At 40.1% G+C, this 72,089-nt stretch overlaps 1 protein-coding gene across 3 annotated transcripts; it reads left to right on the top strand.

Moving 5' to 3' along the window:
- The first annotated feature begins 13,749 nt into the window (after nt 1-13,749).
- On the top strand, nt 13,750-51,867 carry LOC143883185 (uncharacterized). 3 transcript variants are annotated; one of them, XM_077386545.1, is made up of 8 exons: nt 13,750-13,932; nt 14,628-14,697; nt 14,809-14,977; nt 15,069-15,304; nt 15,384-15,642; nt 40,363-40,542; nt 51,291-51,446; nt 51,534-51,867. In XM_077386545.1, the coding sequence occupies exons 2-8, from the start codon at nt 14,678-14,680 to the stop codon at nt 51,705-51,707; spliced, it is 1,194 nt and encodes a 397-aa protein (XP_077242660.1). In that variant the 5' UTR covers nt 13,750-13,932; nt 14,628-14,677; the 3' UTR covers nt 51,708-51,867. The 3 variants fall into 3 exon arrangements, with proteins under 3 accessions (XP_077242660.1, XP_077242653.1, XP_077242668.1); XM_077386538.1 differs by having other exon boundaries at nt 13,751-13,932; nt 51,531-51,867; XM_077386553.1 differs by lacking the exon at nt 14,628-14,697 and having other exon boundaries at nt 13,753-13,932; nt 51,531-51,867.
- Nucleotides 51,868-72,089: the final 20,222 nt, after the last annotated feature.

Here is a 72,089-nt window from a genome sequence, read left to right as displayed (position 1 = left end):
TATTATATGTGATCTATGGATATCAACGCTTGAGTATTCTTGAGATAGATCATTATAAAGTTTGAGTGATTCAATAATATGAGAAATCGTAAGTCACTCAAATTTATATCTCATGAGTTCAATTCAAATTGTGAAAATCATAAAATCATAAGATTATGCCTAAAAAGCTAAAAGTATGCTTAAAATTGAATTATGTGCATGATTGCCTTTGAAAGGAAAAATTAAAACGAAATGTGTTTTGATAATCACACTTAATTATTTACTTAAATTTAATCCATCAAAACAAGCTTATAGGAAATCTCAAAGAACTAGTTTCCTTCACAATAGAATAGAGTTGCTTATCCTATGATAGATTTTTAATCACTTGTCATCATTTGTTATCACTGGTATGCTTATATTAGCTTATATATAGCACTATATATATATATATATATATATATATATATATATATATATATATTTCCCCTTGTGTGGTATTAGCTACATGGTAAGATGTTAAACCCTAAAGTTAAAAACTACTCAATTGGTACTCTTAGTCCTCTTACTTAGTTAGTTGGAGAGTGTCCCCTCACATTTTAATTAAAACACCTAATCTTTTTTGCTTCCAGCTAACATCTTAACCATGATTAGCCATATGTGCTTTGATGTGTTATCTGTATATATATATATATATAATATGCACATAGTTAGGGGGAGTATGATCTGCTAGGTTGTCATCTCATTTGGGATCACCTGATTACCCCTGGCAAGCATGCATTAGTAGCCCAAGGGTTGTTTTTCAATCATTCACTTCCAAATCTCTTATGCTCTGTTTGGTTGCTGGGTTTTTTTTGTTCCTGGGAGTTATGTGGGAGAAAAAAATACCCTGGGAGATAGGTGGGAAAAAAAAGTCCTAGAAGTATCCTGGTAAAATAAAAATCCCATGTTTGGTTGACAGGATTATTGTGGGAAAAAAAAACCTTTGTTTGGTTGCTTGAACTGTTGGGTAGAAAAAAATTCTTCTCAAGCTTATTTTTGGTTCCTGAGTTTATTTTTGTTCCTGGGGTTATCTTGGGATGGGATGAAAAGGCAATCATTACAAAAGTGGGATTAAAAAATTCACCCCACAAGTAATCATTACAAGAGTGGGATTAAAATAAACCTAGTGCTAAAAGGCAACCAAACATGGGATGGGACCAAAATTTAACTAACTCTCCCACATAACTCCCGGGAACAAAAAAAACCCAGCAACCAAACAAAGCATTAGTGACTCAGTTTGGACAGCCCTTTAGATTCATACATTATATGAGTCTTTAACAAAAGGGGTGCTTTACATGGCATATCTGTCATTCTTCCATCTTATCATATGTTGGTTGATATGGTTATTACATTCCATATGATAAGAGCACTCATTGCTCCATTTGTGGTGTAGTTGGGTCTTGTCTTATGCTTTCATTCTGAGATAATCTTTCAGTTATGACAAGAACCTTAGCCTAAGCGTCAGTATCATATCCTTTTAGGCTTTAGACTTATCTTGGATGAACTCATATAGTATCATCACTTCCAATTATAAGTACCTTGTTCTAGAGTTTGAAAACTGTCTAGAACTCTTCTTTATAGGATTGTGCTCAAATTGATCATCTTGTTTCCTATGAATTCTTACTTATCATGTGCATTATAAGTCATTTGTACCCAATCTTCATGATAAGTTTCCTTGGCTATGTCCTCATTGTCATATCTTTAGCCATTTTGTATTGTCATGCCTTGCCTTATACGTTTCATCTAAGGTCAATGACAAATACTTAGGAGGAGAGCTAAATTGTCTTATTCTCATCTTTATATGGACCATCGTGATGTGCTCACAATGTCCATTGCCCTATTTGATGTGCTAAAATGTAAATTTTTTAGATTGAATACAAAAACAAAAAAAATGCTTGTCATGCACTGTACTCAATGCTTCTTGCTAAATCTTTTATGATAAGCATTAGGAGAGTTCAAAATGTTATATCATTCATATTTCATGGGCCACAATGTTACTTTGTTGTGTTACCATTTTCTTGTGCCCATCCTGCATAGCTCTACATAGGACCAAACATAGAACTATCTTGCAAATTCCAATCATATCTCTATGGTTTTTGCTTGTCCCTATCCCTATCATGTGTATTCAAGTTGATTACCTTATAATCAAGATAGTTTCTTAATAAAACCTTCAAATGTCATATCTTCAATCACTTCACTTATTATGACATGCCTTGATTGATATATGTTCATGCATAGCAACATTTAGGGGGAGTGCTTAACTGTCAAATCTTTTGTGTTCATATACTTCATAGGGTTGTGTTTAGAATGGTTATATTGCTCAACACCCTTTAGTTGTGCTTAAGTTGTCTATACTTGCATACCTAAAAAAACAGGGTGGTGTAGACACCCCATTTTGACCGTACCCTAAACCTTCTAATTTTGTGTAAAACCTCATCAAATCAGTTAGGTAGGACCCCAAACTTCACCCTAGGCTAGCTTAAGGTCCCATCTAGCTCCCCGCAAAATTTCGTCGAAATCCGAGCGCGTTTGCCTAGCGAACGAACCAAAGAAGTGTCGTGGTGCAAATTCATAAGGGGGGGTGAGTGTATCCTGAGAGGGGGGCGAATTTATCTCGGAGAGGGCCGAACCTGGGCCAGAAAGGACACGATTTCTTCGTGCGCCTTATTAATTTTAGCGCAACCGCGCGCCCATCATTTTTAGTAGTGCAAATATCAACCACTTGATTTGTTTATAAATATCATTTAACCCTCATTTTTCAGGGATCGAGAATTTTTTTTTGCAAATTTAGAGAGAGAAAGAGAAGGGAAAATCAAGAGAGAGTAGATCTCAAACCAAAACCCTAATCCCTCCGATCATCTTCTCCGATCGATTCTCCCGGAGATCCGATTTCATTCCGGCTAATTCGTTTCTCTTTGAATCATTTAGTATTTTTTTTTTTTTGGTTCTTTTCAAGCTTTTGAACCCTAGATCTGTCCTAAAAATCTTAGAAAAGAGGGAAATTTGCAAAGAGAGAGAGAACGAGAAAGGATCTTTGCTTGAAACCCTAACTCACACTCTCATTTTCCCCGGTGAATCTTGTTGGATTCCGGCCAAAAACTCCGTTAGCTTTTGTTGCTGTTTCGAAGTGTATATTTCAAAGCAAAGGTTATTCGTCCATTTTTTGGAGGATTTGTGTTTATTTTCTTCGTGAACAAAGGCTTTAGAAGATGATCGAAGTTTCAGACAGCTTATTTTGTTATAAGTAAGTTTATTGACTTTATTTTTATAGATCTGCTCAAATGATTTAGAATTTTTGTGTTTATAGATATTTTTGTATGAATCTGTAGCTTAAGCTCTCTGTTTTAGTCGATATTAGAAGTCATTTGCCTGTTAGATTCATTATATTTTTTTAGGAACAAATGAGGTCTGTTCGAGTATTTCATTGATTAGATAACAGGTATAATATAGCAAAAGGTTATTTTCTTCGATTTTTATTATATTTAAGGTGTAGATAATTTTGTAAAAGAAGTGAATTTTGAGTTTATAATGTCAAAAATCGAAAGTCTCTTTGAAGAAATCAATTCATTTTTCTGAATTTGCGAAGAATTATCTTAGGTGTGAGTGGATCATTAGCTAATATGAGCAATTTGTTTTAAAATATGTGTGTGCTTATGAACTTTGTGCCTTATGTTTTTCTGATTTTTTTTCTTAGAATTAGGAAAAAGCGAATTTATGATTATGAATAAAAGTGTTGATAGTTTGTATGATTTATTAATTTGTGTGATATTTTTCTATAAGCTGATTTTATCTTAAAGTTTTGAATGTGAAGAATGAACTGAAAAGTGCTATGATTTGAAAAAGACTCTGGAGTTGATTGTTGGTTCAGTTGAGATCAAAACATTATTGAGATTCATTGTTGAAGTTCATTCCATAGTTTGAGTTGAATGTGATTCTATCTCATAGTATAGAAAGCTTTGAATATTATATTTGGTCTTTTGAAATGTTTCAGGTACATAAGGTACACTTTCTTTTCTTATTTATGTATGTTCATATTGAATTCAAACCTTTAGTTTACAGGTCTTTTGGTTCATAATGTATTGTTCGTAGCTCATTTGAGCATAGTTATTCTTGCTTTAAAGGCTAGTAGTGTCATCTGGTAAATGTTAAATCTAGATGCCACTTAATTTCAGTTGGTTATGACTTATCATAGAGTCCGTGAATTTCTACTCGTCATCAGGTTGGAGGGATCGAGAAGATCCAAGTTGTCAAATAATTCCTATTGAAGGCTTTTAATTCATGTGTTTAGAAATGTGTACTGCATTCATCTCTCCAATGATTTCCCTTGCAATTTTAGGGTGTGGTCGAGTAAGTTTGAGCCCATCAATTGATTTCCATTGAAAACTTTGAATTAATTCATCTAAAAATCCTCATTAGGTTTGTCCATTAAATGATCTTCATTATAGTTGTCATTGTTGCTGAATGGTTTTGAGCCTACCAATTGATGTTCAAGCAGGGCCGTGAGTTTACCCATTTAGATGTGTGTGTGTGTGTGTGTGTGTGTGTGTGTGTGTGTATTAAGAGTCATAATATTATGTAGGTACTTGTTCTTCATTTTTTTTTAAGACCCTGTTAATTACACAAGATTGGATTTTATTTGCCTTACAAATGGACAAGCTCATTGCCTTATGTTATGCTATTTGTCTTTTGCTCATAATGCTAAATGTTGTGATGGCATTCTTCTAGTGTAATTCCTAGGTTTGAATAATTATTATGCATTTTGAGTAGGGCTATACCTATTTCAAGACCCTAACGGTATCATTGTACCTCCATATTCGTCAGATTTTATTCCCACTAGTCTGTATATGCTTCAATGTTTCTCAAAATAGCCCTCTAACTGTCCTGTTAATGAATAAGCACCTGGACATATTTTGTCCTCATTTAGTCCATTAGAAATGTGCTTATTGGTTCCTAAATGTAAATAAAATGGGCTGATAATTATATTGCTATTTTGATGATGGGAATTACCTTTTACTGTCCTATTTTTGTAATCAATTCTTGAAGGTCATTTTTCATGTATATGTAATACTATTCGCAAAGTTAATTCAATATGATCAAAATGGTGTAAAATATCTTGATAGTTTTCTTAGCAAATATATGAAGCTGGTTTGTTCTTTTTGAGACAGTTAGCATCCCTGTTTTAAAACATTTCATAATTTTTCTGAAAAATTAGTTAAATAAATATGATTCCTGGACATAATCTGCAAACAAATGGGCATCATTTTATTAAATCAGTTCATTTGTTGAGTTGTTTGCATTATAAGAAAATCATGTTGAAAACTTGAAGAATACATGGATAATATATGATATTATGCCTTCAGGTTTAGTGTTTTCGTTGGTGACTCTGTTTCCTGACTTTTGGGAATGGGGAGCTAAGGTCAATCATAAGACAATATTTATGGCTTTCTTTTACACATACACATGAGTTATTGCCAATAAAGGGCTTTTGCAGAGTTGATTTTGATTTCATTTTAGACTGCACTTCATGTAAAATCTGCTTGAATTCTTAGTTTATTATTAACGGGGTAGTTCAGTTCATAGAAAAGTGAAGATATGATCTATGTCTGGTATATAAGGAAAAAGTCATATATATATATATATATATGTGTGTCAGACATTTACATAGTACGTTTTCATATGATTTAGATAATATTTATCTTTTACATATCAAATGCCTTAAGTCATGAGAAGTGTTAATCTTTTCTACATGTTCTATATGTCTTGTACATTGTTTTGAAATTCTTTGTGATTAAATGTTCTCATTCGTAGGAGTAGTAATATAAGAGGTTAAAACATGTTATGATTTATGTCGGCATGAATTGAAATGTAGTTTAGCTGTAGTAATTGTGGTGGATTCAATCATTATATTTTCATGAAATTTGGACAGTCAATGTTATGATTAATGAGAATTGATGGATAGTATATTCCATTTATGTGGAATTTTATGATGTGGTCAATAGCATAGCAGTAACCCGAGCTCCCTCATTAGGGAAGATTTGCTCAAGTCTTATGTCTCTTTCTTTTTCCTCATTTTAGGTGGCTTTTTTTCGGTAATTTAGACATAAATTCCTAGATCTTAGTAGCCCCTCTCTCATTGCGAGGGCGATAAAGGCGCTAGCCCAAGCCCACCCTTAGGGGACTCACTTAGTCCAAGTAGCATTCCCCTCTTTCATTTAAAAGACTTGCCCAGTCTTTTAGATGCATATCCCTTAAGACCTTAGGTGCCCCTGTTCATTGCACGGGCAATGAAAGAGATATCTAGAGCCCCCTTTTTAGGAGACAAGCTATGTCTCGGCAGAAAATCAAACCCTTTGGAGATAAGCTATGTCTCATTAGTGAGTCGCATATTAGAAGACTGCCCGAGTCTCACAAGCAGTTGTACCCTCACTAGAAGACTAACTCGGTCTATTAGTTGCCTCTCCTTGCATCATTGCTAGGGCTATGATAAAAATACTTGGAGCCCCTATCTTTTTGGAGACTTGCTTAGTCTCATTGACACCCCTCCTTGTCTCCCCTTTTCTCTAGAAGACATGCTTTGTCTATATAGCACCCCCTCTCTTAGAGTCACCAATTTATGAGTCAGTCTTAGTATAGGAGTCGGTCCTTCAGTTTCCGGAGTTTGTCCTATCATCATAGGGGTTAGGATTCTTTCCAACCTATCATCAAATCATGAGATTTTTATCCACTCTTGCAAGGTATAGGATGCTGTCCAACCCTTGCAGAGTCGTGATTCTGTCATTTTTCCCCGCAAAGCATAGGATGTTGTCCAACCTTTGCGGGATATCAGGAGTCTGTCATACTCTTATGATGATAGGAATTTGTCCTCTTGAGTCAAAAATACTTAAAAATTCAAAAACATCTAAAAACCAAAAATCTCAAAAATCAAGAGTCATTATGAGTAGTTAGGAAATTCTGTTCCGAACTACGTTGGCTTGATCCTCTTCCACGAGGTACGTAGTGCAGCTTGGGATTCATATCCCAAGTCCAGCAAAAACCTTTCAAAATAAACATTTCAAACCTTCTAAAAATACTGAAATTATTCAAACCTTTTTTTCAAAAAGATCTTCCCCTAGAGTTAGGAGTCTGTCCTAGCCGTTTGGGTTGTTTTAGAGTTAGGAGGCTGTCATGTTTGTATTGATATGGTGTGTCATGTCGTGTGAGTGTCCCTAGAGTTAGGAGGCCTCGAGTTTATTGGTTAGACATTTAGTCGAATTGATGGCTAGACTAGGAAGCATATAGTAAGCCCATGGTTTTGTGAGCTATCATCTTTGTATCAAGCCTATTAAGAGGCTAAGAGAATTTTTCCTTCTCTTTATTTTTCATTGTATTGAGGGTCTCCGATTTGGCCCGGTAAGAAAGGTGAATCAACATTGTGGAGAGGGGTTTTCGCTTCGACCTTGAAAGGAGAAGCTTGATTGTAAGAGGGTCTCCAATTCGGCCCATTAAGAAAGGATATTCATTGTAAGAGGGAGGTCCCTCGAAAGCTTTGTGTGAAAAATTGTGTGATCCCTTTGAAGGAGAAGTTGGTGTACGGCTTTAAGATTCCCCCGTTGAAGAATCTTATTGGTTTAGTGGAGATCCCAAGGAGACAAACTTGGAAGAGTGGAGTAGGTCTTGTTGATAGACCGAACCACTATAAATCTTGGTATCTCTTCTTCTCTTGCTTGCCCCATTCTTGCATGTGATGATTGGTAATCTCTAACCTTACTTGTGTTTATGTTTAATTGAACAAGGGCTAGATATACATGGCTTAAAATTGATATTTTATCATTCTTCATTTCCAACCAAGCATATTTGAACAAGGGTTAGAATAATCTAGGATTAATCTCACACACCCTTGTATTTAAGGCAAAAAATTTAAATTGACCAATTCACCCATCCATTGGGTTGCCACACTTGTATTTCAATAACCTGCCCCCCTTTTCTATAAATCCTGGCTCCGCCACTGGACAAGTAGAACATGAACAGCTCACGATTGATCAAACGACGATGTGCGTAAAATGCAAACGACATCGTGGATGCACGCAGAATGCAAACAACTCTCAAGGTCGATAGACCGGTCAATTCAAGCTAAATGACAAAAAGACTCGAATGAAATGCCAGTGCGAAGGATAGTTGAATTAAAGAGAAAGAGTCACCTGGTTTGGGAATATGAATTGTTTGCTTCCTTAATTTAGATAAAAGCTATTGGTACGGAAAAGTAAAAATTACAGTGCTGAAAAGATAAGGACAAAATGCTAAAACATGTTTGGATTTTGTTCTATGACCCTCTTCTTTGGAGGAAGATACCTCGCCGTACAGCTTTATTCGAGTAATCATTCCTCATTAACCCACGTTCATTTGGAGGAAACATTTTGGTAACTGCCCTTACTAGGCTCCCTTATCCTCACGTCCTCCATTCTTCCAGGTGGCTATCATACAACTCCCCATGATTGGCAACTGTAGCGCCACATCTTTAATTAAGTCCCCCTGTATATTCGTCAGCACTGCATAGAACCATGGTTTAAAATTTCGGTTTCAGTAACCGTTTCAGCTCCACCAAAAACTGAAATTTCGGATTTCGCCAAAATTTCTGTCCGAAATTTGGTAATTTGGTTCCAAATTTTGAAACACTTTTTTTTTTAATAAACAATGTCATTAAATCGAAATTTCGGTGAATGGCGAAAAATTGAATTTCGGAAAATTTCGGTTTCGGTCGAAATTTAAAACCATGCATAGAACTATATTGACCCGGTCTAAACGAGTCGTCTTTTGGCAATCCTGCCCTTCACGACCGACCAAGCCAAAAAATGGGCATAAAGAGGGTGTAAACAGTCTGGATGTTAAATTAAATGAGAGTGAGGAGTGTCATTGACAAAATAAGAGAATGTCTTCTCCAGAGATTTTATATAGTGTGTGGCCTTATGGTCCAGTATTTTTGAAGAAAAATACTATATGGCCCACTCCATAAGATTATCCAAACCGTCCATTTGTTGGGCCACAACGTAAATAGGCTACCCCCCATAAATCATTTCCATAGGATGGTCCTAACCCTTGGATCTATAGACGGATTATTGCACATTAGATCCTAGGGCTACGATCATCCTATAAAATTGATTATGTTGTGGCCCAACAAATGGACGGTTTTTGGATCATCCTATGGAGTGGGCCGTGGAATACTTTTTTGAAAAATATTGGACACACCTTATAAAATGTCATCTTCTCCATCATTTTAGATGACAATAAACTCTATAAAATGATGTAAATTATCGTTGTCAAAACCAATGAAAGTTACCAAGAAAAGATAATAAAAGATTGAAAAATCATTTTTCCTTTCGCATGAGATCGTGAATGCAAAATCTTATTTCCTTTCTATTGCATTGACTTGAGGCAGATCTTCGTCTTTTTATCCTATAATTAAAAGCCTTTTAAGAGGTGCATATTTTCTTGCCAACTCATATGATAGAGACGGACTTGCAGAGTAGACTTTTGTAAAAATGATTTTTAACATGGAGTAAATGATTTGGCAAAGAGATATCTCTAATCTTTCCTTCCATTCTCCATGCACGTTAGGGAGATAATTAGACAAGGCCTAAGGCTTCATATGTTTGTTTTTATACCATGGAAAGTGGAGTGAAAGTGAAATAAAAGCGAAGTGAAGTCGAATGGAGGTGGAGTAAGTTGTGTGTTTGGTTGTGCCAAAGGAAAAGTAAAGTACAAGAAACCATGAGTGCTAATATCTACCTCCACCACCCTTTCTTTCATTACTTGTTTGTCCGACTGAACAACTTTCTATAATCAGAAAAGATAAAAATTAGAACTGATTGCGAGACGAAAACTGGTTATTGGAATTAAAATTAAGGCCCTATTTTGTTTTGGATTTTCAGCACTGATTGTTTGCGTTTAGTAATCAGGTTTGGAGTCACAATTGGTTCTCAAAATCTAAGGCCTTGTTCATTTAAGATTATGGCAACCGATTGTGGGCCTATTGGACTTAAATTTACTTTTAGGCCCTGTTCATTTCAGATTATGACAACCGATTGACAGCTGTAAACCTATTATTGGACTCAAATTTAAGGGTGATAATAAATTCGCACTCCCTGTAGGATAATTCACACCCCTTTAAAAGTGAAATGACGTAAAAAAGCATTGAAGTCTGCCACATACCCTCATTTAAGAGGGTGCGAATTATCGTACAGGGGGTGCGAATTTATCATAGCCCGAATTTAACCATGTTCGTTTAAGATTATGACAACCAATTGTGAGTGCCAAACTGATTATTGGACTCAAAATTGTGTTTAAATTTGAGTCCAATAATCAGTTTAGCACTCACAATCAGTTGCCATAATCTTAAACGAATAGGCCCTTGGCGCCATAATCTTAAACGAACAAGGCCTTGGCGCCTAATAATCAGTTTGGGCCCACAATCAGTTGCAGCAATCTAAAACGAGAAAGGCCTAAAACAAAGAAATAAGGCTCGATTGAAATTTTAGGCCAATACTCATTTTTTTTACTCAGAATGGCGATGATAAATTCGCACCCCTTTTAACGTGATTTGCCTTAAAAAAGCTTTAAAGTCTGCCACGTTGTAACATTATTCATTTAATAATGTTTATATTCATTTAATTAACATTATTAAATATTATTAATATGATTAATATTAAGAATAATAATAGGAAATCCAAATGAGGGCAGTTATTCTCAAACCAGTTTTCCAAAGACAGCGAAATTGGAACGGAATTGGGAATTGGAATTGTCCAACACATTGGCAAATGTGTGGTGGGGTCCATCACACGCCCAAATCAGTTGGAAGGCCTAGGGAAACGGTTCCCAATGGATCATGGACTTTGAGTTGCATTAGAACTCCTCTTGGAGATAGAATTGTTCAAATGTAGCTTATGGAATCCAAACACTTCGATTCCAACACGAACTCTAATTGGATAAGCTGTCAAGGAGCTGGAGAGTGACTCAAAAACACATTTCCCAAAGAGAGTGGGGTGTCCCACTGAAGCCAAGAGTTGGTTTTGGTAGAGTCCCAATTGGTTTGGGAGTTTCATTGCAACTTGTCTTCCAATTTGGATAGAATTTGAATGAGAGAAAGAAGGACTAAACAAACCCAACTCTTTTACCATAAAAGAGAAAGGGCAGGGCGAATTTCTCAGAGAGAGAGAGAGAGATAGAGAGAGAGAGAGAGAGAGAGAGAGATCCAAAAATTCTTCACCCATTCCCCTTGAAAAATCGTTTTCATCTTCTCCATCTATCTCTTTTTCAATTGTTGAAAAGCACTCAAAAAATCAAAAGAAAAGGCTTCCAATTTGTTTTTCTAATCTCTACTACTTGGGTACCGATTAGATCACATCCTAAAGAAGTGAATAATAGTTATTCACATCCACAATCGACCGTGCGAAGAAAAAGAATCCATCGGTTCAATTTGTGGGTTCGCAGTAAGGGGTAGAGCCAGGAATTTACACTTGAGGAGGCTGGACTAATTTACACTTGCTAAGCATTCGTCATTGGGGGTGCCATGGCCACTAAACTAGCCAATCAAGCATGTATAACCATGCACATAAAAGGGACTTTGCTAGTCATTGGGAGGGAGGGCATGGCCCCCCATGCTATATGTGCCTCCGCCCCTATTCAGAACGATCGCAACCGTTCAAGGAGTATATCAAGCAGCGTGAGTTGCTAATTTATTCTTCAAAGAGGTAATTATTGATCTTAAATTAATTATAATAACTAATGTAGACTCTAGGATCTTGGGCAAAAGCAAGATCAAAAAGAAAATTTAAAGAACTATGCCAATCTAATTTCCGCTGCGCATAGCTATTTTGCCGGAAGGGCATAACCTTCTTTCATTGAGTTGGTCTAACCTAGTCGCCTTTTGGTGATTCGGTCCTTCACGACCGACCAAGCCCAAAAATGGGTGTAAACAATATGGTTGTCAAATGAAATGAGAGTGAGGAGTGTCATTACAAAATAAGAGAATGTCTTCTCCAAAAATTTTATATAGTGTGTGGCCTTACAGTCCAGTATTTTTCAGAAAAATACTATATGGCCCACTCCATAAGATGGTCCAAACCGTCCATTTGTTGGGCCACAACATAAATAGGTTACGCTTCATAAATCATTTCCACAGGATGATCCTAACCCTGGGATCTACAAAGGGATTATTGCACATTAGATCCTAGGGTTAGGATCATCCTATGAAATTGATTTATGGGGCACAACCCAACAAATGGACGGTTTTTGGATCATCCTATGGAGTGGGCCGTGGAATACTTTTTGAAAAATATTGGACACGCCGTATAAAATGTCATCTTCTTCATTTTCCAGCTACCTGAAACCATGGCAATCAACTTTATAAAATGATGAAAATTATCATTGTCAATGTGTCAAAACCAATGTGAGGTGGAAAAATCTCATTTCCTTTCGGATGGGATCATGAATCCTTATTTCCTTAAGATGTGCATTTTTCCTTGCCAACTCATATGATAGAGACGGACTTCCGAAGTAGAATTTCATGAAAACGATAAACAAACATGGAGTAGATGATGTGGCATAGAGAAATATCTAATCTTTCCCTCTATTCTCCATGCACACTAGGGAGATAATTAGACAAAGCATAAGGCTTCATATGCTTGTTTTTATACCATGGAAAGTGGAGTGAAGTGAAGTGAAGTGGAATAGAAGTGAAGTGAAGTAGAATGGAAGATGGTGTGCTTAATTGGTTGTGCAAAAAAAGAAAAAGAAAAGTAAACTACAAGAAACCATGAGTGCTAATATCAATTAATTATCTACCTTCACCACCCATGCTTTCATTACTTGTTTGTCCGATTTAACAACTTTCTTACAATCAGAAAAGATAAAAATTAGAACTGATTGTGAGACTAAAACTGATTATTGGACTTAAAATTAAGGCCGTATTTTGTTTTGGATTTTCAGAACTGATTGTTTGAGTTTAGTAATCAAGTTTGGAGTCACAATTGGTTCTTCAAATCTAAAGGCTTGTTCATTTAAGATAATGCCAACCAATTGTGGGCCTATTGGACCTAAATTTACATTTAGGCCCTGATCATCTCATATTATGATGACCGATTGTATGCCCTAAACCTGTTATTGGACACAAATTTAAGGGCGATGATAAATTCGCACCCCTTGAAGGATAATTCGCACCCCTGTAAATGTGAATAGACGTCAAAAAGAGTTGAAGTCCGCCACATACACTCATTTAAAGGGGTGCAATGCGAATTTATCATCGCCCAAATTTAACCCCAAACTGATTATTGGACTCAAAATTCCGTTTAAATTTGAGTCCAATAATCAGTTTAGCACTCACAATCAGTTGCCATAATCTTAAACGAACACAACCTTAATTTAGCACCCAATAATCAGTTTGGCCCCATAATCAGTTGCAGCAATCTATCTAAACGAAAAAAAGGCCTAAAACAAACAAATAAAGGCCAGCAATCATTTTTTTTTTGACTCAAATCAAAGGGTGAATTATCCTACAGAGGGTGCGAATTTATCATCTCCCAAATCAAAATTCAAAACAAAGACTTGTCAAGACTCTAGAATAGATGTCTTAGCGTACGCCTATTTTACTTTCGTTTTTATTTTCCGGTGTCCAATCCGTGACTTGCATTCTTCTCACGTGTACACTGACCCTGTCACGTGACAACCATTTTCTAATTTCCGCACCAAAAAGCAAAGCGTACGAATAAAAAAAATAGAAAAGTCCGACGCTCTCTCCTCTTCTCATTTCCTTTCTCTCTCACTTTCCCTCCTCCTCCGTATTTCGTATAAATGTTATTGACTCAGAGCTAGGGTTTTTAGGGTTTTAGGGTTTTTAGGGTTTTTTCAAGAAATTGCGATCGAGCTCTTGAATCACTCAACCAGGTTAGTGTGATTATCTCCTTTTTAGATGAGGAATTTTGGTCTGTTTTGGCACGGATCACATCTTTTTTCTGTGAAAATTTCATTTTCTTTTAGGGTTCAGATCTTTTCCAGACTAGTTCTTTTTTATGTTACTGTTTGATGGATAATGTCTTTTATAAATTTTAGCTTGATTGATTGTGTTAGTTTCCAGAATTCTGCGGAAAGAAAAAAAAGAAATTAAGAATTTGTTGTTGTTTTATTAGCTAATTTGCGTGCATTTGGGAAGGGAACTTTTGTCTTGATTTATTTTATGTTAGTCTTGATGCAATTTTTGAAAAAAAAATGGTTCAGTCGACCGCTCTTATCGGTGTCATGTGTAGATCTTTGGGTCTTTTTCTATTAGCAATTAGGTTCCTTATTCTTCATTCCTTGACTCTTCTTTCTATTTCTCAATAAAAGTTATCATATAACATCTATCATTTTAATGATATTTTGCGTCTGATTAACTTTCTTTATTTTATTTTCTGGTTCGCCTTCCACGCTCTTCTCACCTCTTTGTTGTTTGAAGATGCATCAGACCACGTATCTTATTTTATTCCCTGATTTTACATCCACACGCCACTTTGTTTTGTGGGTGTATGGGGAAAATGCCAAGTGCATTTTTTGAACTTCTTAAAGGTTATGTGACCTCATTTTCTCTGGAAGTGGATTTTCAGTGTATCTGGAGACTTGATCAATTCTCATCACGAAGAATATCTAACATAGCATGCTTCCTATGATCGTATTATATGTTTTCACATTTCTAAATCAGAATAAAATTGTGTATTTTATTTTATATTCTTTTTTCAGTTATTATTTTAGCTTTCAGAAGTGTGCTCATCAATGACTAAAATGCAGCTACTGTGTTACTGGCCATGGAGTTCAAACCCTGACAAACATCATTTGCGGATATACTGATGAAGTTTGTAAAGAGCATCAATGTGATTACCAATTTGGTTGTAGAACAGAAGATGATAAGTTGGACTACATGATAGTCCATCATTTTCCGCTATACGTGAGAAACATGGTATTTGACAAGGAGCTTAACCCCACTTATAGTTTGGATATGTTCATTCTGTTAATACTGATTTTCTGACTCTAATCAAACTCATTTGCAGAGTATATTTTCATTCAAGGCATCAAAGAGATCACCATTTGTGCTTCGGGCGGTTTTTTTCTTCTTTGTCACAGCATTTGGACTGTATATTTTCTCTGTCTCTCTAAAGCAGATAAGCATAACACCAAAGAAAATTCCACCCATTTTGGAAAAAAAGGACATGCATTGTGACACAGTTGGCATTCCGCCTGAGGAGATGCTCTATGTACATTTTCCACGACCCAAAACTTATAGCCGGTATTGCACTTATACTCGTTCAATGTTCACTTTTGCATTCATTATTGCAATTTCCAATTCATTGAGTTGGTTTGGTCAGGGCTGAATGTGCGTGTACACCTGTCCGGTTCTTTGTTATCTTATCCATGCAAAGATCGGGAAGTGGGTGGTTTGAAACCTTGTTAAACAGCCACGCCAACATCAGTTCGAATGGAGAAATCTTTTCTGTTAAAGGAAGGAGAAGTAACATTTCAACTATCCTATCAACTTTAGATACTGTCTATAGCTTAGACTGGTTTAGTAGTGCTGCAAAAAATGAATGTGTGGCTGCGGTTGGATTTAAGTGGATGCTGAACCAGGTTAGATATCCTTTCTTGTGTCTATTCTCACTGTCATTCTTGCACATTCATGAATAGCTTCTTCTTATTCCATCTTATGTATGGTTATCTTGTATCTAATTGATGATGGTTATTAGGCATGTGACCTACTTGTTAGGCTCAACATCATTATCTAATGCTCAATTGTTGGGTTGTTGAATGAATAATTGAATGGATCTGTTGCAAGCTTAGTTATAAATTCCGTTTCGTTGTATATATATTTTTGGTCGGTGGTACAAGATGTATCCTGTGTTTCGTCTGTTTCTATGTTCCATTTCAATAAAGACGCTGCGATTGGAGATTTTATTTAAATAGTTAAAAATTTAAAAAATAAAAATAAAAACCACTATATCTATCAAATTTAACTAAAAGAAACATTTTATTACTTTAACATCAAATTTATTGCAATCTAACAATAAAACCAAGAAAAGTTAATCATACAATTTTAAGTGCTAATTATAAGTATTACTAATAAAAATAGGGAAGTGATATATTCGCCCCCTTTTTACTTGGTACTTCCCCCTCTAGTGTATTTATTAGTACTCTTTACACTATAGGGGGTTGCCCCAAGTAAAAATTAAGGAGCGAATATATCATTTCCTTAAAAATAAAGATTAAATTATTCAAATTTCTCACAGAAAAATTTTTATATCTCAAACATGTCATAATAAGTCCCTCCTATGGGCTTTCGTAAGACGGATCATCATATTCAATTGAATGATACCCCTTCAATTGGGAAAAAGAACATACATTGACATAGTTGTCATTCCGCCTGAGGAGATGCTCTAATGATGCATTGATTACATAAATTGTTGTCGTATTGAATTTCCCACAAGCCTTGAACATTTTAAAAATCCAAAATGTATCAATCCGTAGCTGGAGACAAACATTGTCTCGAACAGCATGGTATATTTTTTAATGACTAATGTTTATATCATATGACGCATACACATTGTTTTCATCCAACTGAAAAGCCGAGCCATATCAGGTGGTACATCTTTATATCAGCTAATACTGATCCCTTAAAATTTAAAATGTGAAACTGTATTCCACTAGTAAATATTTCCCTTGTTTGTATCAGATGACACATACGCTTTGTTTTTGTATCATCCCACTGAAAAACGAAGACATATCAGGCGGCACATCATGGTATTGGTATATTTTTTTGGATGACTAGTGTTTATATCATATAATGCATTCACTTCATTTTTGTATCATCCAATTGAAAAACCGAGCCATATCAGGTGGTACATCTTTATATTAGCTAATACTGATACCTTAAACTTTAAAACGTGACACTGTTTTCCACTAGGAAGTATTGCCCTTGATAAGGGGATATTGTATATCGCTTTCGGATGATTAATGTCTGTATCAGATGACACATGCGATTTGTTTCTGTATCATCCCACTGAAAAATCACGACATATCCCTTAGGGTGGCACATCTTTGTATCAACCGATACTTTAAACCATGAGTATCATATGCGTGATGTGTTTACCATCTTCCAGTAGATAGGATGTGCCCTTGATAAGGGATGGGAAGCTCACTAAAGTAGATTTTTTCGTGTGGAGAAATATCTAATGAAGGTCTAGGACCGTCCACCCTTAGGTCGCACTCTAAAGGAGAGGTACATACTACATAGGCAATAGTGGGTTTTTAAGGTGCAAACCTGGGTTTATGAACTTACATTTTTGAGAAATAACAATGATTAATTGATAAGGAAAGAGCAAAGCAGGATTTCCCAAAGAGAAGAAAACAAAAGTACTCAACTCAACTCAACTAAGCCTTTGTCCCAAAACTAGTTGGGGTTGTTGGGAAAGTTGCCTTATTTCCACCATGTGCGGTGGAGGAAATTTTGGAAACATACTTCCTTTAGGTTTTAGGAAACCTAGGTATAAAAGGGAATGTGAGTCCCTTTGTTGGGCGCGGCAAACACAAGTTTCTCTTGGTGAGGTGTGTCGGCTACCTCATGGATTGAGAGAGAGAAAAAGAGAGAGAGGAAAGAGGGAGAGAGAGAAGGGGAAAGAAGAAGTGGGTAGTCTTAGGTCTTCTTCTTGGAATTTTCTCTTGGTTTTTTCTCGGGTTATCTCTTGTGTACGATCTTGGTTTGAGTGGAACAAGGAAAGGGTTGTAGGTTTTGGGTTTAATCCACTGTAATCCTTGTATATTGTTTTTTTTTCTCATAGTAGAAGATTGTGTTTCTCGCCCGTGGAGTAGGCTTGGCCGAACCACGTAAATCTTGGTGTTCATCTTGTGGCTTGCTTGTGTTATTTTACTTTTCCATTTAATTTGTGCGTGATCGGATCGTTTTGCCCGACGGATTTTCTCAACAAGTGGTATAAGAGCTGTGGTTGGAGCGATTGTCAAGGCCGAGTGGAGTGATCGTGTGTGTTGTGGTTAGATCGCGGTTAGAGCGATCTTTGGGACTAGAAAGATTGTTCAAGAAAGATTCTTGTTCGAGGTGAGCGATACACCGAAAACTGCGAAGTAATCTCAGATGGCGGTAAAATCAAGTTCTACTCAGTTCAACATCGACAGATTTTAAGGGCAGTTTCACCCTATGGCAGATGAGGGTGAAGGACATCCTAGTTCAACAGGGCTTGGCTAACGTGTTGAAGGGAAAGGATGGGAAGACGGAGAAGATGACGGGTGCCGAATGGGAAGCCATAGAGTTAAAGGCGGTCAACACGATTCCACTATGTCTGGCAGATAATGTTATGTTTAACGTTATGGAAGAAGAAGATGCGCCTAAATTATGGGAGAAGTTGGAAAAGCTTTATATGTCAAAAAGCTTGGCCAACCGGTTGTATCTGAAGAGGCAATTATACTGGCTGAAGTTGCAGGAACGCGTAGATCTTCTGGAACACATCACGGTGTTCAACGGGCTTGTGGATCAACTCCACAAGATTGATGAAAAGTTGAAGGAAGAAGACAAGGCCCTTTTGCTTCTTACTTCGCTTCCTGATTCGTATGACAACCTGGTGACGACTTCATTGTACGGTAAGGACACGATAAAGTTAGAGGAAGTCATGGGCTTTTATCGAATGAGATGCGAAAGAAACCTATTCTTGGTGGAAATGAAGACCATGGGTTGGTTGTTCATGGTGGGAATCAAAGAAGAAGGTCGTCTGACAGGGGATCAGGAAAAGGCAGGTCAAGATCTAAGGTCGGCGGAAAGGGTGTGCAATGTTACCGTTGCAAAGAATATGGCCAGTTGGCCACATCAAGCGGGATTGTCCAAAGCGTGCTGACCAGGCGGACAATGGTGCTACGAATACTGTGGTTGCGGTAACGGATGAATAGAGCGAAATGTTTGGTGACGTTCTCACAGTCTCCACAGGTAATCACAACTCTCCTCATGGTGAGTGGATTTTAGATTCAGGGTGCTTTGTTCATGTATGCTCTAGGAGAGAATATTTTGATACGTTCGAGGAGACAAGGGCGGGTGTAGTGTTCTTGTGTGACGGGTCTACTTGTGACGTTACAGGAGTTGGGACAGTGAAGATCAAGATGTTCGATGGAGTGGTTCGTGCTTTGGGTGTTATGGTGTATGTTCCAAATCTACGGAAGAATCTAGTATCTCTTAGTCGGTTGGAATCCAGGGGTTGCAAGTTTTCAGCTGCAGGTGGAGCCATGAAAATCACACGCAGCTGAATGGTTCTGACGAGAGGAGAGAAGTGTGGTAGATTATATTGTTTGGTCGGGGACACGGTGACTAATGTTCCTAAGATCTCGATGATTAGTTAGAAACAGAGTGGTAGCGCGTGCACGCGTAGAGTCTCTTTCGCAGTTGGTGCAGAGAAAGGTTTTCAGGTTGCAGACGATGGTGAGAGGATGATAGTACCTACGTTGGGGAGGATGGATCGAGATGCCTCTCCAAGGTTGACTGGGTGAGTCAACGGGTTGGCAGCTACACATGTGCATTGGCCGTGTTGATCGAATCAGAAGTCAGAACCAAGTTGATTTGAGGGTGTGTAATTGGTACTTTGGAAGGCCAATGGTGGTGTGCAACGATAGCTGACCGGTGGTGACATCAACAGAAAAATCTTCAGGTGGCTGGGAAATAAGCCAAGGTGGAGATTGTTGGGAAAGTTGCCTTATTTCCATCATGTGCGGTGGAGGAAATTTTGGAAACATGTTTCCTTTAGGTTTTAGGAAACCTAGGTATAAAAGGAAACGTGAGTCCCTTTGTTGGGCGCGACAAATACGAGTTTCTCTTGGTGAGGTGTGTCGGCTACCTCATGGATTGAGAGAGAGAAAAAGAGAGAGAGGAAAGAGGGAGAGAGAGAAGGGGAAAGAAGAAGTGGGTATTCTTGGGTTTTCTTTTGGGGTCTTCTTCTTGGAGTTTTCTCTTGGGTTTTTTCTTGGGTTATCTCTTGTGTACGATCTTGGTTTGAGTGAAACAAGGAAAGGTTTGCGGGTTTTGGGTTTAATCCATTGTAATCCTTGTATATTGTTTTTTTCTCATAGTGGAAGATCGTGTTTCTTGCCCGTAGTGTAGGCTTGGCTGAACCATGTAAATCTTGGTGTTCATCTTGTGGCTTGCTTGTGTTATTTTACTTTTCCGTTTGATTTGTACGTGATCAGATCGTTTTGCCCGACGGATTTTGGCAATAGGGTCGGCTAATGAATCCTTTAGAATATTTTCATGAAGAAGGTGAAAGGATCTACTCGGCTCAAATTGACTAAGTCTAATCCTTACACTAGTTGGTTTCGTCTACATGGATCATTTTCTTTCCTTCTCTCCTATCCAAGGTCATGTTCTCTGTTATGTTCCTAGCCCTCAAGTCTTTCCTCAGAGTTTCTACCCAAGCTGTTTTCGGTTTGCCCCTACCTCCTTTTACTCCATTAACTTGGCATGAGTCACTTCTTCTCACTGGAGCATCCAAAGGCCTAGTTGGATATGCCTAAACCATCTTAAGCGGTGCTCTCTCATCTTCTCCTCAATTGGTGCCACCCCCACCTTTTTACGGATGTCTTCATTTTTAATTCGATCTAATCTTGTGTGGCCGTACATCTATCTAAGCATTCGTATCTCCGCTACACTCATCTTATGCACATGCTGCTTCTTGGTGGCCCAACATTTTGAGCTGTACAGCATGGCTGGCCTCACAACTGTCTTACAAAACTTTCCCTTCAACTTAGTAGGTATTTTACGGTCACACAGAACTCCTGAAGCATGCTTCCACTTCAACCAACCTGCTCTTATTCTGTGGTTAACATCCTCTTTAATGTCTCCTTCCTTACGTAGGATTGAACCAAGATAGCGAAAGATATCCCTCTTAGGTACCTCCTGTCTAGTCATATTTACTACATCCTCGCCCCGTCTCCTTACTGTTTTTTTTTGAAAATTGACAAAATGTATTGATAATCATACGAAGATTACATGATAAAGGGACCAGGAGTCCCCCATGAACCATCATATGAGGTCCTAGGAGATATGTTCGGAACCCTGGACAGGTCCAAGTTTTTCCTTTTTACATTCCTCTGTACCACAAAACACTAATAATTCAAAAACTATGATTTTCCTAGAAGACCATTCCTACAAGTACCACTTGGTAAAACGACACAACATCTTTGCGATCTTCAAACGAAGATCTTGAGGGAACCCTTCAGAAATTAAAGCTAGCTTTCATGCGACCTTCCACGAAGATCATGACAACCATGTCTATGCTAATGAGAAAGACATCACCAAACCTAAGAACACCTCCTTAATTCACAGAGAAAATAATCAATCTCGGCTTGCAGCTCCTTTTCTTTAGGGAAGAAGACAATAGCGAACTCGTACGGGTACTTCTTCCATTGTGTCCGAGCTGATGGCAATCAGTTTCTCTAACTTCCGGATGCAAAGCAATCGGTTGACCTCCCAACTGAGGCGATGCTCCCTTTTCTCATCCGCAAGACTGTTCTTGAAGAAGCGAAGTTTGTAAACTAGCAATCAAATATCCTTAATGTTGCGGGTGCCTGTGAAAGGGAAGAGCTCCTCCATGTTTTGTAGAAAATCCTCTTTAAGCTGGTTCCACTGTCTTTTTAGGGTTCTTTTAACGATCCCTCTCGGAGTGGGCGCTTCAACAGAAGCTTTGGTTTCATCATACCGTAAGTGTTCCACCTCATTTGAAAGCTCAATCTAGGGGGAGCAGTCCACTGGTTGCAACCTTCTATGCTTAAATGTTTGAACTTCCGGGGAGAAAACGCTACTGCCTTCCATTTTTAGACTCGCCAAAAATGGTGCACTTTCCTTTTCCTGAATGTCCATGAATCTACCTTATAGGTACGAACCGTCTAAACTACCAATTAATGGGCCCCACCGAAATGTAGACGTGCAAAGCAAGAAATACTATGAAATAGACGCCACCTCCCAGATAATATCCACGCTAACAACAAGCCATTTGTCACTTAAACCGTGAATGTATTTATATCTCCTCAAAGATGCTATTCCCAAGATTAGAATTTTGCATAATCTCTTTACTTCCCTGCCTAGAGCCATCGTTTCCATAGCCTCTAGCTTATTCTGGCAAAAAAGCCCAATCTCTAGAGACCTCGATTTTGCGAAGAACAATCCATATTCCACCTAGAGCCATCGCTTTTGAAAGGTCCTTTTCCTAAAAAAATTATAATAAAAGAGGGGAGTTGAGGACTCTCCTCCAGTTTTGGCGACCTAGCAATTGTTGCAGAAATTTACTAGCCCTATGGCTTCCAGACTTTAAAAATGGAGCCAGACAGCTCAAATCTTTTACTGGTTAACCAAGGATACAATTCATTAGATTACCCAGGATTTTCTTGGGTTTAATGTTTGATTTTCCGTGTCTCGAAAAAGCCGTCGTTCGGCGCCGGGCCTTGATATTGTCAGAATGATCCTGCGATCTAAGCTCCACACCTATAGGAGGAGAAATTAGACCTAGCAAACAGGTAACCCGCGTGGGTACGGGTACAACCCGTGCGGGTACAGGTAAGAAATACCGGCACGGGTACGGGTAGCCTTTCATTAACCTGGAACCCACCCGGGCGGGTCCGGGTAACCCGACAAATTTAAAGAAGAAATTATATATATTTACCAAGTGAAATTATATGATGAATGGGTGTATGAACACATAAAGGTGGTACGATGGATGTACAAGCCTTGATATTTAATCCAACAGCAGCTTCTTAACAAGTCAGCTGCTGTTGGATCAAATATCAAGGATGGGATGATGAGTATATGTTTATACGCCCATTCATCATACAATTTTTCATTTACTTTAACAAGTGTTTTTTTTTGTACAACCAAAGATACCAGTCACGTCATAGTCTGATTGCTTTGACTTGTTTTGTTGGCCCACCCACATAGTCTATTTTTTATATTTAGTGTTTAGGCCTTAAGAATAAAAAGTTGAAAACCGAATGGCGGATAACCCGCGGGCACCAAACCCCGACCTAGACCCACCCGCGGGTCACGGGTACGGGTATTTTTTTTCGCGGGTAATGAAATTGGTACCCGTACCCCTGCGGGCTGGGTGTACCCACGGGTACGGGTCCCATTTTGCCAGGTTTAGGAGAAATGGCTATTTTTGGATCACCCAGAACTGGACCTACGTCCAATAGGTCAGTCTTGGAGGGACCAGTCCAAAAGGACTGAAAATTTTGAATTTTGAATTTCAAAAACGAAGAAGGCGCAGGCGAGCCAGACCCACCAGGTTTGTCTGGCTGAGCCAAGGTCGGTCCAGATGCAGTTCGCTGATCGGAGGAATCACCTCTGCCTGAATTGATGGTATTATGGGCGCAAACTCCCGGGGCCTTCTAACCTAGAGTCTAAGGGACGACCAAAGGTTCCTTAGATCCTGATGGAGGCCGGAAAAAAGAACCGAATTTCATGGAATCAACCCGGGCAGAGGGGGCCCTGAAAGAGACCTTACGAATATGAGAAGACTTCTGTACCAGTCTTGGGATTGGGGGCGAAGATGCTTGAAGCCTTGAAGTTCTATGCCTATTTTGAAGCAGATGTCCTGTACTCAGATCTGAACAAAGGACCTGGTTTCAAACCAATCCGAAGTAAGAATAAGGGCCAATGCGTGCATCATTTGGTTGCCTTTCATTCTTACATCCAGAACTTTTCCCAGAGCCTCCACAGTTGAAGTTGCCCATACATGAAGAGGGATCCCAATAAAATTAACCGAGATATCCTTTTCTTCTAGTCTTTTCACCGCCCGCCATGCGAGAAGGGAATGAAGGAAGTTATCGCACGCCTTCCATTTTCAGGATTTTAGATGCCATATCTACGCTATCAAACATGAAGAGGACCTCATAAGGGCCAAGGATGCCTGGCATAGAGAGAGACGGAATCTTCCATAAAGTCTTAGCTCGATTCCATATATCAGCAAGATTCCAATTCCACCATTTTATTCTACCAACCATACATGATTTAAGGAGGTGTTTACAGTCCTCCACCTCCTTCCCGGAAATGGTTAAAGGCGGAATCCCATTCTCCGATCCGGCAAAGATGTCCCCAGAGTCTGGCCAGAGACCTTTAAGACTTACATCTGTTGATTTATGAATGAAAAGTCCTGATGGTGGACCCCGCTAAGATTTACCTTTTGCTTTCAGGACCTTACAGCATCGACAATCTCTTCGCCAACGAAAATTTAAATAACCGCATTTCGAGCAGGTCCAGTCCCTCCTCATCTCTCGTACTTTTTCTTCGGCCTTCTTTTCCTGCCTGAGGAGGTAGACAGTTGTGCCCCGTCTCCTTACATTACTAAAGTTGAACTCCATATACTTTACTTTTTCCTCAGCCTTCTTTTCCTGCCTGAGGAGGTAGACAGTTGTGCCCCGTCTCCTTACATTACTAAAGTTGAACTCCATATACTCTATTGTGTCAAGTTTGTCACCAAACAATTCATATTACGATATTGAATGCCAATCATCGTAGTTTCTGTTTGAATTAATGAATTTGGATGAAAAATGAATAATTGGCCATTTTTATTCTTTATTTATAATTTTTTATTATACATATTTTTTATATTTGAATGAATCTTACGATTTACAATCCGAATGAGGCTTAGCTGATCTTATGACTAAGGAGTCAACAAGAACAATTAGAACTTGACCAGATTTTATCTGTGGTCCGTATTTGGATATACATACATTTTCACAAATAAACTGTCCGAGGACAATTATTGTGGATGTCTTCTCACAATAATCGTGATGGAGAAAGCACCAAGTCAAATCGAATGGATGAAAAATGATGTTCCTGCATGAATAGGGATTATAAATTCTTAGCGGGTTTTGGTCTCGTTACTCGGAGGTTCGAATCCTTCCGTCCCAGACCGATTCTATCAAAACAAAGATTTTTCTCTTTAACAATCTTTTGTTTAAGAGTATAAGGTATAAGGTTGGATACAATATGATCCAATCTTTCTTTCTGAGTTCTAATGATTCTTCTATGAATCGTAGATTCCTTTCTATTTTAAAACAGCTATACTCTCATATACATGCATTTATCCATAGATCATGTATCTGCATGCATAACATAACAGCCTTTTCCTTTTTATTTGTTATTTGTATTATTTTTGTGTTCGAGGGAAGCGACATATCGTACCATATTCCACTAAATAGGTATCTGTAATATGATCCAAGTCCAAGTGTTGAAATAAATTGATGAGATTTAGCCCCATCGGATCCTGTCATCCAGGAACTTGTTCGACAATACCGTAATGAAAGGAACATAGGAGTTTGTCGCTAGGGATTTGACCAAATAGGATCGTCCACTTCCTATAGAACCTATCACTAAAATACCCCTAGAAGGGGCGCGGTACAAAGTTCATGGTGCAGAACTCTTTTGATTCATCCTATTGGCTTTGCTCATCTGAAATGGAGATCTTCCAAATTGGGGAATATCAATGAAGCCCCTTTAGCATCCCATTCATAATACTCATTGGTTTTTTCTTTAGAGTTGGATTCAAAAAAAAAAAAAAAAACACAATGGACTAGCCCATAACTAATAACTATAGAACTAATAACCAGCTCATTGCTTCGTATTATCGAGATCCAAGAGAATTGATGTGTATTCGAATAATCGGAGCTAGTAATCGCCGATATGCTCATATCGGTGATGTTATTGTTGCTGTAATCAAAGAAGCAGTACCCAATATGCCACGGCACGAGCTGACGACAGCCATGCACCACCTGTGTCCGCATTCCCGAAGGCACCCCTCTCTTTCAAGAGGATTCACGGCATGTCAAGCCCTGGTAAGGTTCTTCGCTTTGCATCGAATTAAACCACATGCTCCACCGCTTGTGCGGGCCCCCATCTTTTTACTTCCCGTAACTCTTCCTCAACCAGGCTTGGGCAGAATAGCAGAGCAAATACAAGTATTAGTAGCATAGCAAAGCAAAAATGCGTTCCTCGTCATTAATATGTTTGCTCGCGGTAATTGTGGCCTATCGGAAAAATCGACGACTGCATCTTTGATGCACTGCTAGTACATCATCTGAGAATTTGAAATTGGCTAGTTGTAAATAGCCCCAGGGCCTGGAGTTTGCTCCCAGCAATATAGCCATCCCTACCTTCTCACGTCATAGGGGTGTCACTGGATCCAGACGGTCCGATGGATCGTCCGAATCCAAATGTTAATGAATGGGATCTAAACATATGAATTGGATCCATGGGCATATTTCAGATCATCAAATATGGGATCCGAAAAATTTTGGATTGTGTATGGGCACGCCACAGATGCCCATTGGATAGTCATGATCCGAAATGGTTTACAAAAATACCCTCCAAATTTTATTAATGCTAACCGTTCTATGAAGGGTATTTTGGTCAAAATCTATCTTATCACTTAATGAATCAGATGGGAATGCGATTTCACTTATTTCAGTCGTTTCATTTCATCATTTCGCGAAGGAAAAGAGAGAGGGGTTTTGTTCTTTATGCATCATATTCTTTGATAATAGTTATACATTATATTTGTGTATGTAATTTTGATTAGTTTTATTGTTTACAAGCATTATTATACACATAGATTAAACATACATAAATTTTTAACTTAGTTGAAGAAAATGCATAGAGACACACTAATAGTGGACTGCCATTCTATCTCTTTTAAAAAAAATTAATTGTTTACTTAGCTTAGTGAGACATAATAGGACACTCTGATGGACGGTCCGAATTAAAATGGATCGTGATCATGACATGGAAGGTAGGATCCGAAGAACAATCCGGCTCCGACCCGACCGATAAAGAATTTGAATGGATCGTGACTGTGACATAGGTGGATCCGACCCGAAGTGGATCCGTTGACACCCCTATCACGTCAATCCCACGAGCCTCTTATCCATTCTCATTCGATCAAGGGCGGGGGAGTAAGTGGAAATGCTAGAATTCTAACTTTATGACAGGACCTACGGGCCAAGGGACAGTCTCAGGTGGACAGTTTCTATGGGGCGTAGGCCTCCCAAAAGGTAACGGAGGCGTGCAAAGGTTTCCTTGGGCCGGACGGAGATTGGCCCTCGAGTGCAAAGGCAGAAGGGAGTGACTGCATTTTCCAACTGAAATGGAATATTGTTATTGGTGAAGCCTGATCTCAGTCTAATCTGGAAAGTAGTGCACACTTTACGGGGGGGTTGCAGGGGGGTTTTAGGAGACGCCATAGAGAGGTGTGAGGGTTTGTAAGCTTTTCTTCAGAATAGTGGAATCGTTGGCTTGTCGCTCTGCCGTGGACGTAGCCCATACCAAACTGGTTGGGTGAACCACGTAAATCTGTGTGTTCTGTGTGTGATCTTTCGTTTTATCTTTGCATTGTTATTTTGCTGCGTTGGTAATTCCTAACAAATATGACTACCGAAATTGCATTGTACATCTAGAATAGGCCTAAGAAGACATGATTCCAGGCAGATACGTGGCATGTCCCCCCTCTTCTAGGTCCGTCACAAAGGAAACGAAAACCAAGATTTTCTTTATCAGGTATCAAACGTGAGCTACGGACAAATAGAACACCTTTCAGTAGTATCAATACAGTCACATGGATCATAAATGCATGAATGAAATTGTAGCAGTGGAAACAAACTTTTTTATTTATTTATTTATTTCCTTCGCTTCGACCCCACAAGAATTTGTCGATATTTCCGATTGAATCTTGAGCTGAGGCAACTATTCAATCAAATGATATTGAGCATGTTTCCCATCTCTTCTTGAGAAACAAGTGGGGTATTTCTTTACAAAATTGTGTTCAATTTCATATGTGGCAATTGTGCCAAGATCTCTTCTTTAGTTGGGGGAAGAATCAGCACGAATCGGAATTTCTGGGTCCAATAGGAAGAATAGGTATACGAAGAAGCCCCATCAAATAGAGATTTTTTCTTTCGACCATATTTCGATTGTTGATACGATATATAAGGACCGCTACTACAAGCAGTACTACACCTTTGATTGTGAAATATCGATTGCTTGTTGAACACTGTGAATCATGCGACCCCAATTACGATTTACGATTCAATTCCGATTTTCAATACATTGTGTGAAACAGAGAAGAAAACAAAAATAGCAAAAAAAAAAAAAACACGGCATCACCACAACATAGGCAGCTCTAAGTTTGTCAACAGATCATATAACACAAAAGGAGTTATATGTGAAACAGAGTAGTTCGAAGAAGTGTTTTTAACTCAGCTTTAAATGTAGAAGGGGTAACAGTCATTGAAGCTTAAGACCATCGGAGAGGGTGAAGGGTCCACCCCCTTTTTCCGTAATGCACTTTACCAACTCTTGCAACTTTCATGGGCAGCTCTTTCAGCTTTAATGGCCAAACCATCGATAATAATGATGCGGATATTGAAGCCTAAAAGGATCCTGGTTACTGTGCATGTGGTTTTATGAAGATGAGTTAAATACCTAGAGGTCATAAGAAGCTGAATTATTCTTGTTTCCCAAAAAAACTAGTAGTTAGTGTTACTGTTAAGGATACAAACATAACATAATGTTTCTAGTTTTTTAATGGCTGTTTCTATTTTTTGTTGCCTGTAAGTTATGTTCATGTGTCTGTATATCTCACATAAGTTATTTGTAGGGAGTGACCTAAGACCCTTTTATATAAAGGAGCTTAGGTCCTTTGGTTTCTATGCTAAATCAGTCAAGATGTAGCCTTTATTGCACATAGAAACTCAAGTCTTGCTGGGGGTCACAGCCTTCCCTGATTAATAAATCTTTGTTATTGTATTTATTCTCCAAAACGTATGGTTTCAAAGGGAAATCACAAGTATTTTTTTTTCTTGTTTTTTATAGTCCATATTTTAACTTTGTATTAGAGCTAGAACAAATAGTTTCAATGATCCTTTAGGACTTAACCCTTCATTAGAGGTATTTTTCCCTTCTCATCTTCCTTTATTTTTTAATTTTAAAAAATAAATTAAAAAATAAACTCCTATTCCATGTATATCCTAGTTCTAATTGGTGGCCATTCTATTTTCCTTTTGGATTGGAACATTTCGATATTTCAGCCATTTCGAAAAAGTCACTATGACGGGTTGGATTTTTTTCACATCGGAAGCGTGGAATTGAGGGGGTTTGATGTGTTCTAACCTTTCCATTTGTTTGGGAAGGTTAGAAGATATCAAATGCCTAACAAATGACTGGTTTCAAAACTAGAAACAGGCCAGAATGACTAGAACAAAGTAGAAAAAATAGCAAAAAAATGGCAAAACTAGAAACAGGCCTGAATGACCAAAACTAACCGAATTGAATGGAACAGATGAAAGCGACCAAAAGAGATTGGAATTTCAATCTGAACATTTCTTTCTAGTTTTGTTCTGTTTTCAGAATGAAACACTTTGGGAGTTCTGGCCAGAATGAAAGAAAATTGATAACTAAGCTTGCGAATGATGTATAACATCATAAACAAGGAGTTTCAGATAAGCACTAGATGAAGCTTGAAGGCCTGTACGTGACAAAATCACTCAGGAATCATTTATATATCAAGCATCTATTGTATATTCTTCAAATGAAGTAGGTAAGTAAATCCTAATCATCTGAATAAGTTTAATAACATTTTTTTGAATGGCTAGTAAGTTTAATAACAATGTTTTTTCGACTGTCAAATATTGAATTTAGGCTTGGTGGAGGCCAAAGTTCGAGCAATTTGGGTTGGGGTTAGAACAAGGAAGCAGGATTCGTTTCTCTAGGCGGGGAATCGCGATTCCCCGGAACTCGAATCCGATTCGAATCCCCGAAAATTGGGAATCGGGGTTCGGAATCGTCGGAACCCTGATTCCCAATTTTGGGAACCCCAATTCCCAGGCGATTCCCTGCGATTCCCCACCGAATCCCAACTCCCCAGCGACTCCCGACGAATCCCCGGCGAATCTCCGCCGACTCTCTGGCAAACCCACGATTCTCGCTTCCAACCATCCCCGGAGCCTTCGATTCCCGAATCGAATCCCGCTTTCGATTCTCGCCCTGCCAACCTTGGGTTAGAAACTGTGGATCGAGAGTATCGAGAGTGACTCCCTCAAAACGATACAATGGCTTAAAAAGGAGAACCCTCCCATTGGAGGTTTAAATTCTTGTTTAGAGAGATCTTTTATTTTTGGTGGAATATGGATTATTCTTTCTTCCATATTCATCGTGAAGGCAACCACTTAGCACATTGTTTGACAAATTTTAGCTTTTATTATTCTATTTTGGTAGTTTGCTGGGAGATGCCTAATTTGTAGTTTGTCTTTTGTTTCCTTAAAATTTATTAGATCATGTACTCCATCTCGATTCTCGGTTCAGTGTGCTTTTATTTATAACATTTTACTTGTTAAAAAAAAAGGATAAAACCTTACTTCAATGCCTGATGTTGAGTATAACAACTAGAAAGAAATCACTCAAAAGGAGTAAAGAATGAAAAATTCAGAAAAAGGACAAAAAATTGCTAAACTAAAAATAAACCGGAACCACCATAATGAGTGGTTCGAAGCAAATCTAAAAGGTGGAAGCTTCTATCTCACAGAAAAGAAAATCGGTGATTCCAACTAAGTAAAGGATTTGATTATGAGGAAAGATGAGTGGATTGGTAACGTTAGATGGATCATAGGAAAAGGTAATATTGCCTTTTTGGACCGATAAATGGATTCGTTAAATTTGACGCTACTAGTCTAGGATGTTATAAAGGTATTGGTGAGTTCTTCCTACTTTGGCTATAGGTGTCGTGAGATGTAATTTTTTGGGAATCCCTAGTATTCGTAGCAGGTAAGATTTTTGTGCATTTGTTGATTTTTTGTTTCTTGAGGTAAGGTGGTATGTCTCCCTCATGTACTTTTTGTCACTCCTTGGCATTCCAAGTGTTTGTTGCAGGTAAGTTTTTTTGTATTAGTTTTGTGGATCTGAAGGTAAAGTGGTATGATGCCCCCTCTTTGTACTCTTTTAACATATCAAAAAATTTAAGGTGCCAACCCAAGTTCCTACAAGTTAAAAATACTGGTACCACTAGAATGACCGTAATAGACTGCTACGATGGAACAAACTAGATTGTCTAAAATATATTGAAATTCCATCCTGAACATTTGTCTTCAGTTTTATTCCCTTTTTGTACCAGAACATTCGGCGTTCCGACTGAAATAGAATGAAATTGATAACTAAGCGTACGAATGATGTGTTGTATAACATCATAAGGAGTTGTAGAGAAGCTCTAGATGAAGTTTGAAAGCTTCTACATGATTATATCACTCAGGAATCAGTTATACCACTAGAAACGATTGTATATTCTCTGATAATATGAAAAAAGTTTAATAAAATTGTTTGTCAACATCAAGTATTTAAGTTAGGCTCGAGGATGAGAATACGACTCTAATTATATTCTCTCTTCCCTCTTCATATGAGCATCTTGTCATTACTCCACTCTGTAACAAGGATGAGAATAGTATGGAGGATGCTGCAACAACCCTCCTCGCAAATGAGATGAGGAAAAGTGTTTTTGATGATGATAACCAGGCATGGCAAAGGAATAGGGTTGTGGAAGTAAGGGAAGATCCATGTTGAAGTCTTGATCTAGTATGAAGAACATGGAGTGCTTTATCAGCTAATTTGGATTTGGCATAAAAAAAAAACTGCCATAAACTCAAGAGAAATAAGAAAAGAATTTTAAAATCTCTGATCCAATCAGTGTAGTGTAGGATAATTCTGATGATGTTGAAATGGTCCATTTTGTGACCATGAGTTGTGATTGCTGCCCGGATGAGTAGATTCTTGATTCGAGTTGCTAGTCCCATCACATATCTCCATATGGGGATGACACCTACAAGATACTATCTTGATGGGGAATAACATACCTTGTAGGACTGTTAGTGTATAGACAATTAAAAATTAGGAGCATGATGGGGTTGTGTGAATGTTGATGGATATTTGATATTTTAGAAAACCGCGAAATACCTTCTCAACAAGGATCAGACATGTTGTGCAACAAAACGTAAAGAAGAGTTGCACAGAAATACAATCACACGAGAGCACAAGATTTATGTAGTTCAACAGTGTGCCTACTTTAACTCGAGAAGAGTTTCACTATTTCGGTTTAGGATTACAAACTCCCATCAAGGGCCCTAGCGCATACCCCACCACCAGCACCTCACATCTCGGCACAATGGAACACGACCCCCCCCGCTATCCCACTCTACTAAACTTGTTCCTGTAATCTTCTTCTTGGCCAAGAAAACTAAAAAAAAAACTCGTAACCCTAGTATTTGGCTTATATCAATGCCACTACATCAATAAATTACCAGCTAGACCTGCACGTGCGTCGTGCACGTTGGTCTGTCGGATGCTGGATAATGCTAGAATACAATACATTTGCACAACAAACATGTTCCGATTTGAAGAAGAGTCTCATCTCTTTGGGTACCTTACTCTAAAGGTGCAGGACACAACTATAGTCGAATCATGAAGGTTGTGAAGGGTGATCTGGTTCTTTTGAAGGAACATTGTTTTAGGATCTTGATTTTGAGTCATCATGATTGTGGCATGTGTATGGGCCATGTGAGTGACCATGATTTCACTGAGCTAAGAAAATGGGGTTTGATATGTTGATAAAAGACTGGAGAGATAGGCTTCTGTGAGTAAGTGTGTTTGGACTTTGGAAAGCACTAGATAGTGAAGTTCATGGATTCTTTCCTCCCCTGGGCCGAATCCGGGTCGACATGTCTCCACACATGTATCAGACATGGATTCACGTTGGACACGCCTGGATTCTTTTCGTAGCCACGTCCTGCACGAATCCTGTTTTTTCGGGCGAATCCTACCCATCATTGTCTCTTTTAAAATGCGAATCCTGTATATTTTCCCCTTAAACGTGTTTCCCTCCTAACTTTTTTTATATGAAGGCACAACCCATACTCTTTTAATAAAAACCCTAGTGCCACAACCCTAGAACATAGACCCCCCTTCCTTGTTCTACTCTCTTAATAAAATCTCTAAGGCCTCTACTCCTCATCCTCAAAATTTTCATAAATATATAAACCTAGGCTATACATATATATGGGCTTACTATTCCTGCGCTCGAGCTTAGATAAGCTTATCTGCGCTCGAGTGCAGAAACAGGGTGGGCCCACATTGTTGGGGTGATCAAAAGCATTCATTTGGAAGGACCTATCATAGATAGGGTGGTCACAAAAAAATCAGCGCCATTAAATCATCCTAACCCTTCCATTTGTGGAGGGGAAAAATGGGCAGATTTGTGGACAAACAATGTCTGTCCATTTTCCCCTTCACTGTTGGATGGGTTAGGATGATTGTATGGATCTGTTTTTTGGTACACACCATATCTATGGAAGGGCCTTCCAAATGGATACTTTGGATCACCCTATAAATGTGGGCCCATATGATTATCAGCACTCGAGCGCAGATAAGCTATCTGCGCTCGAGCTTGTAAACTTATATATATATATATATATATATATATATATATAGAGAGAGAGAGAGAGAGAGAGAGAGAGAGAGAGAGAGAGAGAGAGAGAGAGAGAACATTTCCTACACACTTGTGTAGGTAAGTTACCTATACACTAGCTTAAAATACAGTGGGGGCCCACATTGTTTGGGTGATCCAAACAATTCATTTGAATGGTCCTCGTATAGATAGGGTGTCCACAAAAAATCAGATCCATAGGATCATCCCAACCCTACGATTTGTGGAGGTAAAATGGACGTGTATAAACCTTCACAAATTAGTCCATTTTTTGCCTCCATAGTTTGAATGGTTAGGATGATCCTATGGATCTGATTTTTTGTGGACACCCTATCTATGTGAGGATCATTCAAATGAATGGTTTGGATCACCCAAACAATGTGGGCCCCCACTGTATTTTAAGCTAGTGTGTAGGTAACTTACCTACACAAGTGTGTAGGAAATGTTCTCTCATATATATATATAAACCTTCACAAATTAGTCCATTTTTTGCCTCCATAGTTTGAATGGTTAGGATGATCCTATGGATCTGATTTTTTGTGGACACCCTATCTATGGGAGGACCATTCAAATGAATGGTTTGGATCACCCAAACAATGTGGGCCCCCACTGTATTTTAAGCTAGTGTGTAGGTAACTTGCCTACACAAGTGTGTAGGAAATGTTCTCTCATATAGATAGGGTGTCCACAAAAAATCAGATCCATATGATCATCCTAACCATTCAAACTATGGAGGCAAAAAATGGACTAATTTGTGAAGGTTTATACACGTCCATTTTACCTCCACAAATCATAGGGTTGGGATGATCCTATGGATCTGATTTTTTGTGGACACCCTATCTCTGTGAGGACCATTCAAATGAATGGTTTGGATCACCCAAACAATGTGGGCCCCCACTGTATTTTAAGCTAGTGTGTAGGTAACTTACCTACACAAGTGTGTAGGAAATGTTTTCTCTCTCTCTCTCTCTATATATATATATATGAGGGCGAGGTTTCTGAGCATATATAGGTTGCTGAAAATATATATTTAAAATTTATTTATTTATTTATTTTTTGATAAAGGTGACAATCAAGAAATTTATTTTATTTAAAAATTACCAAATCCACGAATCCTACTTTTTGGGGTTTGCTGAATCCGACACCTCGAATCCGTGTCAGATCCTGACACGCGAATCTGAATCCATGCAACACAGATTATGAAGGATACGCTTGGATACATACATCCAGATCTATCTAAGTGACTAGGCAAGAGTCGCTTCAAAAGGGAGATCTTGGTATTTTGTGTTGTTTGTAGATGATTCACGAGAAAGGTCTAGTTGTATATCCCTCCAGATCAAAGATGCGGTTTTATTTTTTTAACTTTCAAATAGTGGAAGCTTGGTTTAGAGGCCGACTAGAAGAAGTTGAAGTGATTGAGGATTTACAATTGTAGTGAATTTCAGGAGTAGTTTGAGAAGTTCTTCAAAGACGAAGGTATTGTTCGACAATACACCAATACTGGTACTCTATACCAGAATGTTGCTATAGAATGGATGAATCAAATGCTCCTTGAAAAGGCACATTGTATGCTCTCAAATGTTGTTTTGTCATGAGATTTTGGTTAAAAAACAGTGACCACAACCTGTTTGCTGGTTTATAGATCTCTTTCTGCGTCGATCAGATGTAAAACTCCTAATGAGGTACTACTCTAGAAAGAGATGCAACCTACTCTGGAAGGAGACTTCCACAACTTTGTAACAAAAAATATGCTACTCTTAACAAAAAATATACTTCTCTTAACAAAAAAATGGAGAGTGTGAGGGGTGGGAAGCTTGGAAGCCAACCAGTAAACAGTAGCAATCGGAACCAGGGGGGAACTATTGGAAGGACTGGAATTGCAACAACTGTGGATATTTAAATTTCAGTTGGAGGAGAAAATGTCGGTGGTGCACATATTTTCATTAGAAGAAGAAGGAATCCACTGCAGTGACGCCAGTAAACAACGATGGGGGAAACACGAAGAAGGTGGGTGGCCGGACTCGGGAACATTATCTACTAGGATGGAAGGCGGAATCCCTCTCCTATCGATTTCTAGAAAAGAAATAGACGTCCGGTGCCATTTTTTAAAATCTTGTCTGATTGGTCGAATAAGGGAGAAAGGAAGAAGGGTTGATGATCTTTGGTACTGGGCAGAAAGCTTTGGGGTATTCCGTCTCTTCTGAGACCAAGCATTTTGGCTGAAAATGATGTCCTCTTCATGTTTGATTGCGAAGATTTAGCGCTAAAAGTCCTAAAAATGAAGGAAGAAGCATGCGCTGACCACCTTCTTTTCTTGAAAAAGTGGGATACTGAGTACCACCAAGGAGCGGAGGAATTTTGGGTTAATTTCCATGGTATCCCCCTCCATGGTTGGGCGATATCCATGGTTGAAGCCCTAGGAAATTGCCTTGGATCGGTGTTGGAAGTAAGAATGAAACAAAACAGTGGTCAGTGTATGAGTTATGCATCGGCGAGAATCCTCACCCCCAAATGGAGGTTAGCATACCCATTTCTACGCTTGCAAATCCAGAACTCAATTTTTATGATTGGTGTGGAGTTTCAGGAACAGGCTACATGCTTTCAATCCATGGCAGAATCATTGGTAGGGCCAACATCCCCCCTTTCGGCGAAGTTGCCCTCTCGCCGGGACGACACTCAGGATTATTCAAAAAAGGGACGAATGGTTACTTTCGCCCCAGAAGCTGTTAGAAAGCAGAACTGTGATCGGACGGGAGACGGTGCAAATCGACAAATTGATAGGAACATGGGGCCTATAGTGGGCCATTATGGGGAGTTCTCGAAATTCAAATTCAAATTCAAAATTCAACATTCAAAAAGAGTATCCAGCAAAGAAAGTAGAGACAATGACATTTGGAGAAATGAACAGGTGGCGTCAGGAAAACGGGGATAAGGTAATTTTAAATTCAGTGGGGTTGGAAGCTAAAGCCAAGCGAGCTTTGGGTATTCTTCAAAGGAGTGCGGGCGGGCCCAGTTTCAAAAAAAGGGTATTGAAGGAAATAAATAATTTTACGCGTGAGTGGAGAAGAAAAGGTGATTTCCCTACTGTTGTTTCACAAAAGAACAAGCAAGAAAAGTCGGGCATTAAAAATCAAAGAAGCGGTGTCATTCAGCCTCTATTTCCGATTAAAGAGTTCTCGGCCACGCCCCTGGGAAGGGTTCTCTCGAACCTCTTTTCGATGGCGGTGGTTCCTGTTTAAACCTGAAAGTCTGTCTTGTTGGGAGTTCAATCCTTGGTCCCAATGAGGATGTGATTTTGGAACATAAGAGGATTGGGGGAAGATAGGAAGATGCGTTTAATTAAAGATTTTGTCTTTCAGCGTCAACTAGATCTAGTGGCTATTTCGGAATAAAAAATAATGGGAGTGACAGACCAAATCATTACCAAACTATGGGGCAGGAGTAATCGGGAATGGGTTTTTGCCGTCGATAGGATCAGCTGGGGGAACTATTGTAATATGGAAAGAAAGGAAATTTATTAGCGAAGAGTAAAGATTGGCAGGTATTCAATCACATTCCTATTCACTTCATCAGAATGGGACCTGATAAGGAATTGGTGGGCCACTATATGGGACATAACGATCCGGAACCTAAACCTAGATGGGTGGCTCCACCGAGTGGATGGCTTAAACTCAGTTCCGATGGAAGCTCTGTAGGCAATCCTGGCAGGGGAGGGATTGGAGGTCTAATTAGGGATGACAAAAAACAGATTATTATGTCTTTTTCGGAGCAGGAGATTGTGATGCAAATGAGGCAGAGATCAAAGCTTTGCTTTTTGGCTTACGATGGGCTTATGAGTCAAATTTGAGGTCACTCATAGTGGAAGGGGACTCCACGAATGCGGTGGGATGGGCCTCCGGTACATCAGCAGGGCCATGGCGTCCCCATAATGTAATAGCAAAAGTTTTCGACCTTATGTGGGTGCTAAAACCGAGAATTGAGCACCGACGAAGAACAGAAAACGAAGAGGCGGATGTGCTGGCCAATGCAGGAGTTCTACTAGAGGAAGTCACAGTCTTCCCCTCTTTGTAATTCCTTGTATGGAATGTACTTGGACTTCGGTCCACTTTTGTATAAGGGTGGGAACAACTTGTCCCAACCATTATTCAATAAAATTTTGTCAATTTAAAAAAAAAAAAAAAAAACCTCCTAATGAGGTAATGTCTGCTCAATCTGCTGATTGTTCAAGCCTCAAAGTTTTTGGTTTCCCTACTCATGTTCATGTTAATAATGGTAAATTAAATCAGAGCAAATATGTGTTTTTTTGGAGAGCATGAGAAATCCCTAAAAATGGGGCAAAAAATTCACTACTTAAAATTAGGGTTTTTTTAGGGGCTTTACATGCGCCTTCACACCCACCATCTCAAGTCTCTCTCCTGCTCATCTCTCATAACTGGCTACATAAATATTTCATGGAATATTTTTCCATGGTTTTTAAAAATGCCCTTAGTCAATATAGATTTTGCAATACTCCTTGGAGAGTTTGCTCCAATTAGGATAAGTAGTAGACTTTTCCTTTGATGATCTCTCTGTCATCAAACTTGCTCTGATGCCAATTTGAGCCAATCAATCTGCCCAAAATCTACTGAAAGTTGAAAATTTGGATAATGAATAAATTGAATTAACAGGCAATGTGTTTGGTCTTTATAAATAATGCTAGACAGACTAACTATCTTGAAAAAAATGTTCAAAAGAAGATCAAAGCAGGGCGAAATCCCAAATTTAACATAGAGAATTCACAACTATTCATTTGTTCTTCAAAAGTCCATCAGAATTACATATATATGAGCCCTAAATTTTGTTTGCTGAATAATGGGCATGTTCACAAATTCCGTTTGTATCATGGACATGGTAAGTAGGACTGTTCGTCTTGTTGGTTGGGACCATGCCGAACAAAGATCCTATTCACTTGATCAAGGGCCACAAAGATCAACTTCCAAGCCAGCTGGGGAATATCCCCTTCTTTATCGAGGGGTTAGGATCGCCTCTTCAGCATGGGACAGGACGCTTTGTATCCTGCCATGAGTGGGGAGATGAATGGTCCCCATCACCACTTGTCACATGTACAATGACAGTGGGACACTGTGAGCGTGGTGAATGCGAGTATTGGTGTCATTATTCTTACTCTATGTTTGGATGCGCAGCATAGGCGACTGAGAAGTCAGAAGGGAGGAGACAAGCATTGATTTGTCTAGAATTACCTCTTGGAGAATAGTCAGTAGTGCTTCGTTGCGCGACATAGACTGTGAGAGTAGGTGAATAAGTAGGGGTGTCATTACCTATATATATATATATATATATATATGAGGAAATGGTTTCTGCGCTCGAGCACAGAAACAGGTTGGGGCCACATTTTGGGTGGGATCCAAAGCATTCATTTGATGGGCCCTTTCATGGGTAGGGTGTCCACCAAAAATCAGCTGCATTGGATCACCTTAGGCTGTCCATTTGTGGGGCCAAAAAATGGGCAGATAGTGGACAAACAGTATCTGCCCATTTTTGGCCCCAGAAATGGACACCCATTGGTGATCCAATGGACCTGATTTTTGGTAGGCCCCCCATCCATGATGGGGCCTTCCAAATAAATGCTTTGGATCACCCCCCCCACCCTGTTTCTGCGCTCGAGCGCATAAATCCTTTTCTCTCTCTCTCTCTTGCTCTCTCTCTCTCTCTCTCTCTATATATATATATATATATATATATATATATATATATAGAGAGAGAGAGAGAGAGAGAGGTTCCTGCGCTCGAGCATAGGAAACATGGTGGGCCCACATTTTTTGGGTGATCCTAAGCATTCATTTGTGGACAAACGACGCCCCCCTTCCCAAACCACCACCACACATACACACACGCACACACTGACACCCTAAGATGATCCAATGGAGCTGATTTTTGGTACACACCCCATGGGAAGGGTTAGGATAATCCATTGGAGCTGATTTTTGGTATACACCCCATTGGAAGGGTTAGGATAATCCAATGGAGCTAATTTTCAGTACACACCCGATCCATGATGGGGCCTTTCAAATGAATGCTTAGGATCACCCAAACAATGTGGGCCCATCCTTGTTTCTTGCACTCTAGCGCAGATAAGCTATTTGCGCTCTGAGCGCAGAAACTGTTAGAGAGAGAGAGAGAGAGAGAGAGAGAGAGAGAGAGAGAGAGAGAGAGAGAGAGAGCATTCCCAAGATTTTTCAACCAAACTTCTTCCTTTTTTTGTAAAATTTGGTTTGAAAGTTAGGAGGGGACATGAATGCCACATGGGCTGACATGCAATAATTACATAGGAAGCATGTCTAGAGGAGTCTCTTGGGAATTCTATGCAATATTGGCAACCAAACGAGGAATGGCATTTGAACTTCCTTCAAAATGGCGTTGGCTGCCGAGACAATGTTGCTACCAAACACTTATTTGATGAGGATTCACATTTGGCATTACTCACACTATCACAGTTGGAATACACATTAAACTGCCAAAAAACATAAAACCGAGTATGATTTTCAATCGATATTGGTAAAGTATGGCGTAGGTGATTGAACCAGGGAACATTGTTGGCTATTGTATTCATAGTATTCCAACTTTAGATGCACGGGTGTATGTTTAGATAATTTGACATGTAGAAGTAAGTAATTTTAGTGGTTTTGTTGGTGTGCGTTTATGATATCTCGTCTACATCTTAAATGTAAAATATGTATCATGGAAGCTTTGTACTGTTTCATCCAATTTTTTGTGACATGTTTGTGATTATCTGCAGGCTGTTATGAAGTATCACAGGGAAATCGCTAATTATTTCAATTGGAAGGGAGTTTCTGTAATATTTTTGTTTCGTAGAAATCTGCTGCGGAGGCTCATCTCTGTGTTGGCGAATGCTTATGATAGGCATGCCAAGCTGCTCAATGGTACACACAAGTCTCATGTCCATTCAAAAGAAGAGGTCTCTCTCTCTCTCTCTCTCTCTCTCTCTCTCTCTCCATATATGTTCATATATTATATTGTTTCAATGAGCCTAGTGTAGCCCTGATGCACAATGACCAAAACTAAATTAAACTTGGGCTGACTTGGGCTGTGATGTAGTCTGGTTTTTATTTCTTGATAATAAAAAACAAAGAAAATAATTAAACTACATTAGACCCTATTTAACCTATGATACGTGGACACGAATTCATGTGTCAGTGTCGAACCAATAAATCTTAGGATTATGCAACTACAAGTCTCACAGAAATCTGAGATAATCAAATAACAATGCATTCATCAATCTAATCTTGTTATCTTCAGTCTTCAATATTCATCGAGAAAATCTAAAATACTGGAAGAGTGCTTGCTTAGTGTTTTTAGATTTTCGAGGAGGGGGGGGGGGGGGGGAATAAAAACAAATATTAGTTAAAGAGTTAAAAGAAAAATTAATAAAATAAAATGAATGATAAAAGAGGAGAATTAATAATAAAATAAGAGTTAATGGTAAAAGAGGAGGCAAACACAATATTCGATAATAAATAGTATTTCACTTGACACGTTACAATAATATCTTGACCTGCTTTCAATAAGTGTGACAGTTCTAGCTCTAAATTTACAAATATCGGAAGGACTGTTGATACATGTCGACACGCTTGTCTTCTAAAAATTTAAAGTGTCGACTAAATCATAGTATTTAACCTCATTCAGAGGTAGAAACTAGTGTTTAAAAACACGGATGCGGGGTGTAACGCGGCCGAAGAAAAACCTGGTTGACTCGGCACGACACGGTCGAGTACTCTGTTGACGCGCCTGAGTACTCGGTTGACTCGGTCATAATTTAGGAGAGTCAAAGGAGTTTTTATTGACTCTGTAAGGCAAAATGTGGAATGCAGAAGCGGAGCAACGCGGAACACGGCCAATGTAAAAGGGAGTTGACTCGGGGGAGTAAACGTGGACACGGGGGAGTTTTAAAACTATGGCAAAAACATAGCATTATATTTTTTCTTTTCATCTTATCAATTAGTACTTTAGTTCTTGACAAATTATGAAAATGTTTGGTGGCAAATTTGCCCTTCAGCCACTTCCTCCCTCACATATCCTCCCATGCCTCTGAAAAATCATTGAGAATTCCTCTCAGCTTATGGAAAGGGAAAGTGAAAGAAGATAGAAAGAAAGGACAACAAAGAAGTGGAAATAGAAAGGAAGCCCTTCCCCAATCCCTTCCTCTTGTTGATTGTAAGGGATATGAATAACTGTTTGAGAAGAGAAGAAAAAAAGGAAAATTAAAACAAGTTTGGCTCTTTTAAACTGAAGGAGTTTTGGTGGCAAAAGTCCTATGCCTTTTCCGTTGAGGAGTTTGAGAACAGGGAAAGATGAAAGTACTTTAGTTCTTGACAAATTATGAAAATGTTTGGTGGCAAATTTGCCCTTCAGCCACTTCCTCCCCCACATCTCCTCCCATGCCTCTGAAAAATCATTGAGAATTCCTCTTAGCTCATGGAAAGGGAAAGTAAAAGAAGATAGAAAGAAAGGACAACAAAGAAGTGGAAATAGAAAGGAAGCCCTTCCCCAAGCCCTTCCTCTTGTTAATTGTAAGGGAAATGAATAACTGTTTGAGAAGAGAAGAAAAAAGGAAAACTGAAACAAGTTTGGCTCTTTTAAACTAAAGGAGTTTTGGTGGCAAAAGTCCTATGCCTTTTCCGTTGAGGAGTTTGAGAACAGGGAAAAATGAAAAGGATAAATTTTTGGCCTTTTAAACCGAAGGGCATTTGGTCAAGACTTCTGGTCCCTTCCCTGTTATTTTTCATCAATTATGGTGCGAGTCATGTAAAATGGCCAATATATATATATATATATATATATATATATATATATATATATATATATATATATATGTTCACGCCTTTTTTGGTGTGTTCCACCCCTCTAAAACTCCTTCACCAGTTCTTCATACAGCCCATTGGTAGGGGTGCAACTCCGGTCAGGTTTAACCCGACCCGACAGGGTCAACCCTGAATAAAAGTGGGGTTGAGTTCGGGTCAGGTCAGGTTCAAGTTGAGTTTTCCCAACCCAGGTTGAATTTGGGTCGGGTTCGGGTTGAGGGTTTGGGCAACCCGACCCGAGTGAAACCCGACATCTTTTATGAACTTGGGTTGGGGGTTCCTCGGCTCGGAGTGGCTCCAACCCGACCCGAGTTGCACCCCCCTACTCATTGGGAAATGCATCTGCCAATGAAAAAGATCAAAATGAAGAGGGGTTGGAAGGTACCAAAATAAGGTGGTAGGAATATGAGTTCAAAGAAGAAACAATCACGAGGGAAGCGAGTCAAGGATCTCCAAACTAGTCCCGTTAACTCATGATCGGGTGAGACGATCTACCTCACTGTTGGCTGATTACCTAACATCTAGGAAGCACGGGTACTCTCCCGGGGCTCCCGCACTCGCACCCGACACGTATGGGGTGCGGGCACGTCCGTGTACGCCCCAGGTACGTCCGGGGTATGTACCCCATTTAAAAAAAAAAAAAAAAACTAGTTTTGGTGGTTGGGTGCGTGTCGGGTGCGCACCACGCGTACCCGACACGTCCTGCTGCTTCTCTTTCCTCTCCTGTACTTCTCTCTGTCCATTTACTTAAGATTTACATGTAAATAACGGAATACCCCCCTTTTGGATTTATTAAAAATAGTTTCAACACCCAAATCTAAAAGGAAAAAAAGTCAACTCTCCAGTTCTAGTACAAAATTCAAAGAAAAAGGGTCGGGTCAAAATTTTAACTTTCTTAACTTCCAAACGGTGGGGTATTTTTCAAATTTTAAAAATTCATAAAATCTATTTTGTCCAAACATTATTAAACCCCAAAAGTCCGGTAAAAAAAATCTCATAATTTGGTCTCTAAAAATTATTCATCTTGTCAGGCACTGGTCAACACACTGGTGACATACTTTTTTTTCTAATGAATGATGTATTGATGCCTCATGTTATGAAATATGGAACTTAATCACTTATGAAATGAAGAGTAATATTAGAATTTTCCATTTTGGTGATATTATTGTTATTTGATTGCTCTACAATTTTTTTTATTTTAATTTTTATAAATATATAATAAAATATTAAAATATATTATTATATTCGGCGTACCCGAACGTACCCGCACTCGGTTTTTTTGGCAAATCACGTACCCACGTACCCGTGTCGTGTCGTACCCGCACCCCGTACCCGTACCCGTGCTTCATAGCCTAACATGCTGGAACCAAACTGACTACCCGTCCACTCTATCCTGGATCTCCTCGATCAAATCCATAAATCTTCATAAGTAAGAGCGACTCTCATCCGTCCACCGGATAACATTGAGAGAGTCTCCATCCACGATAAGACTACCCAAAGCGTGGTCGTCCAAGATCCTGATACGCTGGAGAAGCTTTCTCACCTCCGACTCATTGGAGTCCTTTATCCCAATGGGGCATGAAAAACCCACCTAATGAAACCCGTCTCATCTCTTAGGATTCCCCCTACCCCCTCTGGGTCAGGATACTTGATTCCTCAAAATTCAGCCTCACGCATCCAGGATACGGAGGAATCTATCTAGGCCTTATAAACTCCACTCATTCCATGCTTGCACAAATCTCCCTCCAATATCGTATGAGATCCGAGCTAGAGGAAAACTTGAAACAAGGTAATATCTTATGTTCCTAACCCAACAGATAATAAGCGAGGTGATCTTCATGTAGATGAAGAATGACCCGTTTGCAGCATTTTTTAATATCCGAGCATTTCGCTCGTTCCAGAGAGGCCATATAATAGCATTTCGCTCATTGGAGTCCTTTATCCCAATGGGGCATGAAAAGCCCACCTAATGAAACCCGTCTCATCTCTTAGGATTCCACCTACCCCCTCTGGGTCAGGATACTTGATTTCTCAAAATTCAGCCTCACGCATCCAGGATACGGAGGAATCTATCTAGGCCTTATCAACTCCACTCATTCCATGCTTGCACAAATCTCCCTCCAATATCGTATGAGATCTGAGGTAGAGGAAAACTTGAAACAAGGTAATATCTTATGTTCCTAACCCAACAGATAATAAGCGATGATCTTCATGTAGATGAAGAATGACCCGTTTGCAGCATTTTTTAATATCCGAGCATTTCGCTCGTTCCAGAGAGGCCATATAATAGCATTTCATTCATTGGAGTCCTTTATCCCTATGGGGCATGAAAAGCCCACCTAATGAAACCCGTCTCATCTCTTAGGATTCCACCTACCCCCTCTGGGTCAGGATACTTGATTCCTCAAAATTCAGCCTCACGCATCCAGGATACGGAGGAATCTATCTAGGCCTTATCAACTCCACTCATTCCTTGCTTGCACAAATCTCCCTCCAATATCGTATGAGATCCGAGGTAGAGGAAAACTTGAAACAAGGTAATATCTTATGTTCCTAACCCAACAGATAATAAGCGAGATGATCTTCATGTAGATGAAGAATGACCCGTTTGCAGCATTTTTTAATATCCGAGCATTTCGCTCGTTCCAGAGAGGCCATATAATAGCTAGCAGTGTTACTCCCCAAAGGATCCTCCCTTTTCTGTGCCAAGGTGCCTACGACCAGTTATGTAGAAGCTCCTTCAGGCGAAGTGGGAAACCCATTCCTTCCTGACTATCTTGCAATGAAGAAAGATATGGTCTACTTACTCACCTGCAACCACGCATAGTGTGTAGTGATGAACAATAAGAATCTCACGATTGCGCAGATGATCAACCGTCAAGATCTTATCCTGAAAAGCAGTCCAATCAAACGTGGAAACTCGCAAGGAACAATATGATGATAGAAGAACTTAACGCTAAAATCCCCAGATGAGTTCCATGTCCAAAACCTCGTCTCTACGTGATATCTTAATGTAAAAGGAGTCCAGAATGTCTAGGAGGGACAGCACGAAGGAACAATATGATGATAGAAGAACTTAATGCTAAAACCCCAGATTAGTTCCATATCCAAAACCTCTTGTCTCTGCCCGATTTCTTAATGTAAAAAGAGTCGAGAATGTCTAGGAGGAGGGACATCCTCTCAACCTCTATTCTTTGGAAAAAAAATCCTGTCAACCTCTCATTCAAAAAAGTTCTGCCTCAAGTTAAAGCTTCCAAAAGATCCACTTGCGTCCCTCTTGAAGCATTCCGTTGTGGCTGCTTAACACCCCACTAGCTAAATATTCATCATTTATTATCCTATTCACAATGTTAGTGTTTTTTAACAAAACTTGGAAAGAAAATTGGCAAATGTGGCATGAACTTCTTACATTGTGTTTACACCCATTTTTGGGTTTTACCAGTCATAAATGATTGGATCAGCAAGCGACCGTTCACGTGGACTGGATCAATTGAATTATGTGCCACGATGGAATTTAATGGATGAATAAGGAAACATGCATAACCTAAAAAATAGTATAAGGAGGCAGTTATTAAAGATATCCATTAAAGCATGTTCACCCTGAAGAAGACAATCAGTCAAAGGGGACCGAATCAGCACGATACTATCTATTTGAATGATCTAAAGATGTGGCATGTATGTTGCCAGTCGTGGGAAGGTGGAGGGGCCACCTAGACTACGTAGGACATGAAAATAAGGTAACCCAATGTTTTCGATTGGTTGAACATGTGCTGAAAGAGCTCTCAAATCAAGCTTCCATCCATGTTTTTATGTTGCAACCGATCAAATTCTTGCTATGTTTCCTTTGATATATATTGATTGTCATTGTCCTCGTGATCTGATATACCTAACAAGTTAGATTGAGGAAGAACCATCAATGGTGGTGCATTACTTACTCCATAATACGAATGCACATGAAGGAGGATAATAAAATGGATGTTGAAATGAGCCTATGTGAGTGTAGGCTTGTCTAGGGGAGAAGAGTGGTAGTCGAAAGGAAAAAAGCAAACTAAAAAATGACTATTAGAGATGTTTTTAGAGGCCTTCAGATTCTTCCTCCGGTGACCGCTGGCTCTGGCTTTCTGAGGGACTCCATAATATGCTCGTGTGGCTCCAAGCTTGACCATACTGTTGTTCACTTTCTTAACTTTATAGAGTCATGTTATCCTGCTTTAGAAGCTTTTGAGTCCCTGGGGATCCTTACATTTGTTGTCGAATGACTCTAAGCTTGGTTGGGCAAGGAGATAACTTGGGTTGGCCCCAATGGGCGTCCCCAGATCCCACTCGGGGTCCTTGGGAAGTATTGAGGATAAGGACACTAGAACAAGACGATTGAATTTCGGGGCCAGACAAATCCCTGGTCGTCGCCCCATTGAGTTTAACAGACGCTTGCACTCCAATGGCAGTGATTGAATGTGCCGGAAATGTCAATATAAAAACTTTGGTTCGCTGGATGTTTGTAGAAAATGCTTGGAGCCTAAGACCTAACTAGCTCCGGCCATGGTTTGGAAGCCTAAAATTGGTCCCTCTCAGGTAGATATTCATGCAAAACCTTTAGCACTTGAGGTCCCGATTAACTCAGTGGATATGGGAGTGGGCCAAAAAATGTTGGGGCATTCAGGATCTCCAAAAGCCTTACTCCATCAACTTAGTGGATATTCTTTTTTGCTTCGAGTCAGAGTTGCAGGCGACCGCCATTTTGAGGCGGGAAGGGAATGCTCTGGAGGGGTATCTCTCAGCCCTTCATCCCTGGTTTTCGGCATATAACATGGGTGCTAGAATTAGGGTCAGATTTTATGATATACCTCTTCAAGCATGGTCTTTGACAATTGTGGAGACACTTGGACAACACTTGGGCCAGATGATCCAATCTCAACTTTCGGGTAATCATGATCATTGTATGACCTTTGCCTCGACTTTGATCTTAACTTCACTTTGGAAATCTATCCCCTCTTCCATTAATATAAGAGTGGAATCCAGCATTTACTTTGTGGGAGTTAAGGTGATTTCTGAAGATAGCATTATTAGTCAGGCGATGCCGGTAATGGGTGAATCCAGTAGTAAGAGGTAAAAAGTCTAAGGAACAACGTTCGCGTGTAGGAAAAAGTAACCTATCATGTAGAAATACTAGTTTGGAAGCGCGGGTGTCGGCCACTCGAGGGGGCCTATCTGTTTTCACATGAAAATTGAAAGGTATCGTTAGGAAAGAGGAACTCAAAAAGAGGCGACTTGTCGAAGACTCCCAGAAAATTCTTCAAAACTTTGATAACATATCTTCGCCTGCCATGCCTGCAAAGGGACTGAGTCGGGGTGGAGATACCCCTAGTGCCCATGAATTTTCTTTTGAGGGCGGAGATATTGAACTTTTGAAGGATCTTCTCTATAATGAAAAGTTAGCTAGGAAGGAATCTCCCACCCCTTGTGAGGTTTCACTTAATCCGTTAAAGAAGCGTTGGGCTAAGTTACAGAGAACTTCTTCCAGCTCCTCCAAAATTGAACTTAATCACTTTGAATCAACAAGTAATATGGAATTGAACCTACCCCTCCTTGAGCTCCCCATGTTTAGCAAAGTACTAGAAAAGGAGAGACGCACTCACCGACGCCTGTGGGAGGAGGGAAGAAGCTCCGCGATCAAGGACCTAGATATTACCCGGTCTAAGGTGGATCCTGTCCCGGACTTGGGAGTGCAGAAAGAATCTTATCTATCGGAGGAACCTCAAGGGATTGGTAGGGCCCCCACAAGTAAGGAAAAGTAGGTGATGATAACCGAGGATAATTACTCAGTGAAGTACCTGCCCCAAATGAATTTGCTAATTTTGTATCGATGGGTGATGCCTTTGGGATTAAATACAACGAGAACTTGGTGGCAACCAAAGACATGTTTTTTTGCAATGGCGGCTGGCGATAAAGAAGAAAAGGAGATCAGAGAAAAAAGAAACGGGGAAGAAAACCAGGGAATAATCATGAGTAGTAGTCCTCGTATGAGGAGGGACCAGTTTTACAGGGAGGATTAATGTTTGTTCTGATCAAGTAAGATTTTAAACAAGGAAAATAGGGAGGGGGTTAAATTTGTCGAGAGACCTTAAGCATGGAAGGTCACTGACAAAACTTGCAGATGGTAAATCCTGTTAAGGGTCACCCAAGATAGCGAATATGTCTAATAGTTTTGAAAATTATCGGTTTATTACCAAAATTCCATTCATTGGTCATGGTTTGAGAGACTGTGTCTTTTCCTTAGGTTTTCTTGTACGGATACCCTAATTTTGCTACTATCTCCTGGAGGGTCGCCGAGAAAGAGAAGTCTAGAAGTTTAGGATGCAAATCAACCCCTGATAGAAAAGCTGTTGTACACGTAAATTTGAAAAGATACAGATGTAATGGTACCACACATTCATCACTCCAGATACCTGGATTCGTTATAGTTCCTCCTGTGAGACTCCAACCACCCCTACTATTCTCTTTAACCGGCAACAAAGCTACTCCCCTAGACTGTAATGGGAGTTGTGACAACAAGGGGTGAAAAGAAAGAGAGTAATAGATTAGGTTATTTCAACTTCTGTATTTTGAATTGACTTGGGTGTACCTGGGCCGTTGCTTGTTACTATCCTGCTTTTTGGGACTCCTGGTCTCGACTATAATCCTAATATTAATAAAAAATTTCATTTTTCAAAAAAAAAAGAAGAAAAAAAGGTAACCCATCATGGGTAGTTACCAAAAAGTTTCCCTCCAAGTAGAACGTGAGGTGATGAGGAGCGGTTACCTGAATAAAGCTATATAAGGAGGCATCTGCCTCCAATGAAGAGGTTCCAGAACCAAATCCAATATGTATCGGCATTTTATTTTTACTTTCAGTGCCTGTACCTTTTGCTTTTACTTTTCTGTAGCTGTAGCGGTAGCTGTACTCGGATTAAGAAAGCAATGGATTCATCTTCCCTGCCGAGTCTTTCTCTTTAGTTCGTTTTATCACTCGCATCGGCATTTGGTTTGTGCTTGTTTTGTCATTTGGTTTGAGTCGGACGGTCTGTCGACCCTGAGGGTCTCCCATGCCTAGGGCTGCAAACGAGTCGAGCCAAACATTGGGTTGTTCGTGCTCGGCTCGCTTAGTTTGAGGCTCGGCTCATGTTCGTGACGAGCTCTTTTTTGGGCTCGTTTTCGGCTCGCCAATATTCAACAAAGCTCGAGCTCGACTTGGCTCGTTTAGTAAACAAATGAGCCCGAGCTGAGCTTTTAATGAGCCGAGCCGAGCCAGGCTCAAGCTTGGTTGGGTTCGGGTTCAGCTCGTTTAGTAACACATCAAATAAATACCATCGAGTAATATATATATATATATATATATATGAGAAAACGGTTTCTACATACAAGTGTAGATAAGTTATCTACACACTAGCTTAAAATACAGTGGAGGGCATATTGTTTGGGTGATCCAAACCATTCATTTGATTGGCCCTCACATAGATAGGGTGTCCAAAAAAAATCAGCTCCATAGGATCATGCCAACCCTACGATTTGTGGAGGTAAAATGGACTTGTATAAACCTTCACAAATCTGTCCATTTTTTGCCTCCACGGTTCGAAGGGTTGGGATGATCCTATGGAGCTGATTTTTTGCGCACACCCTATCTATGTGAGGGCCAATCAAATGAATGGTTTGGATCACCCAAACAATATGCCCTTCACTGTATTTTAAGCTAGTGTGTAGATAACTTATCTACACTTGTGTGTAGAAACCGTTTTCTCATATATATATATATATATATATATATATATATATATATATATATATAACAAACATAATCCGAGCTTTAAAGCTCAGCTCGGCTTTATGAACTGAGCCTAAAAAGTTCACGAGCTTGTCCAAGCCTAATTATACAAAGCTTGAGTTCGGCTCGTCAAATAACAAAGCTTGAGTTCGGCTCGTTTATTTGACGAGCCTAATTTTTGGGCTCGGGTTCGGCTCGTTTAGTAAACGAACGAGCCCGAGCCGAGCTTTTAATGAGCCGAACCCAAACATGTTCGTGATCCGGCTCGGTTCATTTGCAGCCCTACCCACACCCGTGCATGTGGGCAACCCCCGCTTTACTTTTAAATTCCTTGTTTCCTCTCAATCTTCAAACCCCCCTTTGAATTGCATCTCTGACTTTTGCCTCGGAAGAGGCTGGCGCACACACACACCCGGACCGAAGGATGCCAGAACTGCCCTAACAGAGTGCCTTTGCAGTTAAGATACAACCTTTTAATGGTACTATCAAAGTCAGTTGAGGTGATCATAGCAGCATTTTTCATTTATTTGTTTATATTTCCCTCAATTAATTATAAAAAGCTATTATTATGATCATAACAAAAGTTCCAAGATATGTTGGTTTTACAAGTAATAGTGTTACTTTTTGTTCTTCACATTTTGCAAATCGACAGGCTATTGGAGTTGTGATAAATGAAAATGGATCTTATTATAAATATTTATCATAACTAAGGTTTCTTATAACCCAGAGAAATAGTGTTTAGTACTTGACAAACTTGATTGGTACTCAACGAGGCTTGGACTATTACACTGCCGAAGCTTTTTAAACTCGAGAAACTTAATTGTGGTTGGGCTACTTTTGAGTCTGTCTTGGACTTCTGCCTTCATGTAGTCTGGGTCTGAGTTTTGAGTTTTAAGTCTTTGTGAACTTGAAATAGTATATAGTTTCAATGGTGTGAACCTGAAATGATATATGGTATCCTTGTATTCCTTTTTTTTGTTTCAAATGGTTTCCTTGTATGCCTTCATACAGACATTTGTGCTTATTATCTTTTAGTGTTCATTGTAGGCTGAGGTACTAGCACAATTCAAGCCCAAGCTTGATGTTGCCATCTTAATACCCAACTTTAGCCATGTAGAGCAGATGATGGAAGATTCTTTGCAATACTTCAAGAGTACTCGCCATATACGATTATATTATGAGGATATTATCAACAACGACAAGGTAAAAGGGAAAACTCAATCCCGTCATTGCTCTGTTTCTCGTTTTTGTACTGTTTGGACAATATTGATTCTAATTTATGCACAGAAGTTATCCAATGTTCAAGAATTTCTGAGAGTTCCTATAAGGATGCTAGAGAGCCGCCAAGTGAAAATTCACACCAGACCCACTTTGGAGCAAGTCGAGAATGGAGAGGATGTATTCAAGGCACTCAATGGAACACAGTATGAGCACTTTCTTCATCATACAGACTATATTACTTAATGCTATTGTAAATGCTTTCTGAATTTCTAGTTACTGTACACTGTAGATAGCACAGTTATCAATATCACCCAATTTGTAATTTTTTCCACGGATAAGTGTGCAAATTTAATGAAAGATTAGAAAAAAATAGATTACAGGGAGGGGGAAGGTGTTACCTTTACAGGAAGATAGCTAACCAAGAATATAATATTGACTCCTCAATGAACATTTTCTGGGGCCTGACCTCTCTGTAGATAAGGCTGATGCTTCATGAGAAGCCATCAAACATTGGCATGGTTTTAGAAACAAATTTAGGAACTGAAACAAATTTAGGAACTGTCACTGAGATTAAATCTTTGGATCGTGTTGTGTGCAATTTTTTTAGAAACCAAATGTTGGTGTAATCATCTTCATTTGTATTGTGAACTCCAAATTAGATAACATTGACTAGTCTTCAATGTCCCACACATTTCTGTACTTTCTGGTGCACATAATACCGGCAAAAACATAAGATTACAGCCGATGCACTACCTTAAATTGGTCTGTCTTCAGTACAAATACCACCAAGCCTTTTGGTCCAAGGACCTCGTTGGGTCCTTTTCCTCGTTACTGTAACCTTTAGCATTTGATGATTCCATTTCTGATTGTGTGTTTGGTTTTGAAAACTTTATAGTATGATTGAGGGCATTCTCGATCAGATCTGAAAACAAATTTATTTGGATGCCTTTGTTACATTAGGGCTGATTCTTCTCCAAGTTAGGTCTCTTCCACCCTATGATGGAGACCATTATAAGGTCCAAATTTTAATTTTTAGGCGCCTTTTAAGTCCCTTAAGTTATAGTAGAGGCATCACGGTATTTTCTCACTGATATTACTGGGTTTCTTTGAGTTTGAGTGTTTTAAATGGGTCCCACATATGTATTACGGGAATTTTAAGTGGAGAGAGTTTTTAAGTCATTAAAGGATAGTGCGGCTGCATGTGAGAGCAGTCACACCGGCTAACTTGTCAGCAGATTTTGTATTTATTTATGATGTGGCTGCTCTCACATGCAACAGGCCATCTGTGATCCATCCCACATCAGATTTCGTATCAGGGCAAAATATTAGTTCATCCTTCAATTGTACTCTTGGATTCAAATTTCGGTTTCGGTTTCGGACCCTACCGAAACCCTTTTTAAAAAAAATAATAATTTCGGTCGGTTTAAATGACCCCATTTCATCTGAAATTTATAACAAAATCTGAAATCGAAATCGAAATTTAAAACCATGATTGTCCTACATCATCCTGTGTTACAAATATCTCCAACATTTTCAAAATATCGTGATTTTATCTCTGCATTTTTATAAAAATGACAAAATCCCGAAATAATCTAGAGATTTTAAAAAGGGTAATGATAAATGCGCCCCTTTTCATCACTTGGGACACCCAGCTGCATTGTAAGTGGCAATCAGGTTACTTCATTCCTTCAAATGTGAAGTACATCAGCACCTTTTCAGTCATAGATACACGGTAGCTGGGTGTCCCTAGTAATGAATAGGGGCGCATTTATCATTTTCCTTTAAAAAATTTAGTGATATTTTCATTCTAATAATTTACCGTGAAAATATCACGATCTTTTTATGATATTTTATTTTATATTTTTTCTCTTATATTATATAATTTTTAAATAATTTTATTTTTATGATTTCCCAATATAAACGCAAAAAAATATATAAAAAATTAATATATCCCAAGAATGATATTTGGTACTTAGCTTCCACCTTGCTTGCTTCCCTGAGCCTGTGAGTTCTTCCATGCAAAGAATATTGCACAATGACTGCATCTGAATTGAAATAAGCAAAGCTTTTTGCACATGGTCAAGAAAGAATGCCTAGCATGTGCAATAAATGAAACAGTGGAAAAGCGTAAGTAGCTTTATGGGTAAGAGCTCTGGTTTGATCCATGTTTCTCTTGTAGGGGGAGCATCAAACCTGTTTTGCTAGTATTCACTCCAGCTCTTGGAGATACCATTTTGAAGGTCATGGATTGATGGTTAGGATCATTTAATCAATGTCACTTTTTTAACCAGGGTCTGGGGGGGGACTATTGAACTGTAGAATCGAGCAATTCGAGCAATTGTTAAAGTATAAAAGATAAATACTGCCTTTCTCCAACAGCTTAAGCTTTTGGAGAAGTTGGTAAGTTAACATGGTATCAGAGCCAAAGGTCTCGAGTTCAAAACTCCCGGATAGCAAATATCCGTAAAAATCCACATGCGATGGTCGGCCCAAAGTGGGATCACATGTGTAAAATCGAAAGTGTAAATATCATTACCCTAATGTATTCTATATAATGGGAAAACCTAGGTTATCGTGGATATGCCCTTAGGTTATTTAGAACCTTACAAATGCAAATTCTTTATAGCTATTAAATATCTTATAATGGTAAATTTCTTTATAGCTATTTCATTCCGTACAAAACTATGAAAAACCAAACCATATCACAAATAGGTACAAGAGAAAGAAAAATAAAAGTAAACAAAGAGACGTAGCTATAGTTCCCATTGCCACTGCTCCTACCTTAATTGGTCCCGGGACCTTGATTAAGCTAAATCGTTGACAAATGTGAGATCATGGTCCTGATCACAAAGAAGCTATGCTGGGTTAATAATTAAAACCATATCTTAACAATGATCATTTGGGTAAATATGAAACTCTACAATTTTTAGCTCTCAATTCTTTTCTTCAAAGTAGGATGTCAAGCAGCTAGATCTACAAAGGGTCTCTATTATAGCAAAGTCTGTGAACTCAGTAGCCATGCTTATCAACTAGGTGGCCAACTATGGGGAATGAAGTTAATATCATTGGCTACACATTGAATCCTTGGTGTATACACTCATGGTGTGACCTTCCTAAAAGGTGGCAGCCTCATCCCAGGATCTCAGAATGGGGATGGAGATTTCTAGAGGACGAAGGCACTTGTTGAGGCCCTCTTGATCTTCTGCATCAGAACATAGCTCCTCATCTTCATCAATCAATTCTAAGGACTTTGATACGCCGGGATCGCTATCTAATCGTGATATTATGATGATGTTGAGTATGCACTCCACATTGGATTATCTTAAATAAAGTGGGGCAACGGAAAAAAACATGGCCACTCAGCTCTCTCAGTTTAATTTAATTACTTGTGTGGTATTTAAGAGTTTGGCTTTCGTTATCCAATGAACTAAGAAAGAGGGAATGGAAAGGGTTTGCTTTGATCCATTCATTTTAATCAGCCTTCATTTTCTAGGTTTTTTAAAGACCAATTAGATGAATGCTTTGTTTTGAGTCATGAAAGATGGATTAATGATATGATTATGACTTGATCGCGATCTAACTGTGATATCATGATGGTGTTGAGCACACACTCCACGTTGGATCATCTTCATTAAAATGGAAAACACATAGCCACTCAACTCTAAGTTTAATTTAAGTATTTGTGTGGTAATTAAGAGTTTGACTTAGGTTATCCAATGGAGTAAGAAGAGGGAATGAAAGGGGTTTTGCTCAAATCTTCATTTTCTAGGTTTGTTAGAGACCAATGAGATGAATGCTTTGTTTTGAGCCATGAAAGATGGATTAATGATATGATTATGACTGAGTTTTTTTACCTCTTCTCATGGACAGCCGATGTCATGATCTTAATCTTACTTTCACATGTGATTAGAATAGTCTAAATGATTTGTTAGTGAAGGCCCATGTGGAATAATCACTCACCACTAAAGATTGTGTTTATTTAAACTCTGAAGGCTTAATCAGGTGAAAGCGAAGGAGACTGTATTCCATTAAATATTATAGCTTAAGAACCTTAGTCTCAAAGAGCATTCCTTTTATTTTATGATTCTCATGTGGATGTAAAGATTGGACACATCAACATGTTAATTACCAAGCAAAGGAAAATGATATATTCTCTCCTTATCTTCCCCAGGTCATCCCTTTATGCTCTGTTTGGATGCTGGTAGATGTTAGGGGGATTTAGAGAAGAAGAAGTCAAAGGGAAATCAAAAGGAAATCAGTCAACGGGGAGATTGTGAGCAAATCTCCCCGACGTTGTTTGGTTGGGGGTAGGAGATGTGCAGGAGTTTTTTTACCGTATTTTTTAAGATTTTTTTGGGGAATGTTATCAGCACTACTGTTTTTTTATGAGAGCACTCCTCACTTTATAAAAAGTACGGTATGGCCTGCACCATAGGATTATCCAAACCGTCCATTAGATGGGCCATAGCCTAAATAGATTATGCCCCAAAATTATTTCCATTGGTTGATTCTAACCCTCCGATCTATAGAGGGTTAGGATCAACCCTCTAACATTCAGATTGGAGGGTTAGGATCATCCTATGGAAATGATTTTTGGAGCATAACCTATTTAGGCTATGGCCCATCTAATGGACGGTTTGGATCATCCTATGGTGTGGGCCATACCGTACTTTTAATAAAGTGAGAGTGCCCTCATAAGAAAACAGTAGTGTTGATAACATTTCCTTTTTATTTTATTTTATAGGAATTTGCTAGCAAACTTCTCCTATGCCACTTCTTGGCATGTGGCCATCCTTGTGCAAAGATGCGCACATGGGCAAAGGTTGCTAGCAAAAGCAAAAATAAGCAAAAAACAATCATTACAAAAAAAAGTAAAATAGGAGTTATAAAGTTTTAAATGAAAAATTATCTAGAAATGGTCATAAAGTTTGAAAATTACGAAAAAAATACCAACAAAATGTAGTAAGATATGACAATTACGAAAAAAACTACAAGCAAAAGTATAAAGTTATGACAATTACGGTGAAAAAAAATTTCCCTCAGAAATTCGTACGGCGAATTTCGAGGGTTCCACGTCACCCAACAAGCGCCCGACATAACCGGTGGTCAAAATTCCAATTTATGCTAAATCCCTACCAAACACCCATCGGGTAATTAGGAGAATTACATTCCCTGCTATTTTACTCAAAAAAACATAACCAAACAGAGCATTAGTGTGTAAATAGAGTTGTTATACTCATAAAATACTCATAAATACATTGGAGAGGGGTGGCTGAATGCCTAATTTAGCCATGAAAAGATGATTATCAATTCGATTATGACTGTATTTTTTTTTTCTCTCTCTCCTCAGACAAACAATGTGGCGATCCTAATCTTAATTTAATCCTACTTTCTCATGTGATTAAAATAGTCTAAATGATCTGTTAGTTAGTGATAGCTCATATCTACTAATCACTCACCACTAAAGATTGTATTTATTTAAACTCTGAAGGGTTAATCAGATGAAAGTGAAAGAGAATGTACTCTATTAAATATTTAGCTTAAGAACCTTAACATACCATTCAAAAAAAGAGAAGAAAAAGAGAGAACCTGAACCTTAACAGTCACAAGTATCAAATCCTTTTTTTTTTTTATGTTTCTCATGTGGATGTAAGGATTGGTCCCACCAACATGCAAAAAACCTAGGCCTATTTTTTCTGTTTTTGCCCCAGGCCAACCCGAACCCAATCCGATCCAACCCAACTCAACCAGGCCCAATTTGGAAAAATGGGTTGAGAGATCTAAAGGTGGGTTGGGTTAAGGTTCTGGTTTCTATCTTCATTTGTCTGTTTGTTGGTATTGTTTGAATGGTTTGGATTGCCCAATTATAGTCCGTTTGGATCTCGATAAAACAAATTCCATGGACAAAATACCCAGGTGTTTGCAATTTTTTTAAATACAGGGAAAATTTTGATATTGGGAAAAAAAAATCATGAAAAAAGAGTTAACCAAACGATGGAAAATTCATTTTCCATGTGAAAAACTTTCAATGGAAAATTTGCTTGCCTCAACGTATGAGGGGTCGGATAGTGCTCGTGTGTGGGTGGGCCCAGTGCTATTTCATGAGAAGTCTTAGATCAGTGGATTTCAATCTCATAGTTACATGCTCTTAGAATTAAGAGGTTGTTTGTATAGGGCTGGAAATTTAACCCGGAAAACCGGGGATCTGCCCCGCCCCACCCCGTTCGGACGGGGATTCCCCGATCTAGCGTGGGGATGGGGCGGGGACGGGGATTTAAAAAATTCCCCAGTGCGGGGGAAGGGAGGACCTTGGCACCACCCCGATTCATTTCTAGTACCTTGCATCATAAAAAATAACTTATTAAAATTTGAAGATCTATCAAAAGATCATTTCATTTCCCAAAGGATTTCACGAGCAAATTAATGAAGAAAAGACAGCCTCACAAATATCATTTTCCATAAAAATATGCTTATGATTTAAGTTTGTCTTATATTTTATATATAAGTAGTTCTCACATTTCTTATTTCATTGGGAGGGAATTGTATGGGGATTTTTCCCCGGCGCGGATGGGGATTAGATTCCCCCCGCGGGGTGGGGACGGGGATTCCCCGCAATCCCCCGAAGCAGGGACGAGGAATTTCCCCCGATGCGGGGGCGGGGAATGCAACATCCGGGGGCCCCGCCCCGCCCTATGTTTGTATCTTGGGCAGAAAATTTCTTGGAAAAAGATTTCCTAAAAAAGTAAGTTCTCCAATGTTTAGTTAGCACAGTTTTTATAGAATTTTTTTCGGAACCCAAAATTTACTCATTTTCTAATAAATTAAGAGCCCTGTTAGACCCTGAAATTTTATTTTCCATGAATTTTTCCCTGTAAAGATATTTCTTATCGACATGAATTTTCTAACCAATGGGTCTCACCTCCCTGATGATCAATAGCCAAGAAATTGAATCAATCGAACGGATAAGCTTGCTTCCAGGTTGCCATCGGACGGTTAAGATTGGTTGTGCAATTTTTTGTGGTACAATACTTTTGTCTAGAGTGGTTCACATCATTAATAATTTCGAACCACCTATTATGATAAGTTCACCCTCTTTCTTTGTTTTTATCTTGAAAACAAAGCGTGGTGGTGTCATGTCAAAAGCCATAAAAAAATAAATGCATGTGTAATTATCAAAAGGAGATGATCCAAGTAAAATGTCTACTGATTTGACGGTTGAGATCTCATTTCAAGATTAGATCTAAAGCCTTCTTAGTGGGCCCCAACTTCCCCCATTGTTAGGGACATTGCCACCTTTTGGGAGTGTCCAAAGTAGGGTATCCCTGAAAGTGGCGAGCACACGGTATATTATCTTTTGTAAAAGGAAGCCAAAGAACCCTTCTAGACAAATGGTCAGGCCCACGGGTTGCCCCCTGTTGAGATGACTTATACACCGTGTTTCGGTGTACTGTTTAATTATATCTGCACTCCCTTGTATTAATATTACCACTCTCCATATTTTACACTTTTGGAAAAAGAGAAGTGTGTTTGTGTAATTCCTTGAATGTCATTTGTGCTAAATTATGTTATCATAGTCTTTTGGAGAATTTTAAGTTATAAGTTGTGTTATCAAAGTTTCATGCGGAAATTACAACTATGTATTGTTTAATGTGTTTTGAGAAGCAAGAGGTTTAAGGAGTCTAGGATATTCGCCCCTTTATTTTCCTTGGGCTACCTCCTTCAAGTGTAAAAGAGTAGTCATAAATACACAAAAGGGGATGACCCTGAGAATAAAAGTAGGTGAATATATCATTTCTTGTTGGGGTTCCATGCGAAAGCAAAATCCCACATCGGAAAAGTGAGATGTGTGGATGGGCTTATAAGGGCTTGGGCACCCTCCCTTTAAAAGCCAGCCTTTAAGGAGAGGGTGCCCTTAGAGTGTGAGATATCTCAAACCTTGGATCATCAAGGATTAGATGAATGGTAGTTTGATTAGATTAGAATTAGATTAGATTAATGTTATCCTTTCTCATGTTTATCTTATCCTCTTATGCCCATCCCTAAGTGCTTTATAAGTACAATTTAGGGTTGATTGTAATCATCCGATATCTATCGTTGTATCAGAGCTGGGCGTGGTAACTCTTGTTTGCCATTGATGATACAGAAAAAAAATCCCCTCAAGGGAGATCTCCAAGTTCCCACGTTGATCCTGCGTGTGTAGGACATCGGAGTGGAAGAGATTTGGTTGGGCTTATAAGGGCTTGGTCACCCTCCCCATAAAGGCTAGTTTTTAAGGGTGAGTTCTACCTGGGTCCCACAAGTGGTATCATGAGCAGACGGGTCCAACAAGTGGTATCAAGAGCAGAGGGGTACCATGATAAATAACAAATATTTGATAGAGATATCGGACGATTACAATCAACCATAAATTGTGCTTATATAGAGCACTTAGGGATGAGCAAGAGAAGATAAGATAAACATGAGAAAGGATAGTCTTAATCTATTCTAATCTAATCAAACTACCATATTTATAATCCTTGATGATCCAAGAGTTGGCATATCCCACACTTATACTTACAAGTCTTATTTGGGAGTCCATTTCTATTTTTAGTGGAGCTCTACATGGGTTCCTTGGCCGTATATCTCTATAGCATCTTCCTATGATTTTATAGATTAGAGAATTACATAATTTATACAACGATCCCATTTTTATTAGGGTCAAGAAATACATTACCCTCAAATGCAATCATTTAAAACTTGGTAGTACTCTCTTTTTTGGCAGATAACATGGCTGACAAATCATGCATTGCCCCCTTTTGTAAGAGAACATGGTACATACTCTTACAAAAGGGTGCAATGCATGATTGTCAGTGCCCTAATATGAAGTTGAGTAACCTCATTATATTAAACTAAACAAAGATTAGTTTAAGCGACGTGAAAAGAATGAAATCAACGGGCATTTTGATTCTTGCCCTTCTTTTTGGGCATCTTGTTAATTAGGACGATGGAGTGTTTCCTACTATAGTAACCATTGATCGGTCGCTCTAATTAAGAGATTAGCTAACCAATTGACATCTCTCTAATGGAAATCTAGCTTTAGAAGAAAAAGGGAGTGCATTTTTTGGCCATTAGTGTTATAATTAAAGTTCATTTAAAGGGAAAAAAGCTGTAAAGCTCACTAGGAGTGGCTACTTGATAGAACATAAAGATTCATTTTCTTGGCACTTGATTGAACAGAAAGATTCATATTTTAGGGCTTGAGTACTTGAGTCTTAGACAAAAAAAGTTAGGTCATTGGCTTTTGAACAAAAGTGACATCATGGTCTCAATTATGTAGACTTTATTATTGAGCAACATGGTGTTTAGATGGCAAAGATAATCTAAAGGGATGACACCTTCGTGCCTTCTTTTTATCTAAATTAAGAGATCCTGCCAAGGAATCCTAACGCTGCAATTGGAGGGAGATGAATGTGGGTGCAAAAGGAAACCCTCTAGGGTTTTGGGATTTGTAGAAGGCAACAAACTTGTATGAATGATGTGAAGGGGAAGGAATTTTATAAGCCAAAGAGGAGGTTGTTGTGCAAAGATTGCAATGCTTGGTCCAAAAGAGTAAAAAAAGAAGACTACAAGTCGTGATTGTAAAAAAAGCAAAGAAAAGCATCCGATAATTTATATAATATTTCGGGTGCTCAAGCGCAAGCAAGCATTTAAACAAATGTTTGTATAATAGATACGTATGGATGCATACATGCAGTGTAACCCGCCTATGTTTCTATTATACATGTATTTCTAGAATATAATCATGTAATATTTACATATAGGCCCCATTTCTTTCTATGTAAAATAGTTGTAAAACAAAGGCAACATAGATTACAAGAGAAAACGAGAGAAAAGGACAAAATCAAAATTACTGAACTCAAGGGGTACGAAAATAACAAATATCTAATGTAGATCTAGAACTGGCTAGCCTATTCGCCTCTCCATTTGCTAATCTTTTGACATGGTAGAATTGGACTAAACGACCCTCCGTTCGATCGAAGATCTCATCAATAAACTTTGAAAATCTCAAGGGTAAGGACATCTCACAGCCAGCCATCTTATAACATTGAGGGAGTCTCCAACCACTATAAGATGGTCCAAGTCTCTGCTCACCGCCGATCTAATATCCCGAGAACCGTTCTGACTTCTTCCTCATTTGAGTCCTTAATACCAACTGGCCAGAGAAGACCCATTTGGTAGAACCATTCCCATCACTAAGAACACCCCAAATGCTTGCCGGCCCCAGTTTATCCAAATTGAAACCATCAAAGTTTAACTTTAACCATCCGGGGTCAGGTGGATTTCATCTAGGGCCACAGCCTCTTCAAACTCTCAGCTATGACAAATCTCCTTCCAGCATCATCTGATGTATGAGTCCAAGTTCAAGGTGAAACTAGGGAGGCTGTGTTTAGTATGTATGTGTATTACTAAATGTTTTTCTTTCATTTGAAATTCATTTTCTTTACAAGAATATTTTTTACAAAATTTGTTTATATGGTGGGTTTTTGACGTACAACTCATGCATATATAGCATAGGTGTGGACCATCATTTTACACTTCATGTTCTGATAGATAAATGCCCATCGGCCACCGTCTTTACCTAAACCAATTCGATGTGGTAAGGCTAGGGCTGGCAACGGGGCAGAGCCGGATGTTGCATTCCCCGTCCCTGTCCCCGCTTCGGGGATTGCGGGGAAATCCCCGTCCCCGCCCCACGGGGGAAATCTAATCCACATCCCTGCCGGGGGAAAAAATCCTCATACAATCCCCACCTAATAAAATAAGAAATGTGAGAACTGCTTACATATAGAATATAAGACAAACTTAAATCACAAGCATATTTTTATGGAAAATGATATTTGCACAACCTCAATTGTCTTTTCTTCATTAATTGGCTCGTGAAAGCCTTTGGGAAATGAAATGATCATTTGATAGATCTTTAACTACTAAAAGACAAGATTAGTTTGCAAAAATTAAAGTATGTGTGCTCATATCATTTTCCTTATACCCATAATGACAGATTTGAAATTTCAAATTTGAAATAAGTTATTTTTTATAATGCAAGGTACTAGTATTGAATCGGGGCGAGGCGGGGATGGGGAGTGGATTGGCGCGGGGCCAAAGTCCTCCCCGTGCCCGCCCCAGGTAATTTTTACCCAGAACGGGGCGGGGCCTAGTTTTCTTGGTTAAATTGCCAGCCCTAGGTAAGACTCACCATCTTACACCAGTGAATCGTGAATATGCTCACCATCTCCACCCAAACCATGATAGGGTGGGGTCCACCACTTGACATCATGTTCTGATGGGGTGTGCCCCACTATCTTCACCCAAGCCCATGCTGCATAGGGCCATCATTTTACACCTCCTGTTTTGATGGGATGGGGGCCTATTATGTTACATCCATGCATAGCATAGGCCAAAAATGCAAGTATATGTGTAGGAAATGTGTTTCCAAAGGGTGACCCACATTGACCTTTTTTGCGAAAGAGGTTTAGGCTAACAAAAGATAACTCTCATTAAGGAGTTATAAATTGAGAAGAGTCTTAATGCAATGGAAAACTAACTCTAATCCCTTAAGGTTTTAAATTAAGGAATTTTCGGTTCTTAACTGGGTGGTCCCTGATCTACGTACTAAGGAAACACTGATGATTCCATTGATCTAAGCATATATATGGGCTTGGATAGATCGAAAGGCTCTTCAGCAGATTCGATTCCTCAGTTTCTTCGGGAACGTGTTCATCAATCAGATTGTGTGCATTGTTTGTGGCTTCCATGTAATCAATTGTGGCTGAAGATATGTTAGGTACCTTACCGATACGCCAAAAGCTCCAGAGTTGATGGAATGCGTTAAGCAAGGTACTTTAAACCTATCCCATACCAGGCTGGGTCCCACCCAGTCCCATACCTAGGCGGGCCCCCACTTAGGACCATAACAAGATACTATTCGATTTTCACATAAATTTAATTAATATTCTAACATACATGGGTCTGTCTAGGCAATTTTGTAGCCCCAGAAAAATGGCAATTTTGTAGCCTCAGAAAAATTTGAGAGAGAGAGAGAGAGATAGAGCTTTTGTGATCCCCACTTGATGAATTTCATGTTGGGTAATTTGAATTTGATCCCAGGTTTATATTCTCTCTGCCACCACACACCTGAGATGCCGACAAAGAAGGAAAACAACAAGGGAACATTAACACTAATGGAGTGTGCAAGAGGGGAAAACATCAGAAAAGAAAGTGAAAATCAGGTGACGTTTGGAAGCATCCACCCTATCTCTCATCTCAACCCTCATTTTCAGCCCAACATTCTTAGTGGAAACTCACAGATCCGGAAATCTAAAGAAAGAAAGAAAAATCTAACACGTTTCCCTTATTGGGACCCACCTCCTTCCACTAATCCCAACACTCCCAGTCCTATCTCCTTTCACTTTGTAGGACACCCACTAAATTATAAGGGCACCCCACCAAACCATTTCATGTCCCCTTCTTTGTTCCTCTTTTTATAATTGCCTTGACACTCCCCTTATCATTTCACACTGGAAAAACCCCCACAATTTCCTCTCTTTGCCATTGCTTATTTGGTGGGATATTTGTCGCTGACACGTGGACTATCATGTGGTTTTCATACTTGGGCTGAGTAGATTGTCATCTCTCTCTCTCTCTCTCTCTCTCTCTCTCTCTCTCTCTCTCTCAACATTAATGAAGTTCTTTTTAATAAAATTTCATAAACTTCAAAACAGTAAAATTTTAAAAATATATAATTTTATTAAATAACTTTTGAAAAAAAAACACTGAATATATTAGGTAATTACCTTTACAAGTGGGATGTTGGCAAAAGCATCCATAGATTTAGGCCCATCCACACTTTTCAATTTATCCTGTTTGCCATTTCCCATGTCTGTGGTTTGTGAAGTTTTGCATTTTTTTTATTCCCAAAATCTATATCCCATCCCACCCCATCCCCCTCAATATTAATGAAGCTGTTTTTAATAAAATTTCATTAGCTTCAAACATGGAAAATTTTAAAAATTATTTTATTATTTTTTTTTCAAATAAATTTTGAAAAAACCACTGAACAATATTTGGTCATCACCCTTTTCAAGTGGGAGGTTGGCAATAGTATCCATAGATTTAAGTCTCTCCACCCTTTTCAGTTTTTCCTATTTGGCCTTTCTCATGTTTGTGAAAATTTTGCATTTTTTTTTCCAATCCTTGATTATAAAGTCCATGTATCCAAACGCCCTGTATGGTGGATCAGGTCTGTTGGTTAATGTGAAAAAAACTTCTCACATGCCAACCCAAGTCCCTCTCTCTCCACCCCTCATGTTCACTCCAAGACATGGGTTATGTTATGCCTAAAATTGGTAACAGATACGGCAGTGACGAAAGAGCTGATCTGGTGGGCCCAAGGTACCGAACTGGAAGTAAAAGAACTAAGTCCTGCACAAGAGCACACGAGGTCAAAAGACCAACCTGGAGTCATTGCTCCGGACGAGCCATTCGACACTCAAGTCAGTATGAGCAGAAGTGCAGAGCCAAAACTTTAAGAGTGGTAGCTTAGAAGTTATTACTCCTTGCTTTGAGCCTTGAGAGGCCTTTTATAGAGGGAGGCCTGGAGTGGTTGGATTACCTACCCAGGACAGGTGTTGGCCCTTTTGTGGGTTTAGGTTTACGTACTCTTAGGTAATTACCGAATTCCATTGGGCAGATGCTGGATTTGTGGTGGGCCCTTCTGGGGCCACGTGTTGACGGCCAATTGGTCGTTGCTTTTCATACCCCATCAGTTGCCCCCCAGTTCTCTAAGTCATTGTAGTGATTTGGGGAAGTACGAGGAGTGATGTTCCTGAACGGTAGAGCGAGCCAGTGTTCGGGATGGCTCGATGAAATGAAGAGGTCCGGCTGGGGCTGACCGGGATAAACGGGGTAAAATGATGAGGTTCGGCTGGGGCTGACCTAAAATTGGTAACATCTGTCCGGCCTGGGACGGTCAGAAGTCGAAGTTGTAAAATATGTTCGGCCAAGTTGTCTGTCCGGCCTAGGGCGGCCAGAAATTGAAGTTGTAAAATCTGTCCGGCTAAGCCGTCTATCCAGCCTGGGACGGCCAGAAGTTGAAGTTGTAAAATCTGTCCGGCCAAGCCGTCTGTCCGACCTGGGACGGCTAGAAGTCGAAGTTGTAAAATCTGTCCGGCCAAGCCGTCTGTCCGGCTTGGGGCGGCCAGAAATTGAAGTTGTAAAATCTGTCCGGCCAAGCCGTTTCTCCAGCCTGGGATGGCCAGAAATTGAAGTTGTAAAATCTGTCCAGCCTGAGGCGGCCAGAAACCGAAGTTGTAAAATCTGTCCGGTCAAGCCGTCTGTCCGACCTGGGGCGGCCAGAAATCGAAGTTGTAAAATCTGTCCGGCCAAGCCGTCTGTCCGGCATGGGACAGACACATTTTTGTCGTTTAGTGGACGCATCATATTTTGTCCGGCTTGGGACAGACACATTTTTGTCGTTTAGCGAATGCGTCATCTTCTGGCCGGCTTGGGACAGACACATTTTTGTTGTTTAGCGAATGCGTCATCTTCTGAGCGGCTTAGGACTGACACTTTTTGTCGTTTAGCAAATGCGTCATATTCTGGTCGGCTTGGGACGAACACATTTTTGGACGGGCAGTCACTTAGAAGATATCTCGCACTCTAGCACTTCGTAGATAACCCTCAATCACTTGGAAGATTTTTTCCACCTCCACACTGTACGTCCGTAGTCTATAAGCGCGCATTTACTCGCCCCTTGCCTCGAAGTGTGTGCCCTTCATTAATGAGGGACACGTGGCGCTACCTGATTCATGAATGCGAACCACCTCAAGCCTAGAGGCTATAAGAAGAGGTTTTCACCCTTCATTTTTCACTTTTTACTTTCGCCTCTTTGCTTTTTCTCTCTTTTTGCTCTGCCTGTTCGGCTCGGGTAGCTTGTGATTGTGGTCGTCTGCGAATTAGGAGCATTTCTCTTCAGACCGGTAATCTTCTTTCAGCGCGTCTTTATTTGATTCTTTTCCTGTGTCCCTTATGTCCGGTAGTACCTCTTCAGGGGAGTCCGCGTCCTCGGGCAGTTCGGCGTCTAGTTCGTCGAAGAGAACCCAAACGAATCCGCCCAGGGTTCCCGGCCCGTATATGGCAAGTCCCAGTGTTAGTGTAGAGGTCGTAGATAGTGGGGACAAGGTGATTTTGGATTTAAATACCACCCCGCCCCCAATGGATAGCTACTTCCGAGCAGAGGCGAGTGCATATAGTGATGCTGCCGAGGAGTCCACCACATTCCTTCCAGGCCGGGCCGTCGGGGTCACTGCTAGGGCTCGGATAGACGCCGATCCCAAATATAATATCCAGGCTCTTTACGAGGAGAATATCCTTGATGAGTCCAGACTAGGGGACATTAGAGATAGGTATTGTATTCCCTAAAGGTTCAGGCTGAGGGCTGCGATAGAGGGAGATAGGGCCTGCAACGACAGTACCGACGTCTGTATATATGATGAGTCGTTAAGAGCCGGGCTCAGGTTTCCTTTGCATCCATTCTTCGTCGCAGTCCTTCGATATTACGGCTTGACTCCGGCTCAGGTCGCGCCGAACTCATGGAGGACGCTGGTCGGGTTCATATACCTTGTCCAGGGCCAGCTCCAAAGGAGCTTGTCCATACTGCTGTTTCGGATGTGTGCGCACCTGAAGAGGCATAAGGATGGAGGTTGGATTTACATCAGCCAACGCCCTGAGGTGAAAATGATTACTGGCATTCCATCCTCCATACACCTATGGAAGAACAGGTTCTTCTATGTTGAGGACGGCGAGCCCACTGAGCCCTGGCCTCTTCCATTGAAGTAGGACACCCCAGATACACTCGCGCTGAGCCGCAAGCCGCTCTTGGAGGGCGAGGATATGAGAACGTTTGCTCTAGTCTGTGAGGAGTTGCATCGGGAGGGCTTGATTCATTGTGTGGACTTTTCTAGGGAAGAGGTCCTGGTCGGGCTCGGCATTAGTACTGCGACCTCGGCACGTATGTTGCTAGTCTTGCTTTTGAGTTCCTCTTTTCTTTCTTTGTCTCTGACCGGTTTTTGGTTGTTCCTGTTGAGTTTTAGAAATGCAGACGGGCCCCAGCTGGAGAAGGTGAGGCAAGGAGCCTTTGGCAGGGGCCAGGGGGCAACAGGGCCAGAAGAGGAAAGCTCCTGAGACCTCAAGTCCTGCCCCGACTCAGGACGCACCATCCCCAAAGGTCAAGCCCACAGTGAAACTGGTCGGCACATTCGGCCGAGGAACGGGATCCTCCAAGTTAGGGGGAGCATCTACTGGAGTCCGCCCCACCCAGGCGAAGCCTGGGGACAATATTTTCTGGCCCAACTGGGCCGTTCAGAAGAGCGACACCGGCTTAGGTGAGAGCCAGGTGGCCGCAGAGATCATCACCAAAGGCCTACTGAACCGAGACAAGCTCCGGGTTCTAAACGAGCCTCCAGCCGCAGCCATCTTTTCTTCACTTTACTAGGTACCGTTTTTTTTTTACCCGTTACTCATTCATTTTCGCTGACCCGCAGATTGGACTATATTATCATGACTTCCGTGAGAAGAGCAGGAAGTTTTCTGAAGCAATCACCAAGTCTGAGGAGGAGAACGGCAAGCTGATGCAGGAGGCTGCCGAGCTCCATAGGTCCATCAAGGAGAGGGACGAGGAGATAAAGAGGCTCAAGTCCGATAATGCCGCCCAGAAGCAGAAAGCCTTCGACGCCCTCAATGCGCAGAGGGAGAGAGCACGGGAGAGGCAGATAACGGCCGTCGAAGAGGCCATGCAGAAGAAGAATGACGAACTCGTTAGTATGTCCACTGAATCCTATAAGCTGGGATTCATGGATTGCCTTGAGGAGGTCAAGGGATTATACCCGAATGTCGTTCTGGTGGGCCTCGTCCTACCTGATCGGCCGGTGGCCGGGGATGACGACGAGCAGGACACCACCGCGGCAGCTGAGGCCTTGGTGGCGAATCCCCCGCGGAACGGTGGTCATGAGGTGTCTTGAGCCCCCTGTTTCGCCCTTTTTGGCACATTTCCTTTATTCTCTTTGTAATGGCCCTTGGAGGCCCCACTTTTTGTAATAGCCCTTGGAGGCCCAACTTTCCATGAATAGAAATTACATTTTGTTATCTACTGTCTCCGCTTGTGTGCCTCTGACCAGTATTGATCAACCTAACACTGTGGGCCGATAACACTTGTACAACCATTTGTTTCCGAACAGAACGGTGCCCTTGGCAGATATTCAAGTTTTTATTGACCCGGATCTCGCAAAGGTTTATTTTTCTGCTCGGGCTCGTTTCTGACCAGAAGTGTACTTCCAGTCTTTGGGGAGACGAACCGGGGTGAACCAAACAGCGAGTACCCTAGTTTTGGTGGCCATTCTTGACCAGAAGTGCGCTTCCGGTCTTTGTGGAGACGAGCCGGGGTGAACCAAGCAGCAAGTACCCGAGTTTTGGTGAACTGGGTTTCTGAGCAAGTTTGGTTTTTCTGCTCGGGCCCGTTCCTGACCAGGAGTGCGTTCCCGGTCTTTGTGGAGACGAGCCGGGGCGAACCAATCAGCGAGTACCCAAGTTTTGGTGAACTGGGTTTCTGACCAGGTTTGGTTTTTCTGCCCGGGCCCGTTCCTGACCAGGAGTGCGCTCCCGGTCTTTATGGAGACGAGCCGGGGCGAACCAATCAGCGAGTGCCAAAGTTTTGGTGAACTGGGTTTTTGAGACGGAGTGCTCAGAGATTTGTGAAGAAACAGTATCCTTTATCATTCACATTCAGAATCTTACAACGTATTTGCTTTCGCGCTAAACTGCTAGCTATTGATAGTATTTTTGGAGGTTCTTCGAATTCCAAGCGTGGGGTAGTAGGTGCTCCCCAAGTGTTTCCAGCTTGTAACTCCCTGGGCGAATTACCTCTTTCACTCGGTACGGCCCCTCCCAGGTCGGGGAGAGTTTGCCTACCTTCTTCGGTTGGGAGATAATAGCCTTTCTCAGGACTAGGTCCCCTGCTCGAAATTCTCTTGGGAGTATCTTCAGGTCATGATAGTTGGACAATTTCTGTTTGTAGGCTGCGACCCTGATTCGGGACTCTTCCTGGGCTTCTTCCAGTAAGTCGAGGTTTGCGCGGAGCCCATCTCCATTGAACTGCTCATTGAAGTTGACGACTATGGGAGACGGGATGCCAACATCGACAGTTATTACGGCCTCAGTTCCGAAGGACAAGTTGAATGGTGATTCCCCCGTCGCGGTGCGCGGGGTGGTACGATACGCCCATAGGACGTGATATAGCTCGTCTGCCCATCGGCCTGCCTTTTCGTCCAGCCTCTTTTTGATCCCCTGGAGTAGGATTCTGTTCGTTACTTCAGTCTGCCCATTCGTCTGAGGGTGCGCCACAGAAGTGAATCTCTATTCGATATTCAAGTCGGAGTAGAATTTTTGAAAGTTCCAGCAATCGAACTGTCTGCCGTTGTCCGTTATCAAGACGCAGGGTATCCCGAATCTGCAAATGACTGACTTCCAGAAGAAGGTCTGCACGTTTTGCTCCGTGATCTGGGCCAGAGGTTCAGCCTCCACCCAGATAGTAAAATAGTCAATGGCCACTACGACGAACTCACGTCTTCCGGAAGTTGGTGGAAAGGGGCCCAAGATGTCCATCCCCCATACTGCGAAAGGGAGTGGGCTGATGATCGGGGCCATGGATACAGCAGGTTGGTGGATGGTGGGAGAGAACTTTTGGCATCTCTCACACCTTTTGACCAGGTTCAGAGCGTCTTGCCTCAAGGTCGGCCAGTACAGGCCTCTCAGCAGTACTTTGATGGCCAAGGCCTTGCCCCCCAGATGTTTTCCACAAATTCCTTTGTGTGTCTCTTGCAGAGTGTATGCGGCGTTGCTTGGCCGGAGGCATTTTAGGTACGGAATGGTGTACGACCTTTTGTACAGACTCTCACCATCTAGGGAAAACCGGGCTGCTCTCTGTATCACTTTGCGGACTTTCTTCTTTGCTTCGAGAAGCTTCCCGCTCCGCAGGTACTCAATGATCTCGTCCATCCAGCACGGTTCGTGCTCGACCTGCATTACTTCGACGGCCTCATTTTCAATACTGGATCTCTTCAGAAATTACATACATATACTCCCAAGAGTGGTGTACTCGGATGCTGCCAACTTAGACAGCACATCCGCTTTTGTATTTTCCGTTCTAGGGATTCTGATGACCTCGAAGTTTTTGAACTTGCCGGCCAACTGGCGGACCTTTGAGAGGTACTTGGTCATGCGCTCGTCGCTGGCCTGATAGACTCCTTGGATCTGGTTGTAGACACCCCATTTTGACTAAGCCCTAAACCTTTTCGACTCATGCCAAATCCATCTGAATCTCAGCATTAGGGTTCCAAACTTCACCCTAGGCTGGATGAGGGTCTCTTCTAACCCCCTGCAAAATTTCATCGAGATCGGAGCTCTTTTGCCTAGTAAATGGACCGAAACAGTATGTGTAGTGCAAATGAGGGGGTGGCCCACTAGGTTTTTCATTTTACCCCAAAATCCGTGTATTTGAAGGAAAATTCCAGTCATCCAAAGACCCTAAGTACCCATGAATACATTTTTAGAAGCCTTAGGACCTCAGAAATGTCCTGGCAAAATTTCAGAAAAATCCGACAAAAAAATTCGGAAAAGACAAGCGGAGTTTGTGCAGTTATCAGGAAGCAGGGGGTGCATTATCCTGATAGGGTCGCACATTTGTGCGCCTATCAATTTGAGTGTAAATATCAATTCCCCCATTTTTCTATAAATAAGAGCTTAAGCTCTCATTTTAAAGAGCTAGGTTTTTTTTCTTTTTTTTTTAAGCGAGAGAAAGAGACGATCTTAGTGAGAGAAAGTAGATCTTGCTTTCACCAAACCCTAATCTGTTCCCTCCTTCGTCTCCGGCAATCACAATCTCCGGCAACGATCTTTCTCCGGCCAATCGATCCTCCTCCGGTCTATCTCCGGCACGGCTCCGATCCTCCCTTTTCTTCTCCGACACTGCTCCGATCATTTCTTCATCTTCTCCGGCATCTTCTTCGGCCGATCCTCCTTTTCCTTCGCCGGTCATCTTCTCCGGCAGTTTCCTTTTTCTCAGATCCCTCCGGTAATCTTTCTGGTCATTCCTACACATCTTCAATCTTTTCTCCGATCTCTGCTTTCCGACGAATCTGCCGGAGTTTGTTCAATTCTGATCTCATTTTTGTTGAAAGAATTTTAGAGAAAAATGGAAAATTAGAAAGGGAATTTAGATCTCGAAACCCTAGCTTTTGCCTTAGCTTTTGTTCTTGATTCCTCCGGTCTTCTTCTCCGGCTAATCATCTCAGGCGAGCTCATCTTCTCCGTTCAAGCTCAATTCAAAGAAAGAGAAGATTTGTTTGAATTGAAACCTTTCAAGTTCACTGGAATTTGAGAAATTAGACCAAATTACTGGCAAATAGATTGAAGATCTGGTAATTTTAGTACAAAGGGAAAGGTATTGAACAACTTTATTCAAGTCAGAAGCTGATCCTCCACTAACAAGGTATGAATCATTTTTATTTCAGTGGCAGATATTATTTTCATGTGTAT

This window comes from Tasmannia lanceolata, unplaced genomic scaffold (assembly GCF_043159265.1).
Source record: "Tasmannia lanceolata isolate RefF3 unplaced genomic scaffold, GAP_Taslan_0.1 ptg000002l, whole genome shotgun sequence".
NCBI lineage: Eukaryota > Viridiplantae > Streptophyta > Magnoliopsida > Canellales > Winteraceae > Tasmannia > Tasmannia lanceolata.
This window is presented reverse-complemented; position numbering and strand designations above follow the sequence as displayed.

Excerpts from the sequence above, each read along its gene's own strand:
- LOC143883185 (XM_077386538.1), top strand. The coding sequence starts at position 14,678 with ATGCTTCCTATGATCGTATT. Across the intron at positions 15,305-15,383 it reads CGACCCAAAACTTATAGCCG|GGCTGAATGTGCGTGTACAC; the intron begins GTATTGCACTTA and ends TGGTTTGGTCAG. Across the intron at positions 15,643-40,362 it reads TTAAGTGGATGCTGAACCAG|GCTGTTATGAAGTATCACAG; the intron begins GTTAGATATCCT and ends GATTATCTGCAG.